Consider the following 66570-nt stretch of genomic DNA (forward strand, 5'->3'; position numbering starts at 1 on the left):
TTAATATCTGAATCAAAACAAGAATCATGAAGTCAGCTCTTTTTTACAATAAAACATTTATTCAAACATTAATCCTGAAACTAAAAAACAAATTATATACTAGCCGTTCATCCATTTTGATTTCCGTGCTTGTTTGGATCCCCCGATTCTATTGGCCGCGCTGGTAATCGTCACAGAGCGCAGCGGCAAAAGTTGAACTATTTTGAACTTTGACCGCGGCGTGCGCGTGAGCACGCCAATGATGCGCACCGCTGCGCTTGCGCTTTGGTCGACGCAGCAACAAAACGTCCTTGCGCGGCGCAGGCCATTGAAATGAATGGGTTTTATAGCGCAGCGCCGCGCATACCGCGTCCTGTGTGAAAGGCCCATTACAATGTGAACGTAGCAAAAGTTTGTCTCTCTTATTTAACACCTGATTCAGATCATCAGCTCATTAGGCAAAAGCTCCAATAACTGAACTAAGGGTATATTTACATGACAACAATAGCTGCATTTCCACTGTTGGGCCAGTGCGGGCCAGGACTTTCAACGGGCCCAAAACAACACTGTGTTTCCACTGTCGGGCCAGAAGCTCCACAGCGCTTCACTAAAACCCACCCATAACACACCTCTCTGGAACAACGTCACACAAACTTTTAATGGAAAATGGTGCCATGAAAATGAACATGCATTTAATTTCATTTCATTTGTTTATTTATATAGCACATTTAATGCAACAGCTGTTGCCCAAGGTGCTTCTCACAATCACTAATAAAACACAAAAATAAGAGTAGCCTACAGAGAAATAAATAAAAACAAATAAATCTAATCAAATCAAAAATAAAAGTTGAACGCACAAAACAGACAATGTAATGATCAAACATTTATGATCAAACAAATGATCAAATGCATAAAAAGTTGAAAATGGTGTCATGTAAATACTAGGAGTGTAACAATACATCGATTTTGATCGATGCATCGATCTAACGATACGATGCATCAATGCCACACGTAAAATATCGCTATACGGTACCAGAGCCCGTCTACGGAGAGCCTGCCCACTCCCTATTAAGTCCTATTGTACCGAATTTTGGTTGTAGTTCCACCAGAGCTCCACTGGGGCGATCACCCATGAGTGCAAAATGAATGGGAGTCTATGGGGCTAGACGGCTAAATTTGTCTCTTTCACCCGATTGCCGTTGAGAAATCTCAGATTTGATTGTAGGTTTTGCAAGTTCAACATGGGTTATAGGTCAAAAGTTGAATGAACGAGTACTTATGTCCTTTCGATTTCTTACAGGTTGAGTTGTTGTTGCCCAAAACACGCTAGCATTCTGCTAATGAATGCTGATTGGTCAGTGAAGGACTGATTACAACCAGAGATACCGCTTGATGGCATCTTGGCATCCGAAGCGGGACCAGAAACAAACAAAACAAAAACTCGTCTAGCACGTGTATTTACCTGTGTCAGCTGTGTTGTCGATGCCTCGAGAGAAAAGAAAGTGCAGAGCGCGAAAGCACCAAAGTGACTGAAGGATTGCCGTAAAGCAGTATCTCTGGTCGTACGATGTGTATGACGTCATTGACACTTTAAAAGACTTTTTAAAGCAAATAAGTGACTCTAAAAAATCTAAAACCCAGCAATGTGTAATTTCTTTGCATCTCCTTTCGAATACAACATTCAAAATACTAGACAAAAAATTATATCCTGAGAAAAGTGGATTTTGAGGGGTATAGCGCCATAGACCTCCATTCATTCTGCACTCGTCCTGTGAGCGCCCTCATGTGGAACCAGAGTGGAACTGCAACCAGTTCAGAAGCTGGAAGTTTACTGAGAGTGAAACTTCTCGCCTTATTAGACATTCTCTGACGGTACCTTTATTTTGACATTCCACATCCTCACGTAACGTCTATCTACGCTTTTCCACCAAAGCGTGCATTTTTGTTTCCTCACCATACTGTCTGCCAGTTAATCTCCTCAGCTGAAATAGACGCCTGACAAGATTGACCGAATCCTAAACACATTTTGTCACAAAAGCCGGTATTGTCCACTGTCAAGGTATCGTAAGTTCAGGTTTTACAGCAGAAACGGACAAGCACCCTTTGTTGTTGGTGAACACAACCCGTCCGTTTTAGCGAATCAGTGCGCGGTATTCAGGTCAGGTGACAAGGCTGATATGATCATTTTGAAAAGAAGCGCTAGCTGAGAGGAGTTTCGGCAAAGCTGACTAAAGGGAAATAAATACAACATTTTTCAAATACACAGACTTAAATAGTTATGTAATGTTATCTGTGTTATATTTCATCAACAACAATGTGAACTTTTATACAGATCTGTTAGGCCATTAACTATTAAATGCATCATTGTGCATTAATATGAGGAGAGTCTCTGCATGAAAGACCCGCGACTGGCAGATCAACGTGTTTCTGCATTTCTCTCCGATACAGTAGGAAACTAAATTAAATGTGGAGGATTTTATCTTTGACAAGATGAATTACAGGTCAGTTTACGTGACAGGATAAGTGTAACTAAGCGATTGAGAGCGATTGTTAAAACCGCTATTTTATGATGTGATAGTATGTTCCAAAGCTTGTCTACTTTTCTGTTATACACTCAAAAGTATGTACTTTTTCTTCACAAAAAGAGCACATACTTTTAGGGCATAGTATAAGTAGGCGAATTGAGAAGCAGCAAGACAAAATGTGAAGAGCGGTGTGTCACCAAGATGCATAAACTCTACAGGTCCAGAGGAGAATCAAGAATAATCAATTAAGGTAAAAGGGGAGGAGCCACCTTAACTCAAAGCTGTACATAATGTCAAAGCCAAGTACTGGTGTGTGTTGTGGTGTTTGAGCCAAAGTTTGTTAGGATGGGGTTCCTGAAAGGTGTGTTAGTGGTGGTTTTGGTAGTTGCATTTGATCTGCCTGATGTCTGGGGAAGTTTAAGGTACAGTCATAGTCCAAGAAGCATGGGGCCAAAATCAGATCCAGCTTCCAGAAGTTCTGGCCTTTCTCCTCGAGGACTCTGGAACCCTTTGCAAGTGGCTTCTCAGTTTCAGAGTCCTTTGGGTCCCGACTTCAAAAGCCTTGCACAGGATCCTTTTGGCACTCAGGAGAAGCAGCTGTTGCAGGGTCCAGTGAAGCCGTTGGATTGGAGGTATCCCATTGTTCCCGAGGTGCAGAGTGAGTTGGCGGTGGACTTCCAGTTGAGGCAACCCGTGACTCCCAGCAGCGTAGCAGTTCAATGCGGCGAGAACCGGGTTCTTGTAGAAGTCCAGCAGGACTTTTTCAGCAATGGTCAGTTGATCCAGCCAACTGGTCTGTCTTTAGGTGGATGTCCTGTTGTTGGTCAGGATCCTGAGTCAAGAGTGCTCATCTTTGAGTATGAATTACAGGACTGTAACAGCGTGCTGATGGTAAGAACTCATAAATCGTAATGGGTAATTTGTGGCAGAGGATAACCAAATTCTCAAGGAAAGTCATTTAGTTGCTGTAATTGCAATGCCAGGGCAGCTAAGACCAGGTACCTTCTATTTGAAGGGAGAAATCCAGAGTTTTCCAACTACTTTCCTTTAAATAATAACCCTTCAAGCCAACATCTGATGTGAACTATCCATTAAATGGTATGAATGGTGCTTAAGAAACAAGAACATTAAATCTTGTGCTCTAATAGTTAAAGCTAGTTTTTACCCTAAAACAGCCATTGCGCGTGTTTAATCTTAAGTGCATGTCTCCAAAACAATATATGGCGACACCGGAGTTTCTTATGGCAGCTGTGGTATGAAAAAAAAAAAATAATTTAAGGAATTATTCCACCATATTGCACAGAGCACGTTCTCCCATTCATAGCAATATGAGGGCACTGCCTTGGTATATGTAAAGTCTTTGGGATGACCCTCTTGGTAACCACAATCTCTTTACAGATGAATGAGGATGAGCTTGTCTACACCTTCTCTCTTACCTACACCCCTGAGGCGCTTGCAGCTGCTCCAATTACCCGTTCCGAAGGTGCAATTGTTGGTGTTCAATGCCATTATCAAAGGTAAGTTCTCTGGCTCTTCACTGCTTGTGCAACTGGGAGACCATTTAATGTGTACGTTCATGAACCGCAGGCTTCAGAGTGTAAGCAGTGATGCCTTGAGGCCAGCATGGGTCCCTTATGCTTCAACAGAGGCTGGTCAAGAAGTCTTGCTGTTCTCCCTGAAGATCATGATGGGTTGGTACAGGTTTTTTTTAGTAAAATAAACCTTCAACCTTGTGATTTGTGGCTGACTTTTTTTTTTTTTTTTAAGATGATTGGTCCTATCAGAGGCCTTCATACTCCTATTTCCTGGGTGGCGTTATTAACATCGAGGCATCTGTGAAGCAGTACAATCATGTGCCTCTGCGTGTGTTTGTGGACCGCTGTGTGGCCACTCAAGTGCCTGATGTGAACTCCCTTCCAAGATTTTCCTTCATTGAGAATTATGGGTAAGGTCATGGCCCTTGATGCAGTAGGACTGTTTTAAGTTGCTTTTTGTAACCACTGTCACATAGTCACGGGTAAGGTCTAGTAGCTTGATGCTCTACAGTTGACATTCATGAGTTGCTCTTTGTGATTTTTGTCGTCAGGTGCTTTGTGGATGCCAAAACTACAGCTTCCAGCTCCCGCTTCATGCCTCGGTCTCAGGTTGACAAGATCCAGTTCCAGCTGGAGGCGTTTATGTTCCAGGAGGGCAACAGTCCTTCTGTATGTACTGTGACTATCATGAGTTAATTTGACTCCTCCTCTCATCTGCTTTGGTTTTGTGACTTGTCTGTCATCCCTTGCAGATCTACATAACCTGTATTCTGAAGGCAACCATTGCTTCTGCACCCAGTGACGCTCAGCGCAAATCTTGTTCCTTTGCCAATGGGTACTTATTAAATTTTTTTTTTTTTTTTTAGCTGACTTTGCTCATGTTGAAGCTTCCATGTATTTGTCTTGTTGCAGGTGGTTTGCTGCTGATGGAAACGATCAAGTCTGTGGTTGCTGTGACTCAACATGTGGTCCTGATAGTGATTTTGCTGCTTCTCCCTATGGAGGTTTGTAGCTTTTGCTCTAAGGTTTCTTTTGATTGTTTCAAGTGCTCTATCTTGGCTTTTTCTTCTCTCTAGGCATTCAGTGGGAAGGCAAGGCCTCACTTGGTCCTGTAATGGTTCAAGGGCAAAAGGGAGTTTTTCAATAAAACTGAAACCAATCCTTGCTTGTGTAAAGTGTGGGGTTTACCTGCCTGTGGATTAATTTTAATAAAGACGATGGACTTGAAATAGACGGCTAATAGCGTTTATTGAGCAGAGTGTTAGAACTGGGGAGGAGAGCAACACCACACTCCATGCCCGCACACTCCCTCTTTCCACACTCCACTTATGTCATCCTCTCTCTGAGGACTCAACAAAAAGTCATTGAGTCAATATGTAGAAATTGAATGCAATGCTTATTAAACAAGAGACTTCACACTTGTATCTGACTTGTCGTTTTGCATCATGTCTAGTTTAACAGATTTTAAATTGGAAGTGCCTCATTCTGCCAATGTGGTGAAACTGATAGTCCAACTGTACCTTTGCAAGTCCCATATAACAATGCAACCAAAGATTTCCAGTATGGGACTTGCAAAGGTACAGTTGGACTCAGTCCTCGGTCTTACATTAGCAGCCTTAAGTTTTATTAATTCCGTAGAGAAAACTTCTGTACATTTGCAAGTCCCATACTGGAACTCTTTGGTTGCATTGTTATATGGGACTTGCAAAGGTACAGAAGTTTTCTATGGAATTAATAAAACTTAAAGCTGCTAAGCTAATGTAAGACAGAGGTTAATTGTTATACTTGTAAGGCTATCAGTTTGTTACTTTAACTGTAATGCCTGGTGAAAATCATTACCCATGATGATCTTAAGAATTTGGCAAGCAATTACAAAAGCGCTCTGCAAGGAACACCTTGTCCCATGAAGCACTGCAGATGTAATGGAGTTGGTCTCCCTATCATTCCTGTACTCTGTGTTTCTGCATATTGTGACAATTGTTTGTAATCGGCTTCCACTGAAGTTTGATCACATTAAGCTGTAGTGGTTATACAAAACTAAACCTTTTTTTTTTTTTTTTTTTTTTTTTGGGTGTGTGTCTTGTATTTTCAGTCTTCATGAATCTCCAGTCTCATTTGTTTGCACTCATGTGCTTTTTAGATGACATTAAATTATCCTGGAGAAGCTGTCAGTTTCCTGATTGTAAAATTATGACAATGTAGATATCTTAAAGCCTTCTAGTGATTTTATAGAACTTTCTTATTTGTTAATGCAGTGGCTTTTCAGTCCTTGCCCAAAGGATCCACTCATCTGCACATTTACAGACTGTCAGTCCTTATCTGAATGAAAGAATTAGCAAGTGTGGCCAAAAAGCACTTTTTTTTTTTTCTTTTTTTTTTTTTTAAATGGGTTTCGAGCTACATTTCATATATTATTTAAAATCCAATTAAAGTTGTGTTTCTGGAAATCAGTTTCAATCTGACTGCTCTGATTAGACTTCATGTGATTTATGTAACTTTCTCATGCCAAAATTGTAAATATCAGACGTTGTTTTATGAAACATGCTGAAAGTCGCTGCAGAAACAAGATTGTTGTAAAGTGCTCAATGAGCAGAAAATGACAACATAATGAAGACATGGTTTGAGACCAGTGGAGACGACAGCATGGAATAAAGCTGCTCATATCAGCCTCCTATGATTCTGCTGTGGCCTAAGAAGTTGCAGTAGTCCAGCGCGGTGGCTAGTACACGTTGTAAATAAGATGTTTTTTTTACCAATGCAATATAATTTCCATAGATATGCAGATATTTCGGAAAGCGAAAGATGGAAACGCATGGATACACAAATCAGACCTGAATTAGTTGCAATACACAATGTGGACATCAATAATTTTAGATCAGATTCCAACCGGATACACAAATAATCAGATTTGGACTTACAATGTGAACGTAGCCAAAGTTTGTCTCTCTTATTTAACACCTGATTCAGATCATCAGCTCATTAGGCAAAAGCTCCAATAACTGAACTAAGGGTATATTTACATGACAACAATAGCTGCATTTCCACTGTTGGGCCAGTGCGGGCCAGGACTTTCAACGGGCCCAAAACAACACTGTTTCCACTGTCAGGCCAGAAGCTCCACAGCGCTTCACTAAAACCCACCCATAACACACCTCTCTGGAACAACGTCACACAAACTTTTAATGGAAAATGGTGTCATGAAAATGAACATGCATTTAATTTCATTTCATTTGTTTATTTATATAGCACATTTAATGCAACAGCTGTTGCCCAAGGTGCTTCTCACAATCACTAATAAAACACAAAAATAAGAGGAGTAGCCTACAGAGAAATAAATAAAAACAAATAAATCTAATCAAATCAAAAATAAAAGTTGAACGCACAAAACAGACAATGTAATGATCAAACATTTATGATCAAACAAATGATCAAATGCATAAAAAGTTTTAGTTGAAAATGGTGTCATGTAAATACTAGGAGTGTAACAATACATCGATTTTGATCGATGCATCGATCTAACGATACGATGCATCGATGCCACACGTAAAATATCGCTATACGCTACCAGAGCCCGTCTACGGAGAGCCTGCCCACTCCCTATTAAGTCCTATTGTACCGAATTTTGGTTGTAGTTCCACCAGAGCTCCACTGGGGCGATCACCCATGAGTGCAAAATGAATGGGAGTCTATGGCGCTAGACGGCTAAATTTGTCTCTTTCACCCGATTGCCGTTGAGAAATCTCAGATTTGATTGTAGGTTTTGCAAGTTCAACATGGGTTATAGGTCGAAAGTTGAATGAACAAGTACTTATGTCCTTTCGATTTCTTACAGGTTGAGTTGTTGTTGCTCATAACACGCTAGCATTCTGCTAATGAATGCTGATTGGTCAGTGAAGGACTGATTACGACCAGAGATACCGCTTGATGGCATCTTGGCATCCGAAGCGGGACCAGAAACAAACAAAACAAAAACTCGTCTAGCACGTGTATTTACCTGTGTCAGCTGTGTTGTCGATGCCTCAAGAGAAAAGAAAGTGCAGAGAGCCCGAAAACACCAAAGTGACTGAAGGATTGCCGTAAAGCAGTATCTCTGGTCGTACGATGTGACGTCATTGACATTTTAAAAAAGACTTTTTAAAGCAAATAAGTGACTCTAAAAAATCTAAAACCCAGCAATGTGTTATTTCTTTGCATCTCCTTTCGAATACAACATTCAAAATACTAGACAAAAAATTATATCCTGAGAAAAGTGGATTTTGAGGGGTGTAGCGCCATAGACCTCCATTCATTCTGCACTCGTCCTGTGAGCGCCCTCATGTGGAACCAGAGTGGAACTGCAACCAGTTCAGAAGCTGGAAGTTTACTGAGAGTGAAACTTCTCGCCTTATTAGACATTCTCTGACGGTACCTTTATTTTGACATTCCACATCCTCACGTAACGTCTATCTACGCTTTTCCACCAAAGCGCGCATTTTTGTTTCCTCACCATACTGTCTGCCAGTTAATCTCCTCAGCTGAAATAGACGCCTGACAAGATTGACCGAATCCTAAACACATTTTGTCACAAAAGCCGGTATTGTCCACTGTCAAGGTATCGTGAGTTCAGGTTTTACAGCAGAAACGGACAAGCACCCTTTGTTGTTTGTGAGCACAACCCGTCCGTTTTAGCGAATCAGTGCGCGGTATTCAGGTCAGGTGACAAGGCTGATATGATCACTTCGAAAAGAAGCGCTAGCTGAGAGGAGTTTCGGCAAAGCTGACTAAAGGGAAATAAATACAACATTTTTCAAATACACAGACTTAAATAGTTATGTAATGTTATCTGTGTTATATTTCATCAACAACAATGTGAACTTTTATAAAGATCTGTTAGGCCATTAACTATTAAATGCATCATTGTGCATTAATATGAGGAGAGTCTGCATGAAAGACCCGCGACTGGCAGATCAACGTGTTTCTGCATTTCTCTCCGATACAGTAGGAAACTAAATTAAATGTGGAGGATTTTATCTTTGACAAGATGTATTACAGGTCAGTTTACGTGACAGGATACGTGTAACTAAGCGATTGAGAACGATCGTTAAAACCGCTATTTTATGATGTGATAGTATGTTCCAAAGCTTGTCTACTTTTCTGTTATACACTCAAAAGTATGTACTTTTTCTTCACAAAAAGAGCACATACTTTTAGGGCATAGTATAAGTAGGCGAATTGAGAAGCAGCAAGACAAAATGTGAAGAGCGGTGGGTACCCAAGATGCATAAACTCTACAGGTCCAGAGGAGAATCAAGAATAATCAATTAAGGTAAAAGGGGAGGAGCCACCTTAACTCAAAGCTGTACATAATGTCAAAGCCAAGTACTGGTGTGTGTTGTGGTGTTTGAGCCAAAGTTTGTTAGGATGGGGTTCCTGAAAGGTGTGTTAGTGGTGGTTTTGGTTGTTGCATTTGATCTGCCTGATGTCTGGGGAAGATTGAGGTACAGTCAAAGTCCAAGAAGCATGGGGCCAAAATCAGATCCAGCTTCCAGAAGTCCTGGCCTTTCTCCTCGAGGACTCTGGAACCCTTTGCAAGTGGCTTCTCAGTTTCAGAGTCCTTTGGGTCCCGACTTCAAAAGCCTTGCACAGGATCCTTTTGGCACTCAGGAGAAGCAGCTGTTGCAGGGTCCAGTGAAGCCTTTGGATTGGAGGTATCCCATTGTTCCCGAGGTGCAGAGTGAGTTGGCGGTGGACTTCCAGTTGAGGCAACCCGTGACTCCCAGCAGCATAGCGGTTCAATGCGGCGAGAACCGGGTTCTTGTAGAGGTCCAGCAGGACTTTTTCAGCAATGGTCAGTTGATCCAGCCAACTGGTCTGTCTTTAGGTGGATGTCCTGTTGTTGGTCAGGATCCTGAGTCAAGAGTGCTCATCTTTGAGTATGAATTACAGGACTGTAACAGCGTGCTGATGGTAAGAACTCGTCAATCATAATGGGTTATTTGTGGCAGAGGATAACCCAATTCTCAAGGAAAGTCACTTAGTTGCTGTAATTGCAATGCCAGGGCAGCTAAGACCAGGTACCTTCTATTAGAAGGGAGAAATCCAGAGTTTTCCAACTACTTGCCTTTAAATAATAACTCTTCTAGCCAACATCTGATGTGAACTATCCATTAAATGGTATGAATGGTGCTTAAGAAACAAGAACATTAAATCTTGTGCTCTAATAGTTAAAGCTAGTTTTTACCCTGAAACAGCCATTGCGCGTGTTTTATCTTAAGTGCATGTCTCCAAAACAATATATGGCGACACCGGAGTTTCTTATGGCAGCTGTGGTATGAAAAAAAAATAATAATTTAAGGAATTATTCCACCATATTGCACAGAGCACGTTCTCCCATTCATAGCAATATGAGGGCACTGCCTTGGTATATGTAAAGTCTTTGGGATGACCCTCTTGGTAACCACAATCTCTTTACAGATGAATGAGGATGAGCTTGTCTACACCTTCTCTCTTACCTACACCCCTGAGGCGCTTGCAGCTGCTCCAATTACCCGTTCCGAAGGTGCAATTGTTGGTGTTCAATGCCATTATCAAAGGTAAGTTCTCTGGCTCTTCACTGCTTCTTGTGCAACTGGGAGACCATTTAATGTGTACGTTCATGAACTGCAGGCTTCAGAGTGTAAGCAGTGATGCCTTGAGGCCAGCATGGGTCCCTTATGCTTCAACAGAGGCTGGTGAAGAAGTCTTGCTGTTCTCCCTGAAGATCATGATGGGTTGGTACAGGTTTTTTTTTTAGTAAAATAAACCTTCAACCTTGTAATTTGTGGCTGACTTTTTTTTTTTTTTTTTTTTGTAGATGATTGGTCCTATCAGAGGCCTTCATACTCCTATTTCCTGGGTGATGTTATGAACATCGAGGCATCTGTGTATCAGTATAGTCATGTGCCTCTGCGTGTGTTTGTGGACCGCTGTGTGGCCACTCAAGTACCTGATGTGAACTCCCTTCCAAGATATTCCTTCATTGAGAATTATGGGTAAGGTCATGGCCCTTGTAACCAGTGTCACATAGTCATGGGTAAGGTCTAGTTGCTTGATGCTCTACAGTTGATATCCATGAGTTGCTCTTTGTGGTTGCTTTGTTGTCAGGTGCTTTGTGGATGCCAAAACTACAGCTTCCAGCTCCCGCTTCATGCCTCGGTCTCAGGTTGACAAGATCCAGTTCCATCTGGAGGCGTTTATGTTCCATGAGGGCAACAGTCCTTCTGTGTGTATTACAAATAGCATGAGTTAATTTGACTTCTCTCATCTGCTTTGGTTTTGTGACTTGTCTGTCATCCCTTGCAGATCTATATAACCTGTATTCTGAAGGCAACGATTGCTTCTGCACCCAGTGACGCTCAGCGCAAATCCTGTTCCTTTGCCAATGGGTATGTGAGGTTTTTTGTTTTTTTTTAAGTTGACCTTTCTCATGTTGAAGGTTCCATGTCTTTTTTTGCAGGTGGTTTGCTGCTGATGGAAATGACCAAGTTTGTGGTTGCTGTGATTCAACATGTGGTCCTGATGGTGAATTTGCTGCTTCTCCCTACGGAGGTTGGTAGCTTTTGCTCTTTCTAAGGTTGCTTATGATTCAAGTGCTCTAACTTGGATTTTCTTTTCTACTCTCTAGGCATTCAGTGGGAAGGCAAGGCCTTACTTGGTCCTGTAATGGTTCAAGGGCAAAAGGGAGGTTCTCAATAAAACTGACAAATCAATCCTTGATTGTATCTTCATTTATATACTGTGTTCCTTGATCATCTAATGCAGACTTGTCTTTTCCAAACTTCAAGTTGAGTTCTTTTGGTGGTAGGGCTTTTAGTTGTGCACCGCCTATATGGAATTCACTGCGTCATATTTGCAAGCTGGACGCAATTTTCCATTTCAAAGTTCAGATAATGTATCCGTTTAGACTAGCTTTTTAATGATTCGATTGAGTTTTTGTATGCTTCGTACAATATAAAGCAAGGTGGTAAAATACAGCGTCCTGGAGTGCCTTGAAAGGTCCCTATACACTCTAAAAAACTTGGTTAAAAACGGCCCTATTTGGGTTGTTTTCAACCCAAGGGCTGGGTAAATATAGGACAAAACACATTTTGGGTTGATTTAACCCAGCATAGTTGATTCAATTGAAAAAAAGTTCTATTAATGTCTAGGGAACAACTTAAATCCTCTAAACCTTTTAAAAATACTTGGCCTCCATGATAATTCCTTTATTTTCAATCATATTTTAGTGTATTTTATATAATTTAATACATATTGCCAACATTTAAGCTTGTTTAACAAATAGAAGTAAAAATTAAACAAGTAATTCAAGTGTAATCGACCAGTCTCTGTCCCGTTTCCATCCTGCCGGCATTTGTCTCATGTTCAGTGGGGGAACTTCTAACTTCAGACCGCCGCCTTGCGTTTCACTCGTAGCTGATATATGTGGCGACTGGCTCCATAACCTGGCCATAAACAGTGTAGAGTTCTGAGAACATAATTTATATTCTGTATATTTTTTTAATAAAATTGTATGTAAGGCACCAGGCTTTTCCATCACGTGAAAAGACCAACGCGATTCACGTGACACTAGTGTAGGTGACTAACATCGCATCCCTGAATGTTGCTTTGCATAAAATTAAATTATATACAGCAAAATGATTTAAAGATGAAAATAAAATGTACACAAACCTGTATTTGTGAGTTGTGAGCTGCACTGCTCTCTCCTGAAGAGGTCGCAAAAAGCCTGCGATAAATAACTCAATCCCTGGGTAATGTCTGACCCAAGATCTGGGTAACACAAGAAAACTACCCAAATACTGAAAAAAAAAAAAAATGACCCAAAAGGCTCAACCCAGGATTTGGTTAGAAAAAATAACCCAAGATTTTATAGAGTGTAAATAAAAGGTATTAAGTTTAACTAGACTGTACATTCCTGAAGAAAATGTGACTGGTGCTTGCAGTGACAAAACTCCCCAATCGGTTGCTAGGGTGTTTATAGTGGGTTGCTAAGGTGTTCTGGTGGGTTGCTAGGGTATTCAGTGTGGTTAGTATGGTGTTGCTAGGTGGTTGCTAGGGTATCATGGGTGGTTGCTAGGTAGTTGCTAAGATGTTTTGGGTGGTTGCTAAGGTATTCTGGGTGGTTGCTATGGTGTTGCTAGGGTGTTCTGGGTGGTTGGTATGGTGTTGCTAGGTGGTTGCTAAGGTATACTGGGTGGTTTCTAGGGTGTTTCTAGTGGGTTGCTTAATGTGTTCTGATGGGTTGCTAGGGTATTCCGGGTGGTTAGTATGGTGTTGCTAGGTGGTTGCTAGGTAGTTGCTAAGATGTTTTGGGTGGTTGCTGAGGTATTCTGGGTGGTTGCTATGGTGTTGCTAAGGTGTTCTGGGTGGTTGCTAAGGTATCCTGGGTGGTTTCTAGGGTGTTGCTATGTGGTTGCTAAGGTGTGTTAGGGAGTATGATTTTTACTATTATGATTGTCATAATTTATAAATAAAAGGCATTTTCCTAGCCTGATTTTAGCCCTCTGATTTGAACACTCTGTTTGAAGGGGCGTGTCTGCTGAGAGACTTCAGTGTAAACGCCCACTGCTGGGATTGGCTAACAGCTTTACATATGAAATAGCTAGTATTACATGTGGAACTCTCTCAAACTTTTAGCACGTTTTTACTATTACTGCTCCCAATGTTAACTCCTGTTGAAAACTGATAATTATAGCAATGCAATTAGATCTATGGCATTATATTAAGATCATGGCATGAAAGGTTGCAGTGATGAGCATAGCCGACCATCACAGACATGTATGTAGCGATCCCATAATTACAACTCGATTTCTGCACACTAACGAATGCTTTCAACAAAACTAACAGTGCAAACACAATGTTAATAAGAGATTTGTTGATTATTACGGGAGTTTTGGCCAGAACTCAGTCAGTGATAAACGCTGTTTGATTGACAGCTCCAGCGTGCACTGTTTGATTGACAGCTACAGCTACTGTGAACAGTGCGTTCTTTGTTCGCTTTCTATGTATAATTCAATCAGTTTAATCAACAGATTATTTACACTCTGCTAAGAGAAACAATGTGAAGTTGACTGTTTGCGTTTAGTCACTGGTTTGATTTACTGACAAGAAGAACATTTGACTGTATCTACATGAATCATTAGCCTACATCAGAAATCACTGGTCACAGATCAGTCCATATCGTATAAGCCTGCAAAGCCTGCGCCGAGTGTGCGGGTGGATTTACCAAAGAATCCAGTGAAATGTACCGAATACGAATAAATAATGTTCAACTGAGACATTCACATTGTTGAAAATAAACAACCACATTCCAAGCATTTGGATCTTGTTGTTGTTTTTAGTCCAGTGAGTGACCCTGAGCTCTTCTCTCTTGCTTATCTCACTAACGGCAGAGGCGGTCTTTCACTACCTTATTACATTATATGTACAAACAAAATCCAAAATTGGATTTCTCATTTCATGACCCCTTTAAACTGATTTAAATTAAGTTGAATCTCATAACTTAAGTTGAAATTGTTTAACTTGTTTGAGTTAAAGTAATAGAAGAACTTAAGTTGCCACAGTTTAATAACTGGTGGAAAAACTGCATTACCCATGATTGCACTGAGAGGTGTGCAGGGAATGCCATGTCCCCATGATGCACATGACTGATCCTCCTCTCTCAAAGTGCATGCATATTTTGTGACTACTCAACTTTTTTTCATTTGCATTGCTTTGTGGGATTGTAGTTATTTCCATCAAAGCTATTAAGTCCAGCCTTTTGTGTTTTGACCAATTTTAATATACTTTTTTTTTTTTTTTTTTTTTTTTTTTTTTTGCTTCAAAGAAAAGTTTGGGATTCTTTGAATAGCTGGTTGGCTTAATACTTCTGGAAACAACGCTGCTGGTCTTGCACTGTTTTGTAATTGGAGTTGTAGGTTCTCTTCCTACTAAAAGGAGGGTAGTGAGTGACCTTTTGTGCCATTACCAGCCCCAAATAGAATTGAGTGTTGATTTTAACCTTCTTCCCAATACGCCCTTTTTGAGTTTCTGGACCAGTGGTGGGGACCTGCTGGCACATGCATACTGAACACAGGGATGCAAACAGCGCGCTTTTCGGCGCCTCTCGCTTTTTTCACGTCAGTTTGGGTGACAAATTCATCTGAAGCCTATTTCATAGCTTAATGTGAGGGACAGAAGTCTACTTACATCATTAAAGTTTACGAAAACTCGTTTTCCCTCCTCTGCGGCTGTCAATCATTCTCCATTCAGTATTCAAACAGCGCGCGCGCCTCGTCCGGTTACAGCAGCATACAAGCACGGTAAAACACTATCCAATATGATATTCACATTATAATGCTTGATCTGTAGAGAAAATGCTGTGGATTTGCATAAAATTACTTTATTTTGTTGGAGTTTGTTGCTGTTTTTAAACGACTCGCTACCGTGTGCCTGTTAGATCACACATCAAGGACTAAATCGGCATCAAACGCACAATAACTGGAATTTAAAACTGAAGAAACAAATGATCAATAAACTGTTGGACAGATAGACACTAGGATTTGTGCGCTCGACATTTCTTCGCTTTGTGCCGTGAACTTTTAAATGCGCACTTGTGCAGCGCAGCGCTGAACACTGTGACTCCACGTTGCTTTGAGCACATCATTCTGCGCCCGCGATGCGCATACGCGCTCTGTTTTGAAGCGTTTTGCGCACTGAAAGATTATTAAAAGCCTATATTTTTGTATACCTTGCCTGCACAATACATTTAAACTAAATTACTAATAGTAATTTGTTTTTATTAACATGTTTAGATTTGATAAAATTACTGTGCAGATTTTTTCAAGAATTACTTTTTGCTGCTTATTTATACACTCACTAAGTTTAATAAAAATACATAATAATACATTTATGTAATATTTAAAGGTGTTAACTGTAATCTTACACTGCAAAACGATCACTTACAAAGGATCAAATTCATCACAATTATGTAAGTATCTGGATATTTGCCGCGGGGCGAGGGCTTCGATAACCTCTTGCTTTTTTGACCATACTTGTGTTTGCATCCCTGTGAACAGGAATGCTAAATGAAGCGCTCTCCAAGTATTAAACCTCTAAGCGTCAACATCGCCACAGCATTTCCAACTTTTGGAGAACTTATTTGTTGGTTTCTCCATTTTTATTTTGAAAATGGCATGAATCACATTTAGAGTTTGGTTTAATGTTTAGGGATCCAAACTTGGCTCCCTCCAGTTGTTGTGCCGTAGCAGCAGGTTAGTTAAACAGTCATCCTCAAATCGAGTACGTAACACACAAGATCTTGCATTGAACCTTTATATTTTCTGGAATTTAAGCTGATGTTTGGAATCCCAGCCGACGACCATAAAAAATATGTTTGTGCGTCACTTATGCAACATCTCATCATTTTGTTTCTTGCACAGCAACAGTTTCACAATGAATGTCAATCTTTGAGTTTAGATTCTGATGTGTTTATTGCTTACAAACATATATGATTTCCACAGTCCATTAAAAACACTCATGCTCAATGATTAAAAACAAAGACAGTTTGTTCAAGGGTGTTTTAATTTAATTCTTTGAATGCAAGGTTGAACTGAAACCCAGTTTGTTGCATGGACCATCGTGTAGTTTCAGGCTTGAAGATTTGAAGATTTAGTCTCACTTTTTTCCTTTTTGTTCACCTTTTTTCCCATGGTCACCATGACTGTGATCATGACCCTTTCCATGACCTGGTGCCTGACCTTTATCTTTCCCTTTGTCTTGGCCCTTTCCATGCTTCCCCTACAAGACATAGCAGTAAAACAAAAGTAACAGATGTCTGTCATTGGATATGTTAAAAGTGCATCATTTGTTTTCACCATTAAATTGTGTTGTGTTTTTTTACCTTTCCATCTGAGCCCTATGAGACGGGAAATATGACAATATGATTAGCATAAAATGGAAAAGTTTTTTAACTGTTTGTGTAGAAGTGTTTGAAGTTATTGTCTTCATACCTCACAGTGAGTATCCGCATCTGCGCAGTCCTGTTAATATACAGTATGATCAGTGCATCATTCTTTAAAATTAACCTTTTATTTAATCAATGACTTGCTATGCACATTTAAAAATAGAAATATCTCACCTTCTTTGGTGCTGTAGAAGACATTAGGAAAACAAAAATAAGCATAAACAATTATTTTATGATGGCATTTAATGAAAACGTTTGGAAAAGTGTAAATGTAAAACATCTTAAACATTTAATAAAATGTCTGTCGATGCCACGAACAGAAAGATGTCCATATCTTTATGAAAAATATCACTTACGTGTATCACCCATGTTGAGATTTTCTGATTATGCAATACGGCTGTAAAACTGAACTATAAAAAAAGAGCCATAAGTGAATTTGCCTTTGACTGCATGCTTGAATTATATGTATTATTTCACAAGGTTATAATAGGCAAATGAATTTTCTAAATGCAATAAATTATTCAATCTGTTTTGGTTTCTGTTATCAAACAGTCACATTAATCATGCATTTGACAAATATCTCTCAGTCCTGTTGCAGCGAATAAATGAAGAATGTCTTACCTCTCGTCTTGTCTTGCTCTTTCAATGTGGAAATACTGTTTCCCTGCTGTATTTATACGTTTAGGTCCGCCCTCAGGTGACACACATACCTGCTCATCCGCACCCAAGAGTGGATAAACAAGTCTGCGTTTGGAGACTGTGTGCGCTCACATAAAAGAGTGGAATGATAATTATATTTTTAAGATCAACTGTATTTTCTGGATATGCTAAAATGTGTCTTAAATCTCATCTATTAGTTTGTTTCATTTATTTGAGTGCATGGCTGATGCACTGAACATAACACTTTATCACCCGCGCCCTAATCGAACAGTTGGCATGTAGTTGCAAAGTTAAGACATCTTATCCCTACATGTATAAACATGTGAGTTTAAATGTAAAAGTTATCTTGCTGTAAAATGGTGATGTTTTTTTGCTTTTCATGGGGAGAGGAATGTTATTGTCCCACTGATGCAATCTGAATGGAGCAACGCCCTAAATATCTTGGCAAGTACACAGAAATAGGCAGTTGAAGGAATAATTACAGCCTCCTTTTCCACTTCACAAACCAGAAAGTCTACGAAAGTCAGAAAGCTCTTCTGAGATGTCAGCCAAACTGTCTGTGACTACAGTAGAGTTTACATGAGAAGATGCATAGAAACATAATTATACTCTCAGAAAATGTGTAAAAAAAAAAAAAAATCTCAGAAAATTGTAAAAAGTGTACCTGTAAAGTGTCACTGTAGCATTACCCTTAAAAGGACAACTTTGTACCTTTTTTACCCCTAAAGGTGCATATTAGAGTAAAACCTTAAGGTACTACTGTGAATTTAGGGGTTAATAAAGTACAAAGTTGTCCATTATACATTCTCAGAAAAAAAAGGTACAAAAGATGTCACTGGGGCGGTACCTTTTCATAAACAATTTAAAAAAAAAAAATATTCTGAGAGCGAATGAAAAAGTTTATGTTATCATCTTTCATAATTCCATAAACAAACTTTTTCACTGAACTGACTTTGATTTAATTCAGCAGAATTTGAATTAGCCTCATATTTGATGAGGTTTGCATCATTGATTCTGTTATTTTTCCGTTACCGTGAAGCCATCTTTATTGTTTAACGCGCTATAGAAATAGATCTGACTTGACTTAAATTCAAAAGAAAACAACTGAAAGTGTTATCTGATCTTCATTTGCATTTGAGGTAAAGTAAGGAAACTTATTTTGATTTGTCATAACTTATTGATCATATATTTTTTTACAGTGTAGGTTGATTCAGCAATATCAAATAATATATTTGACTTGAATAAAACCAGTTAATTTAGATTTTAGATTACCATTTTGTTTCAGTGCATGCAAAAGATAAATCACAAATTAGATCTTTTAAATGATCTTTCTCAATATTTCTCCTGGACAGAACTAAGAATTGACTAGGTTCCCTAAGGATATTGATTAATGTTAAAGTTTGCATAAGTTTCTACTGGACAGAACTAAGAATTGACTAGATTCCCTAAGGATATTGATTCATGTTAAAGTTTGCATATGGTTTCTCCTGGACAGAACTAAGAATTGACTAGATTCCCTAAGGATATTGATTCATGTTAAAGTTTGCATAAGTTCACATGTAAACTGACACTAGATGTTGCGCTTGAGAATAGAATTGAAGGTATGTTTGTTTTATATTCTTTTAACACATAAAGCTGTAGGGTGTTTGCTCTGTGAATCTGGATTAACCCGCTCTGTGTTTGTAAAGGTGTATGAATGAGTTGCATATATTGAGGCATGTGCACCCGTCATCTATAATTGATTTAATAAAGCATGTTAACAAGCAGATCCATGGGAGAAAATGTGTTAAATTCTCATGAAATTCCCCTTTTTATTTATGCAAAATGTAGGCCTGGTTTCACAGACAGGGCTTAGATTAAACCATGGGATTAGGCCTCAGTTCAATTATTTAACTAGCTTTTACAAACGTGCCTTATAAAACATCGTGTGAGACAATGGCACTGACATATTTTACGATCTGTCAGTGCAAGTTGCTTTCAGTTCAAACATGCATGTCTGTGAAACCGGGGGATGATTTTATTATTTTTTCATTTGATTCTTGGAGTAAATAACCTGTTCCTGACAAGTTTCATGAGATTCGCTTCATCAAAGCTACTTATGCAAAGGTTCTTGATATCACACGGCTTTTGTTTTAACTAGGTTAACCAACTCCATGCCAAGAAGGTGAGAGTTCTTGGCTGTAATCCTTAGAGAATAAACAGGTTTGGTCATGTTTACCATTACAGAACATTGACACGCACATGCACACTGATAGTTGCTTGCCAAGAGCCCAATCCTAGGTTTTTAGATGTTAGCCTTTTGTAAAAAAATGCATTTAAATAACAAAAGTCAGTTCCTTACTACCATTACCATTATTACTACCAATTTTGGAAGGAAAACAGCAGCACAAACCTCAGTAGCCTAAGTTTCATCATTAGATCTGATGAGTTCAGTAATGCAGTGCTATTTTATTATTATTATTTATTTATAGCACTATTTTAGTGCTATAAAATATAAATATGAAATTGCAGTTATAATCAAGTTAATAAAGTTGTGGTGCAGATTTAAATCCTTTTATAAAAACATCCCTTAAAAACAACGCAAGCATATTTAAAACATATTCTTGTAGTGACTAGTGAAAGTTGATAGTCTGGGACAAGGACCAGTATTATTCACATTAAAGACATGAGTCACTGCTTCAACACCTCACTCTCCTCTGATTGGTCGACACGGAGGTGTGTCTGATCAACATCAAACCTGCCACTACAATGAGCTTCAGGTTTATTTTTAAAAGATTGTGGCGTTTCCAAAAGACGTAGCATATTTGCGGTCTCATTTTTTGTTTTGTTTTTTTCAAAATTAGAGGTTTCATAAAAAGAGGTTCAAATGTGATTGAAAAAAATAAAAAAATAAATACTGGTTATTGTGCTGTGTTTATAATATTTAAAATCACCAAACAATGTTAAACATGACATTAAAATTCCATGCATAAGACAATAGAAACATATAGCCTATTAAAAAAGCCTTAATGTCACATATGCAAACGCAGTACATGATAAATGCACAGCCATTTTCTCCACATTGCTCATTGTTTTATAAAGCAGAGCGGGGTGGAAATGGGAGATTTGAAAAGCTTAAGGTAACACAAACAGTGTAGTGTTTAATGCTGAATGTATCACTTTATTTATCTTATATATGTAGTTTGGGGATGAGATGTGTGCTTTGCATTTTGGCTTTATGAGAAGTCACACATAAATATGCACAAAGAGCAGGTAGCTATTTGAGTGTGTAACATGAAGCCACAGTGACATCTGAATCTCTTTTTTATGGTCTGCATACACAGCCGTAGTGTTGTGAAGGTGAGCGGTCATAGTAAAACATGTAGTTTGTTTGCCCTCGAGCTACAGGTGTGGTTATGCTCAGTGTTTCAGGTGTGCCCTCTGAAACAGACTGATTTGGGATATTTATTTGATATTTATGAATATAACAGGTTTCACTGATATTATATACCTATATCTTGATCTAAACCATCTATACAGTAGATAAAACACTCGTTTAATAGTTTCATGCAATGTCCCTTTTATCATAGATGTGCACTTTGACCCAATTCCTGGTTTTGGACACTGTCGTTGCACTGTTTAATAGCCTATGTGTAGCCTATATATATTGCCAAGAATGTCTATTGCCCAGATACTTAATGATCAAATGCTAAAATCCCTTGAGAGAAATAAAAATAGACTCAAATGAGTCAACAGTTGTCATAAATAAGCTGAAGAGCACAGCTTTGAAAGTGCGTAGTAGCTCAGATCACGTGGTTTCGCACTTTCCTCATTGAGCAGCAGATGGCGCCAAATCTGAAGCGCGCAGTGACGTCACTCAGCCAGGCCTCAGTTCAGTCTGCTAATCATGTGTTTTATACCTAGTTGGCAGGTAAGCGGTTCCACATCCACCCTGAATGCTGGTTTATTTGATTATTTGACCTCATTTGGTCTTATTTTTTTCTCTTTTAATGTCTGAAATGTTATAAAAATGCAACGTAAAAAATGCTGAACGCGTTTTTGACGTTACAATACAAACATACAGTTGTCAAATCTGTGATTTAAGTTACAACTCCATCTCAGATGTAACGTTAGTTAATGTAATGTTTCAGAGGTATACATAACATTATTTTTGTTTTAAACAAATTATTGTTGATGGTTTAGTGCTGTTTTATACTAGTTTGATTGAGTGCTAGTCCAGCTAGCCTAACAATAATAGGCTATGTTCTAAAAACGTTTTATTACCGTTATGAAAACGTTAGTTCGGAATGTTACGTTAATTGAACATTCAAAACGTCTAGTTGTTTTTTTTAAAATTATTATTATTATTATTATTGTAACGTTTTAAAAACTATTTTGTCTTGGTTATGCGAATGTTTGATCGTTTTGCAAGTAATGTGGGGACAATTTGAACCATCTGAAAGAAAGTAGGAACGTTTAAAAACATTATAACGTCCAAATGAAATGTTTCAGAAAAACGTTTCATGAAAGATGTATAAATTATGTTTTGGTGCTAATGTTTAGAGAACAATATTAAAGACCTGATAACTTTGAACGAACGTTTTACTAACTAGAAGAACGTTTGTTCTTAACTTTGAAGACCTTTCCACAACTTTCTGAGTAACGTTACGTTCCCGCTTAACGTTAACGTTAGTTGATGGATTTTCTCGTTAATATGCTCAGATATGTTTAGATATGTTTAGATATTGAGCAGGACAAACCAGCTCACCACCACCGTTACCTGCTAACGTTACTTAAAGTACTGTTGCTTTACCATGATAATATGGTGGTGTTACATGGTATTTGGATATATTCATATTTGGGCCATTCCTTGGATTCGGTATAATATTTCAGTCCCCCAGACTTTTTAAAGTGGTGGTTCACCAAAATGAAATATTAAAAGCTTTTTCACAATACGTGGTATGTAATCATGTACTTAACTTATGTTTTATACCTAGTTGGCAGGTAAGCGGTTTCACATCCACCCTGAATACTGGTTTATTTGATTATTTTACCTCATTTGATCATATTTTTCTCTTTTAATGTCTGAAGTATAAATTCATAAAATTAATTTAAAAAAGAGATCACATTTAAATAATTTTTTATCATAATGTCTTATTTCTATTGTACACTAAGCATTTTGTCATGTCCTTGAGGCACTTAATTGAATTTGTACGTAGAAAATATTTAACAAATTGTGCACAGTATATGCATTTTTTTGCAAGTATTAATTTGTGTTGATTTATTGTGAAAAATAATAAATAAAAGGATAGACGTTCTGTAATGCCTGGAGAAAATATGGTTTGATATGTTCATAATGATGTGGGGTATTTAGAAAATGAACTATTTATAATATTATAATTAAAAAATACAAGTTGAAATATTACCTAATCCCAGGAATGACCCATTTATAATAATATTTACTGGTACTGTATTTCAAAAACTGTGGAATTTCCACGTTCAACTGAATATACTGTGTCCGTTCATCTGAGGTTCTTTATGTTTTCTGCCAGTAATAAAGTTCGTTTTTGGATCATTTGAATATATGCAACAAATTGTCTCTCTATATACACATGAATTGTCATTGTTTCTTACAGCGGAGAAACACAGAGCCTGAGGAATCATCTTGCAACACCAGGAGCATCTCATCATGTTCATGGACGAACACTATCTGCTGGAGGACAAGACTCATGTGAGTGTTTCAAACACTTTTTGTTGTGTTCAGATCGAGATTGTGAAGTCATCTTGATTCATGTAACCAGACTTGATTAGTATGGCTTGCTTCATTTAAAAGTTAAAGTTGCACTAGTTTTATGGAAACACTTTATAATAAGGTTCATTAGTTAAAGGGATATTTCACCGCATTATTAGTTCTTGCTAACTAATGTAGTTAACTAATGAACCTTATTGTAAAGTGTTACCAATTTTTTCTTCTCTATTGTCCCGTATATTCGAGTAAAACGCTTCTGGGACAAGAACAAATGTGGGCGGGGCTTGATTTTGTCGGTGGGAATTGATTGGATGGTTGTGGTTTGCTATTGGCTGATCCCATGTGAGTGACAGGTTGCCCCGCCCTCGTCATCAGAGAAGAGAAGAGACGCTGCAAGAGGGAAGGGAAGTTATTCTGATTCAAGATTACTAGGCATATGATGTGCACTGATAAATAATATATAAAATACACTGTAATATTCCATAAAAAACAAGAATTGTCCATTTGATTTCATGGTGACTTTAAAGTGTAAGTTGCAGGTTAAATTTTTCACGAAGATAATGCAATGTGTTTATTAAACATAAAGATAAGAACCGCCCACCATTGTTTTTTATACCAAAATGCTGATATAATATGAAAAGTTGGCACTTTTAACAGTGGTTTTAACCGCTCCCGCTCCCTTCCACTAGATGGGGCGTGACGTCATAAGAGGAACTCACTAGTAGAGTTACCGTACGCTAGCAGCTATAGATGCCTTACATAACTTCAGAAAAGTTGGTTGTATGTTTTATTTGATAAAAAAAAATTATGGATAAAATAACTCCATTGTAAACATACTCGTGTGTGCTGACTTCAAGGGGACCGTGATCCTGCCTGAAATGAGAATAAGCTATTCGCAAAACAAACGGGTTCAGGCACGTCAGGTCAGCCGGTCGCAGGTCGAGCTGTTCCACTAAACTCCAAAGCGCGTTCACCTCACGGCAGCACTTACTCTCCCCTGCTGATAGCCCACACAAACACAGTGATGGGGACATAGATCTCTCTTTTTCTTTTCTGACAATAAACATCGCTAATTAAATCGTGACAAATTGATAACGCGTGGATTAAGGAAGGGTATTTACATGACGTTTGAGCCGGCGATGAGACTAGCGATTGATGCCTGTGCAGTGTGTGCATCTCTAACGTTACAGCTCTGATTTGGACTGACTTACTGTAAGTAAATAATGTATTCAGTTCAGTCGTTGTCCCTCCTTGCTATTCTACATGACGGCAATATTTTGAAAAGACTTGCTTGTTCCGTTATATTATCCGGGTTAAGTTTGCACCAGGCTAGACTATAACGTAGCTAACGTTACTCACCTGGCCAACCCTCCACTAATTCTCCTCACACCAAGCATTAATAACTCTTTGAGTGCCATGGCTCCCCTCTCTCACGCCTGACCGGTTAAAAATTGTAGGGCTGTGGTCCATAAAGAATTTGATGGTTTCCCACATCCTCAGTCGTTCTCCAAATAGCCATAATACAGTAAGAATCTAGCAGAGTATGGGTTGCGAGTTCCTCTTGTGACGTCATCACCCAGTAACTGAAAAAACACGCTACCGTTGAAGAAACCCCAATAAATGTTATTTTAATGCATTTTAAGACAGAAATAATTAAATATATACATATAGAGCACTTTAATTTACACATTAATTGGCTGTGGTGGTTAACCTGCAACTTACACTTTAAAGCCCACTTAAACAGGAGACCGTATGATTTATTTGATGCACTTACTTTTATTTATTTAGCAAAAGATTTTGACTTATAGGTGAGGAAGATCACAAGCAAATGTTTATAAGAGATAATAATTTTTGCAGTACATAATACCAAGTTTAAAACACAAGTTAGATTAGTGCATGAGCTAGAGCAGAAGAGAATAAGAGTTGTTTATGGTGGTGGATTAGTTCAGCACTTGAGTAAGAGGCGTGTCTTCAGTTCAGATTTGCATATCTAATTGACATGCAAAGTAACCAACCACAGATCTTTTGTTTTATGTTAATCTCAGAAGCAGATATGCACATTTACCTTTCGGAAGCGTGTGCTGTTGGCAAATTTTAAGGTGAAGTGTGTAATTTCAATGCCACATGGTTCACCAAATAAGACACCAAATCAGCCACCCTAGCAACTGCTTAGCAACGACCTGTCAACAACCCACAACATAAATGATGAATTTAAGTAGTTCATCTCTATGTCAGTGATCGTTATGCATAGGGATTTATGTTTAATTTTAAATGAGATGAATCCACTCAAACAAATGACTCTCATGAGACGGATCGTTTTAATGAATCAGTGAATCATCACTCACTGAACCGGGTTGCATTTTTATGATTTCATTCATTATTAACTTCATCAACCCTGTCCAATGGTTTTGAAACAACATGAGTGAGTAAATGATAAAAAAAAAAAAAAATTATAATAATTTTCGCTGAACCGTTTCTTTAAATCGACTAGTGTGAAAAGAGTGTATTTCTAGTTCAACACTCTTAAATGTATTGATTTCTAAATGTCACTGTTGTTATAAAGATCCTGTATTGAGAGTCATAAAATGAATGGTTTTCAGGGGTATGACAGCAGGCGTGGGTGGGGTAGTGAGGGGTAATTTTAACTATGAGCAAGAGCTTTAGAGAGAGAGAGGCTGATCCGTACGGGTGAGCGGCGGGGTCCGTTAGCAGGGCTTTTCTTTGCGTTCGGAGATCTTGGCTCGCAGCCCAACTGGCGTTTTTGTAATCAAGGCATGATCCGGGACTCCATGCGCTTCTTCCCCGAGCCGCGTCGGCTGCCTGCCGTTTGCAAGGATCCCAGATTTCCCTGCTGACATGAACAGAGCTGTGAGTGCCACTGTTTCTCATTCTTCCACTAGCTTTTTTTTTCCCCCCCACTCTTCATCTCTCTTTCGTGCACATCTTTGCTCTTCTCTGGATCCTGCTCGTTCCCTTTTTTTTCCCAGCAGTCTGGATATGAGGATGGTAGGCTGACACTTAACGTGAGCTTGCTGTCAGATGCACGTTTGTCTGAAGAACGAGGCCTAGGTTTTGGGAACGGGAGCGTCCGTCAGCTTATAGTTAGAGCCGCTGTGTTGGGCTGTTTGACATGTGATCTGTACAGATGAGTGGGAAGCGGCCGCTGGAATGTTCCCTGTCCTTTTTGCAGCATTGATGATTCATGTTGGCTCGTATTGCACTGGATTTCTGGATGTGTTTGTACCTCCGTGAGGTTTGTTTTGGTCCCCTGACAACCGAAGTCACTGTGAGTTCCTTGTGCACTTGCCTTTGCAATCTGTTCACCCTTAAAGGTTCTTTATTTGGAATCAGTGGTTCCACGAGGAACAGTTTACATCCATGGAACCTTTCCAGGTTCTTTATAATGGAAAAAGGTTCTTTAGATTAAATTAAATGTTCTGAACGTTAAGAAAAAATGTTTGGTTTAAGAACTGATCACTGAAAGGGTCTTTGGGATTTCATTGCTGCAAAAAAAAACATATGGAAACTTTAATTTTTAAAAGTGTGCATCATTATCACTTAAAATATTCTTTAAAGGGATCGTTCACCCCGTAAATGAGTTCATTTAATGTTAATTTCTTATGCCGAACACAAAAAAACATATTTTGAAGAATGCTTAAGCCACTGTTTTCCAGGTGATGCATAATTAAAATGTATTGCAATTTGCATTTTTGTGTCAATTATTGCATTGCAAAATTGCTTGTAAATTTCACAAATAATTACAAAGAAATGGCACGTAACACATTGAATTTTGAAGTTGAAACCCTGAAATACAGTAGTATTTTCTTGTAAAAATGTAATCAACTTTTTTTTTTAAGTGTCTTGCACTATTTATTTCAAGTCTTCTGAAAACAAATGATGCTTTGTGAGAGGAACAGACTAAAATTTAAGTCATTATTCTCTGAAAATCCCCTCTGCCGTAGCTCTCAAATCTTATTCGCAGTTGCATGGAGATGTTTGGCAAATAATGGCTTGTATTTCAGAGACCAATCATATGCTTCAAAAATCACCATCCACTTCCAGAGCATTTTTGCTTTCATGTTCCACAGAAAAAAGAAAGAGTAAATGATGACTGGATGTTTATTTAATGGTCTGCACTTTTAATATGAAGTGGTTTCAGACACATCTGAATTATTAGTCTGCATGTTTTCCCCCACATAGGGCCTGTATAATAAGCTTACTAATGTGTGCTTCGAGAAACAGGAATGCTGGGAATCTTAACAAAGTTAAGATGTTTGGTGTCATCAGTAGCAGAACTTATTCTGCTGATATTAACCAATCAGAATCCTCCATGCAGAATTTAATTTAGTTCCTCCATTGCAATGAATGCAATGAGTCTATTTACAGGGGTCATATGTTAAACTTGTGTTGCGTTTAATCAAATTTTAGGTAAGATTTTTTTCCCTGCACCTAAAGATTTATTGTTTATCCTCTCCGATTTTTATCAGGGCGTGTCCAGCTGATGAGCAATGTGTGTGTGTGTTGATATGTAAATTTATGCGATCATATGTTAATGAGCTTGTGAGCGTTTTTGCAGTTTAGTTTTAATAAATGATCTGTGTCTGGGCAGTTCATGATTGTTGTAGTCTGTGGATATAGTGCTGTTTGCAGATATCCAGAGAGCTGGATGGCAGATAAAATGCTGATGTGCAGTTTAATGACAGCACAAAACACACAATTGCTGAGTTTGCTTGCAGCATGTCATCTGTTGCGCGCTGTCACTTTAAATGTGTGCAAACGCTCAAGCGCAGCGGCTGCATGTGTTTCAGTGGGTTTGCATGAGTGTTGAGTCATAGGTAACTTAATCTTCCTCTGCTTTGCTCTGCATTGGACAGATGTAGGGCTGTCGTGATAACTGTAATATTGTAATACCGAGTTACAACCCCCTGTGGTGAAAATCAAGCTTTTAATGTTGTTTATATGTCTATGTGGTGTTTTTAATACGCTTTAAGACAAACCATGTGTAAATTCATAAGTCAACACCATTGCTGAGTATTTTCTCCTTAAAACTGCAGTGAACCAAAGACGCAAAGAAGTAGTAATGAACATCGAATATTCAAAGCTTCGGAGAGAGGGTGCTGAACCTATTCTTCTCTCTAATAAAGGCAGGAATATCTATGTGTCTGTATGTCCGTTTGCATTCAGATTATTTCGAGAACCGTTCATCCAATCGACTTCACAAGGGAGTGCAGTGTCGCATTTGGTGCAATATAGATAGACACGCGAGACGCAACACATTCAGAATTAATAAACTTTTAGTAAACTACAGAACAGCGCGAGCGGGAAGCGGCGCACCTCACGCGTGCAGGGCTTATGCTCCGAGAACGTACACTGTGATATAAAACGCACACAGTCTGTTAACTTAAGCAATGCTTTTAAGGTAGTCTAATATTTTTCTGACTAACAAATTACTGACACCGTAAAGGGTAGATTTAAATAAAGAAAAACTAAATTTAAATAAAGAAAAAACGAAATTTAAATAAACAAAAACGAAATTTAAATTTAAAAAAACGAAATTTAAATAAAGAAAAACGAAATTTAAATAAACAAAAACGAAATTAAGTTCCAGAAATTAACTTAAGAAATTAAGTTTGGCCTTTTTCAAGCGCGAATGAGAACCGTTTCATGGGGGATCCCAGGTGTGCAAAAAAACACACGAATATTCGAATGTCAAATTTTCAAATCGAATACCAACCCCCCGAACGAATATTCGAATATTCGGGTCCAGCCCTAGAAATCGCTGGTGTTTCTGACGTCACAAACTACCTTGTAACCAATCAGATCAACGTGTGATCGCCAACGAGTGGATCTCTGAGAGCTGAGTGAGTGAGTGAGTGGAGGCAGGGCTCATTTGCATATTCATAGAACTGTGTATACTAAATGAGGCAAGGGTGTCGAGTTACATTCAAGGCACGTTTTCCAGGTAAAAACATTTAAATTAGGGCTGTCAAACGATTAATCGCGATTAATCGCATCCAAAATAAAAGTTTGTGTTTACATAATATATGTGTGTGTATGGAGTATAATTATTTTCTATATATAAATACACACACATGCATATATATTTAAGAAAAATGTGTTATTTATATATAAAATATTTATATATAATATAAATTATATATAATATAAATATATATACACAGTATATACATGCAAATATTTCTTAAATATATACATGCATGTGTGTGTATTTATATATAGAAAATAATTATACACCGTACACACACATATATTATGTAAAAACAAACTTTTATTTTGGATGCGATTAATCGCGGTTAATCGTTTGACAGCCCTAATTTAAATATATAATTTTGGTTATCAAAGGGATGAATGGATCCAATTATTGACTACAGGGGGACTTTACGACTCTATGGCCATCGTGATTTGTACTAAACAAGCCTAAACAGGCAGCGTGTGAGAAAGAGATCGAGTATATGCATCTTTCCTTCTTCAAATCAACACCTTTATTGCTAACCTTGCAGGCTTTCCTTCAAGTGGCTTTGATTTCGGTTTTGTTGGTTTCTGATCATGTCTTCGTTTGTTTCTATTACATATTAGTTTCACATATGTCTAGTTTATATAGCCCTGTTTTTCAGTTATTTGTAAATGTATAAATTAACATTAAAGATTAATATATGCTGTAGAAGTATTGTTCATTATTAGTTCCTGTTGACTAATAAAAATTAGGTAAGTGTTGCCAAATATACTTTCTAAAGGTGAAACAATGAATAGATATGTGTTATAACAATTGTTCATGAGATCACACAGTGCATTATTCGGTGCATTACAAGGCATATTATTTAATGCATTAAAAATACTCTTATAATGCATTATATATATATATATATATATATATATATATATATATATATATATATATATATATATATATATATATAATATATAAAGGCTTCAAGTGAAGTGCTACCAATATTTTGCTCCAATGCTCGGTTTTGAAATAGAGTTTTCTGGGTTATTTAGTTGAACTCCTTGGGCAATTTCAACTCGAGCCTCAGTTATTAGTGCTGTGAAGTGACTTAATTGTCCTTTTGGTGATTCTCATGTAAATCCTGTGGATGCAGTAACTATGAGCACTAGGAAAGTCATGCTTGTTTTAACAAACACCCCTGACAAATCATGATATTACTTAAGCCTTTTATTAGAGGATCAGTCCTGCCCGTTGGTTTGCAGAGGTTTTCCTGTGTTTGGAGGGATAAAAGCGTCTTTCGACCTCGAGGAATCTCTGTTTTGAGCTGAGATCTGACTCTATTCTCTCTCAAATCTCTGCAAGCCTCTTTAGATCCAAATGTACTCCGTGTAGGAGTCTCGCTGGCCTGGAGTCAATCGGGTTATCTCTGCCGCAGGCGCTCTGGCTTTCAGGCTTTCATGTCTCTAAAAATCCACAGATACTGAGAGATCTTGACGTTTGATGCCTGATTTAAAGGGTTAGTTCACCCAAAAATGATAATTCTGTCAGTAATTACTCTCCCTCGTGTTGTTCCAACCCCGTAAGACTTTCATTCATCTTCAACACAAATTAAGATATTTTTGATGAAATCTGAGAGCTGTCTCACTCCTCCATAGGCTTCTATGTAATCGATATCTGTCATCCCAGAAAGTTAGTAAAGACATTGTTAAAATAGTCTAAGTGACTACAGTGACTCAACCTTAAGTTTCTCAAGCGACGAGAATACTTTTTGTGCGCAAAAAAACAAACAAAAATAACGACTTTATTCAACTCTTCTTCTGTGTTTCTCTGAGTGAGTTCATGTAGTGTAACAGCGCAGCGCTTCTGGGTTGTGCGTCAGAACGGAGGCTCACTATTGGCCGACGCTGGTCATGCGTGTGATGCGTGTGATGCTGGCCAATAGAGAGCCTACGTTCTGACGTAGCATTGATGCTACATCTAAACTAAAGTTATGTACAAAACATTTCATGTTTGAATTAAGTCTGTATTCTAATTGCATATGTTTAGAGGTTTACAACAAACCGAAAAAGTAGGGCTGCATGATTAATAAGAATAAAACTAATATCAGGAGATGGCTTGTGTGATTATCAAATCAAAAAGGCTGCAATTTAAATAAATGTTTTTGAAAATAGCTATGTTTCCATCCACCTATTTTAATGCGCATTTTGGGATATTGCATGCACTCCATTGAGGCGGATAAAAAACATTTATCCGATATGCATAAACTACAATGGAAACACATTTACTGAATAAATCCCTCGATGCGCAACAACAAACTCTGGTGACTTTGCCTCAGCGGAGGCTGTGATTGGATAACTGGACTAACCAGTGGACCAATGGCATCGCAGCATCTCAAATGTTGGTTTGGTGTTTCTGAAACGCCGGAGTCGAAGTGTGTGATCAGAATGGTTTGGTTTAATTCCCTCCAGAAGCGTCTCACACGAGTGTGTTCCCGAACACCAGCATCCGAACGCAAGAGAACACGACAGCGTTTACTGTGTTTCGACTGACGCTCTGAGACACACTCATTTACGATGGAGGAAAAAACTGCCTGATTGCAGAAATGTACATTTTTAATACAGATATTTTGCGCCAATTTCCCAGGAAGTGATGATTTTGTTATTTTGAACACACGGGATGAGAACGCAAAAATGTTTTATGCAATTATATTCCAATGTTAAATTCGCAACTTTGAATGGAAACATAGCTAATGACAGCCATGAATATTAGTATTGCAAGTTTACATTTTATAATGTAATTATTTTATTAATTTTTAATAAAATATTTTTAATTAACTAGTGATATTGCTTATTTTGTTTTTATTTCGTATGTAAATGGTTTTTCATTTAATAATAATTAATAATTATACAGTTATTATTATTTTATAGCCATATTTATATAATCATAACATTTTGCCAAAATTATCCCTTAAGCAAGCAAAACAAACCTGGATTTTTTTTGTAAATCGCATTTTAAATCACATTTGTATGGAAGCTTGTTTCCGCCACAGAATAAAACATTTTAAAAGATAATTGCGACTTTTTATTTCACAATTGCGAGTTTACATCTCGCAATTCTGACTTTATTTCTCAGAATTGCGAGATGTAAAGTCAGAATTGCGTGAAATAAAGTCGCAATTGCGTCTTATAAAGTCAGAATTCTGACTTTTTTTCTCGCAATTGCGACTTTATATCACGCAATTCTGACTTTATAACATAATTGCGAGTTTATATCTCGCAATTCTGACATCTTTTCTCAGAATTGTAAGATATAAACTCACAATTGTGAGATATAAAGTCCAATTCTAAGGAACTTTTTTTTTTTTTTTTTTTTACCTCAGAATAGTTTGTCTCACAATTCTGACTTTATAACACTCAATTGCGACTTTATATCATGCAATTCTGACTTTATATCTCCCAATTGCGTATTATAAAGTCAGAATTGCGAGATATAAACATGCAATTCTGAGAAAAAAAGTCAGAATTTCAAGTATATTTCTCGCAATTCTGACTTTATATCTCATAATTCTGACTTTATAACACGCAATTGCGACTTTATATCTCGCAATTCTGACTTTTTAACCTGCAATTGCGACTTTATATCACGTAATTCTGAGATAAAAAGTCAGAATTGTGAGATTAAAAAGTCGCAAGTACCTTTTTTATTTTTCACTCTGTGGCGGAAACAAGCTTCCATACATTTGCAATTTTTATCTGAAGAATCGCTATTAAATTTTCACCCCAAATCATGCAACCCTACCAAAATGTTTGAGGAACATTAACCGAGAGATTCTGGCAAATGCTGTAAAACGAAATATCCTTGCCAACAGTGTTCTGCTCAATATCTGAAGGTCATGGCTGAGTTTTGAGCTACAGCATCTAAAATCGTGGTCACATGTGACTGTCAGACGTCTTGAAACAGCTGATGGCATGAGGAGTTTTACTGCGCTGAGCTCATGTTGCCGGTCGTAGCAGCTGATGCTAATAATGGCGTGTCCATGTGCAGTTAGACCCACAAATGTACACGTGTTAAAGAAACATGTAGACAGTAATTGACTGATTATAACTAATCATATGCCATTGTGTTTATGTTTCAGTCCTGGACTCTCTGGCATTAGACATTTATGTAATATAAACGCAGCCGTATTCCAGTAGATTTGCTTTATGTAATTCTGTTATTTTTCCTCCAGGCTGTTTAAATGTCTGGACAAGAAAAATGTGCAAAACTATTATTTTGCTGTTTGTGTATAAAGCAGTAAACAGCAGAAATCCTGCTGGCAGACATTAATCTTTATGTATCACAGATTGTTTGGATTATTGTGTTTGTGTATGTAATGTTCATAAACCGTTCTGTGCTCAGAGCTCGACAGAGATGATGATGATGATGAAGAAGGAACTCAAGGATGCAGAGCTGGATAAAAAGATCGAGGCCTTGCGGAAGAAAAATGAAGCACTTATGAAACGGTACCAGGTGAGAACCTGATTAAAACACGCCAAAAAACACATTTAGATCTAATTGAAAATTCAAATCATTTGAAGTCTTGTTTTGTGTGAAATTTCCTATGGAAAATAGGGGAAAAAAAATGCCTGATGAAGGTCACGTGACCCAAAATGTTGTTCGAAAGCTATAGCAGTGTGTGGGATTCATCTATTATGCTTTTAATTTATTATTCTATTTGATATTATTACAAAAACCTAAAATGCTAAGAGATGCAGAACATGATCCCTTTATGATATGATTTCCTTATGATGTTTTGCAGGAAGTGGAGGAGGATAAAAAGCGGGCGGAACAGGAAGTGATGTCACCCCACGGCAGGAAGGGAAAGCTTGATGATCTGTCCATCACCATCAACAAATCCTGCAATGTGAGCTGCTTTATTCCTTCACAGGTTAAACTGATAATCGTGAATATTTTGCTTAAAAATGATGGACAACTTAAAATGGCATGTGAAGTTCTTTAACCAGCTATGATCGCTTCATCACAAGAAAAAAAGAATGTATTGATTACAATTGACCCTTCGCAGGGAGTTTGATTGACAGGCGATCTGACCAATCATGATCCGCCATCCGCTGAATCCGCCATTTTTGTCCGACAGCAGTCAGGAGAGTTAGTAGATTAACGTTGGAGGATTTGAACTTGTGAAACGGAGTGTACTGACGTCTTTCCACGGTTAAACATTCCTTCTGATGTTCATTCATGTTTATTTGATGCTATAAATGAACTAGAAGGAAGAGATGATCGGTTCACGAGCGGCTTTAACTGAGCGATCTGTCACGTCACATTAAAGAGCCACAGAACGCTATTTATTGTTTACATTTCTTTAAAAAATGACCAAATTTGAAAGTTGAGACTTTGTTTCATATCAAAAGTACCCTGGTGTGTCCAGGATCAGCGTGTGGTGACCAAGAGGCCGGGAGGGCTGAGAGAAGGAGAGCCGGAGAAGGACTGTGATCCTGGATCCAGTGTCTTCAGCATCGGCAGAGGAAAGAGACGGCAGCTGCTCGTCACAATGCCAGGAAACATCAAGGTGAGACCCAATCAACTTATTAGAGAGTGATTATTTTCCATTTTTATTTTATTTTATTTCAATTTTAAGGTATTTTATCATGTTGTCATTGTTATTTTTTTATTTTTTTCTATTTAGCTTTAATTTATTTTTATTAGTTTTAGCTTTAGTACATCAAATATTGCCAAGGCTGCATTTATAATTTAATTTTAATTTTTTTATTCTAATATTAATATTTATTTCCCACTTCACACTTGTGGTTTCTAGGTGCTTTAAAACCCATTTAAGTTTAATAATGTGACGTTTTTAATAGAGAAACAATATGCAATGAGAACTTGTAATAAGAAGTCAAAATAAAAGCTTGATGGTTTAATGGCCACTTCTTTTTATAATTGTAATTGTTTTTTTAAAAACAGCAGTTTTATTTCTTATTTTGTTTAATAATGTAATTTAGTAAAATAATAAGTTTAATGCTTCTTTTTATAAGATTTGTGCAAATTGTGCAACCCTATAAACAAGCACAGCAAAGCCTGGAGCTTTAAAAAAAAAAATGCATTTTTATCAGAAAAATAAAAAATTCCAAATTTATAGACAATAAAAGCCAAATTCGATTGGTTTTTCCCCAAATCGTGCAGCTCTACTCGTCAGTAACTCTCGTCAGACACTTGTGATAACCGGCATTAGACAGAGAGAATTAGAGAGTGTTTATGTCATGTTGTTTCAGGGTAAGAGGGTGTTCGGGGAAAGAAAGGACCGGAACCGGCCCGTGAGTCCAGTGAGGTTGAAGTGTTGTGTTGAAGATGTGCTGGAGTCCGACGCACGTGAGAAACGTCCTCCGTCCGCAAGGAGAGTCCCGGAGGTGAGCAGATGTTCTCTTGAGTTGTGTGTCTGGGACGCCCTCTTCATTTGGTTCTCAAGCCTTGATGCCGTAAATAGATTCAGACATGACAGGAGCCGGGCGTGTGAATGTTCATTGGGCCGAAGTTTGTGCGTCTGTTCAGCTGTTCTGGTGGATTCCAGACGCCTGACGTCACGCCAAACACTGATTCACACTGTTTCTCTTTCTTTCTCATTTGTTTTGTTTGGGTATTTTCTCTCTGCCCGTTTCACCGTCTGCTGTTCAAAAGCTTGGGGTTTTTGAAAGAAGTCTCTTCTGCTCACCAAGGCTGCATTTATTTGATCAAAATACAGTAAAAGCTGTGTTGAAATGTGATTTATTCCTGTGATCAAAGCTGAATTTTCAGCATCATTACTCCAGTCTTCAGTGTCACATGATTCAGAAATCATTCTAATATGATGATTTGCTGCTCAAGAAACATTTCTGATTATTATCAATGGTAAAAATGTTTTTTTGCTGCTTTATATTTTTGTGTAATCGGTGATGCATTTATTTTAATTTATTTGAAGTTATTCAAATTCATACGGCATTATAAGAAACTCAAACCCAGAAGTGATGTTTTAGTAGGGGTGTGACGGTTAGTATATAACCGTGAGAACGACGGTTATAGTTGAACACCGTCATTAGATCTCTATAACCGCCAAAACCGTGTTATTAAAATATTTTTTACAAACATTTTTTTATCATAGAGAATGTTTAAATACTAATTAAAAACAATTGTTAACAGTCTGTTTCATTAATGGTCTACGTCATTTCCAACTGTATTTGATTTTTTGCCAAGTAGCCTACCAACGCAAGTTTTGTTTTGTAAATCGTCAGACATGATTTTTACCACTTCATTAAGTTTTGCTTTTTAGAAAGCCTTTCTTTAAAGCGTATTTCGTTTTGTACAAATTGTAATTTTAATTAAATGTTTCATCAACCAATTGCATGTATTTAATAAATAAAAAACAAATATAGCAGACAATATAATAACCGGCGCCGGTGCGCCGCGTTCACTTGCATTGCATTGTGAACTAGAGCGCATCTCATCATAAATTAATGAAACTCAGTGTAGGCCTAAGCCTCATAGGCTACATTAGCATTAAATATCTTTTATGCATCCTTTCTAGAACAGACAAGGGCTTTCTTGCGGCTCGCATCAGCAGAGCATCGTCCATAGACCGCAAAACAATCACACGGGCGGGTGCGTCTTTGAAATTTGGTCAAAAAACGTTGGTGCGGATGATGAGTGCGGTTGTGGATGAAATAATACCCCGTCCGCGTATCTCTATCGATAACATTGAACACTACACAAATATTATTATTATTTTTTAATTTAGGCGATCAAGTAGCTAATCAGTGTCTGCTCGTTTATTCAAACTAAGTTGTCCTATAACAGACGAACGTCGCAACCCGCGGCGGCGGTTATGTTACGAACCGTCACATTTGACTCACTTCATAACCGTCATCACCAATTCTGAAACCGGCACACCCCTATGGTTTAGTGTTACCAGGGTTCCCACGGGTCCTTGAAATCCTTGGAAAAAAAACACAATTCAAGGCCCTTTGAAAATAGTCCTTGAAAGTGCTTGAATTTATTTTGTGCAAGAAAATTTTCATATTATTCCCTCCAGTCCACTAATGTGTTATTTCGCCCAAACTTTTGTGGCCTATGCATACTAGCTTGCGTGATTTACGTTAGTTACGTGCATTTAGGCGCTACGTTAAAGGGGGGGGTTCAGGATTTTGGACATCGGACCTCATTTCCAAGTTAGCCTGGGTGTTATTCATCAGTGGAGACAGTTTTCAAAAATTTTCACCCAGTCCTTCCAGTTGCGTAGTTCGCCGGTGCTAGGCTAGCGCAAGTCAACGGTAACTGCTAGCCTGCCATTAAAACAGTTTTACCCACTCCACAGTACACCAAAAGCAAATAAATTATAACGCCAGACTATCGATGTAAATGTCTGTTGAGAGAATAATGTTAGAAATCAAAATACCCTTTCATCGCATTGCAATAGTTATACTTTGTTCCCTGTATTTCCTGCACAGTCTACAGCAGCGGCGGAGTGATATTAAGTTACCTAGGCAACCGAGACTACTACTAGCTAGCTAGACGTCCCGACTGTAGTGCGCTTCTGTTCTGTGTTTACTTTCCGGCGCAGTACTACTAACCGGAGCAAAGTAAAATCCTGCCGCTGCTGAGAAACTAGTTCCTGTAAATGTAATGCGATCATTGAGATGCAAGGGTATTTTGATTTCTAACATTATTCTCTCCACAGACATTTACATCGGTAGTCTGGCGTTATAATTTATTTGCTTTTGGTGTACTGTGGAGTGGGTAAAACTGTTTTAATGGCAGGCTAGCAGTTACCGTTGACTCGCGCTAGCCTAGCACCGGCGAACTACGCAACTGGAAGGACTGGGTGAAAAATTTTGAAAACTGTCTCCACTGATAAATGACACCCAGGCTAACTTGGAAATGAGGTCCGATGTCCAAAATCCTGAACCACCCCTTTAAGTGTTTCCCGCGTGAGGTACTTTGACGTGTTGTACGTTGACATGACGTTTACGCGCGATGGAACCTCAACACTTAGGACACAACAAATGTGAATTTGAGGGTATTGGACCTGGAAAGTCCTTGTAAGGTCCTTGCATTTGAAGTTAACCAAGGTGTGGGAACCCTGCTGTGTTACGTTTGTGTGATTTGTCTGTCAGATTGTCACTGACGTGTGGGAATGTGCGGGTGTGGACCGATGTGGCGTTCAGGCCTGTTTTCCACCCAGCGGGGCTGGACTGTCTGGACGGCAGCTGCTTCTGTCCTCCGGCGTCTGAAAGGCCCGTATAATGCAGCCCATTGTGCGACAGACACGGCAGGCCGAGCCGAAGCGCTTTATCATCAGAGCTTTTGTCTGATCGGCGCTCACAGACTCTTACACTGACAGAATGAGAGTGAGATTCTGAGCGTCGGCGGCGTCTTAAGATATATGACTTCACTTAGCGTTAGTGTTTTACATTTAAAAACAGAGAGACGTGTTATTTTGGTATTTTTCACATTCTGTTATATTTATATACTATTATATAGATTAAATATATTATTTTTAATTAGCTTTTTAATTTTAGTTTGTTTTAGTAGTTTTGTTACGTGCTTTTGTCATTTTTATTAGTGTTTTTATGTTTCTATGTAGCTTTACTTTTTTATTCTAATTTTAGTTTTTTTTTTATAATTCTATAATAATATATTATTATATAATAATTATAAATAATATTATAAACTATATATTATTATACTTTTTTTTTTTAAATATAAATAATTTTAGTCCTTCAACTATTTAACTATTTAGTTGCCATGGCAGCATTTCGAATTTTTGTTAATTTTTTTTTATCTAAAATTATTTTTTTTATTCTCCTACAGGAATATTAATAGTTTTATTTAACAATAATAACACTGGCCATAACACACTTATTGCTAGGGCAGTATTTTTTTTAATATTTCTATTTACCTTTAGTAATTTTACTACTTCTTTTATTTCAGTTAGTTGCCAAGGCAGCATTTCTAATTTTCATTTAAGTTTTTTTAATCTGATATTTAGGATATGTTATTTACCCACAGCTTTATCTCAATTAACGGAAATGATTTTTAATATTTTTAGTTAATTATAGCAATTTTTTTTATTATTATAAATCTTTTAATTATTTAGCCATTTCGTGAGCTTAGAATTATAAGGTTCTATCTCCGTTTAGGGTAGTTCTGAGATATTGAGCATCAAAGTTTTTACATCCCAGCTGGCAATGGAGAGATGGAACCTTTTTATTTTATTAATAACTACTAACAAAATATTTTTTTACAAAAATAACACCACACAGGCATCAATAAACACCTAATGGATCAGATTATGTCAAAAACTCAATTTCGACCAAAAGTGGAGATAGAACCTTATAATTCTAAGCTCACGATTTTTTTATTATTTAGCAATAATAACACTGGGCATTATACACTTTTTTTTGTGGTGTGGTTGCTAGGGCCATCTGGATGGTTGCTAGGTTCTTTTACACACATTTAAATTCTATAATGTAACATTTTCAGAGTGAAGAATTGATTGGATGGTGGAAAGTGTCTCAAAAAGCCATATTTTGATCCAAAACTCATATTTCATGTGATATTCATCACTGCTGTGTGCAGAAGATGCGCTAGTGGCCGACAGACAGATTTTAGTAATGTGAGTGGGAGTATTTTGTATGTGATACAATATGATTCTCCCATAATGCATCAGTGCAGTTGAGTGCTCTGCCCTCACCGATCACAGCATTCATCAAATATGTTTCCAGAAGAATGACATCATGCCACATCCATAAATGTTATCGTGTGATGTCATGCTGTGATGGAGGAGAGAGGGCAGTGTAGCTCTTATAATATCTCTCTTTCTCAGCTCATTGTTTGCAATCATAATTAGCCATACAGTTTAATCTAAATAACATTTGGCTGCTCTTTCTTCTGAATAGGTTTATTGTGAGTGCAGAGGCAACGTGCCAGTTTGAGAGACACTTTTGGTGTGTGTTTTAGTCTCGTTCTGTCACAGTAGTGTGTGTTTCTCTTTAGGACAGCATTTCTCTGCTGGTTTTGCTTCAGGAAAAACACTTTACAATAAAGGTCACATTTGTAAACATTGCATGAACTGACAATGAGCAATATATTTATGCGGCATTTATTAACCTTATTGTTAAGTTAATAAAAATGTTCATGTTCACAGTAGCGTTAACTAATGTTAGCAAATACATGTTAATGATATTAACATGAAATGATTTGTTATTTGTCAAGTTCATGTTAACAAATTAAACCTTATTGTAAAGTGTACAACATTATTAACATGACACGCTGAATATGAAAAATGAGTAGTTTGGTTTATAAATGTTGAATTTTACACATAAAATCATGATGTGTTCATCAAAAACCTTTATTTATTCTCACTGCAGGTGATTTTGTGTTGAATTTTGTCTGTCGCACAGCCTGTCCATGTTGACACGTACTTCATTTGACTAATGTGACAGATGAATTTGTGCTGTAAATACAGTAGAGTTTATTTTGCACGCTTTGATGTCAACATCAAATGAAATGGGAAGTGTTTCTCATACCGTATAAAATATGAGTTATTAAAACAAGTCGATTTATTTTACTATCCCAACTACACACAACTAAATGGCTTGTTGCATTTTATCCTTGTTTCTTCTCTGCTGTCTGTGAATTTATCAGTCATTTCCGGGTCACAGCCCAGTAATCGAGAACCACTTTATTTTATGCCACACTTTCAAAACTCTACCGTTGTGAAGTTTCTAGAGATTGTATGATGAGACCCTACTGATTTACAGATGAAGTCCAGTGTGTGTGTGTCTCATGGCTTTGTCATTACCAGCCCTGAACTTTAATGCATAGATCTACACATCTAGAAGCTGTGATGATGATGATGATGATGACGTCACTAAAGCAAGTGTACTGCTTGTGTTTATCCACATGAGGGCAGCGCATCCCTGCTAGTGTGTGTCATGTGCTTGTTCTAAATATGGTGACATATCGTTCCAGGCTGCTAACTCCCCCCCCCACCCTCCCCCCCACCCCCCCACCCACCCCAAAAAAAATGGTTTTAAGTCAGATATTTATATCTTTTGCTGTCGTGTGTCAGTAGGAAATATCAGTTTACATTTCCAAACATTCTTTTTGCCATTAATTGTAATAATCCAGTGAGATTTGTGTATGCACAAGGAGTCTGACAACAGCCGGTCTGATCTGATCTCACCATCATCGAGTCCGTCTGTGATTACATGAAGAAACAGAAGAAACTGAGACAGACTAAATCCAGAAGAACTGCGGAAACGTCTCCGAGACGCTTGAAGAAACCTTCCTGCAAAGCTTCCTGAGAAACTATGCACAAGTGTACCTGGACAAAAGCCGCTTTAAACGTAAAGGGTCGTTACACCATATATTGATTTGAATGAGTTAAGTAAGGGATAATGTATAGTGAGCCGGTTGTTATAGTGAATAACAACCCCGACAGGCTGAACGGGATCCCGACGCGAAGCGGAGGGATCTTGAATCAGCCTGAAGGGGTTGTTATTCACTATAACAACCGGCTCACTATACATTATCCCGCTTATTACATGGCTACCTACAAAATAAATACATAATTTGACACAAATTATTTATTTAAAAAGGAATTTATTGATTTAAAAACGATTGTATTGCTTCCGCTAAAGAAAATAGTCCGTTCCGCGTCCATAGCAACGCGCTGTTTTTCATGGCAACGGTCTGTTATACTTCGCAGCGGTCTGTTATCAAGAAATAACAGACCGCATTCTACATTGGAATTCAGCCAAGCCATGTAATAATAGAAGTTAAATCATAAATAAATGCAATTTGTGATTTTATTTTTGAAAGCATTCTCACTTTACAGCATTTTAACACGAGTGCCAGTGCTTTTCACAGTACTGTGGCTTTGCAGGAAGGTTTCTTCAAGCGTCTCGGAGACGTTCTCGCAGTTCTTCTGGATTTAGTCTGTCTCAGTTTCTTCTGTTTCTTCATGTAATCACAGACGGACTCGATGATGGTGAGATCAGATCATCCTGGCTGTCAGACTCCTTGTGCATACACAAATCTCACTGGATTATTACAATTAATGGCAAAAAGAATGTTTGGAAATGTAAACTGATATTTCCTACTGACACACTACAGCAAAAGATATAAATAAAGGGCGGGGGTATTAACATGCCTAAAACTTTTGCACAGTACTGTACGTCATTGCTTGCGTTGCATGAGTGCCCACTACTGGCGGAACCCTTGCAATAGGCTGAACTGGAACGAGCTAAGCCCTTGATCACTTAGAATCCACAATGGGGTTGATTATATTATTTATTTATTTTCCCTTACGAAATTGTTTAATGGAGCATTCTATATGTTTATAGATGTGTTTGAGTTGTTTAAAAAATTGTATTTTTTTAAATAATTAATATATCATAGAGTTGTTTGTGGTGGGGTAAATTAAAACGCAATATGCGTTGACGTCACAGTCGTGTTGCATTGTGGTATATGGAGCTGCCTGAAGTGTACATGGTGAACGTGATTTCACCAAGTACCTTATGTTCCTGGATCTTTGTTGATCCTGGAACAACTTTCCAATCAACCAATCAGATTTGAGGGACAAGTTTACAGTTTATGTCAAGTTTAGGCTTAGAACCAGGGTGAGGTGCTTCAACATCAGTGTTATTCACCAATCATTTCCCTCTGATTTTAGGGAAATGTTATGGGTAAGGTTAGGTTTAGGGGTAGGGATAGGGTAAGGACTAAATTTTGGGGCAGGAATGTTATTCTAGGATCAACAAAATATGTTGATCCAGGAGCATGTCTTACTTGGCAAAATCACGGTGACCTTTTGCTCCCTAGGTCAAAATCGAGGGTCTGTCCATATAAACGAAGTGGAAGGCACTTAAAAAATGGCGGCAGGGATTCCCCCGAGGGAAATTGCTTAGGGATGTTCTCAAGTGCGTGTCTAAAAGTGGACTGGAACACAGCCATGGTCAGATTCAGGCGTCACATCTTACCCCACTCCCCTTCTAAATGTTCCTGTGGAGTGTGTGTATATGCACCAGTAACAGTAAACTTCAGCTGTGGAATCAGCGTTTTTGAAATCTTGATCTGTAACAAACCTTTACACTGAGGTTTCAGTAACGTTGTCTCTCTCTCTCATCTGTGTGTTTATTTAGGAGGACGCAGGACAAGGAGATCAATGGAGTCGATGTGAAGGATCTCACGGTGTCCCGGTGAGAGTGTTTCCATCGCACACACACGCATATTAAATTAAACGTACAGAGCTCAAAACAAAATGTTCAAATGCCACTAATCATGTCGTTAGGACAGCTAAATAAATTATTCATCAGCTTTTAAAAGGGAGGGAATAGACCTTATTCACAGCAGCGCCATCTTTGGCGTCATTTTTAATGGGAATGAAAGCGAGGCTGTGAGGGACAGACATGCATCTCTTCAATGGGCTTTACTGTTATTTAATGTGTTTTTGGATTGTTCTGCTCATGAAACACTGGAAAAATACCTTTCCAAGAAATTTCAGTTGACAAAAAAACTCCCGACAATATAAGCTGTGGAAAATTGTAAGTAATCTAGGAGCTTTATACAGCTTTTTACAGCGGATGCCATTGGAAACACGGCAAGTCTGTCCCTCACAGCCTCACTTTCATACCCGTCATGGCGCTGCTCTGAATAAGGTCTATGAAGATATCGTTCCATCTTCCTTCCCATTTCTTTGTGTTGGTCAATCAAACTTAATAGTAATTAGTCACAAATTCATTTGTCAAATTAGACCGTTTACACGTGCATTTGACAGACAAACTGCAGATTTCTGCATTCAGGAAAAAAATCACGTAATAGCTTATTATTAAGTATTTTCATCTATTTGAGTTTCTCAAATAATCATATTATAATGAATAATCATTGTGAAAACAATTACATTTAATAAAAAGTATGACCATGGTTAAAATATGTCTGGCTGTGGAGTAAGCAATATTAAAGAGGACCTATTATGCCCTTTTTCAGAGTTTTGATGTTGATTTTGGGCTCTACTAGAACAGGTTTTCAGGATTGAATGTTAAAAAAACACATTATTTTCCTCATATTCTCCATTGTTGCGGCTCCTCTCTTCCCAGTCTGTCAGTAACGCTCTGTTTAGTTCCTGTCTCTATGAAGCCCCTCCTTCTGAAAAGCACACTGTGCTCTGATTGGTCGGCTGGAGCAGTGACTTGTGATTGGTCGAGCGCTTCGAGTGTGTTTGGGAAATGTCCCGCCCCTTTCCATAACCGCCAGTTTCAACACACTACTAACTAACTCAACCAGGCCCCGCCCCTTTATTCTGTGTATGAGTTATTTAAATGAGGAATATTGTGACGTGTTCGTTCCCGGAAGAAACTCGAGACTACAATGGAGGCGTTTCAGGGAGTTCAGACACTGATATAGAGAAGAACATTACACACTAAAGAAAGAGGAACAAGAAAAAAATCCCCTTTAAATTTAAAATGTAAGAGATAGAAACAAATTGGATATTTTTCGTTCTGTATTTGACACTCAAATGATCTCCTAGATCTCTGAGGCCATCGCTGACCTGAGCATCACATCTAAGGAAGAACATCTTGAGTACCTGCGATGGAAGAAGGAGCGCGAGGAGATCGACCGAGAGCGTGTGGCCCGGCACAAAAACGCCAAAGGCCAGTGGAGGAGAGCCTGGGACATGGATAAAGCCGATCTGATGTAAGCCAGACAGACGCAAGCGCCTCAATTCTGTTCTGACGTGAGAGAAACTAACCTGTGTTGCTTTAGTTTGCACCTTGATTCAGTTTGAATTCTTCTTTGTTCGTTTTTTTTTGGCTTGTTTTGCATGTTTAACTGCCTCTTACATAAATCCAGCTGTTGAATCGTCTCTGTGTCTGCTGTCTTACTGACACCTTCAGATCCATGAGTTCAGATGCTTCACTCATATCTTTGATTTGTCCTAACTTTAATGCTTCATAGAATCATCAGAAAACCTTTTGAAATGCCTTTCCTTTTTAGCTGATGTCACCTAGGCCATGTGTCAGTCCATCCAGTTTTTCGCGATTCCGCGATCGCCGAATGCAATGCAAAATCAACAAAATGTCGCATTTTTTTGCGATCCTGCATAATTCCTAATTTAACCGCAAAAATAATCACAAAAATGAAAAAGACCTCACAAAACATTAAATTATAATCACCCAATTGAAATATCTCTATAAAGATTTTTTTGTTTTTTTTTTATATCCGGCTATGTAGCTGAATCAGCCGATATCCGAACAGTTTTCATTGGGCATAGGCTGCTACGGCAAACTTATTAACGTGTTAAACATGATTGAATGACATCACAAAAAGTATGATATGCTGATGGTACTAAAAAGAATTATTAAAAGCGCAGTATACCGCGAAAGAGAACTAATTTCAGCCAGTCGAGTGACAGTCTGTCTCTGACTGAGTGACTGACTGCGCACTGTGTGTGTGTGTGTGTCTGACTGACTGCGTGTCACCGCCTGTCAGCGTTAGAGTATTGAATTCTGTTTATAGCGCTTGAACAAATACACATAGCTACAATTACTTCAAAATATTAATCTTGGCTAGTATTTACGTAAAACAATCAATAATAACTGATTGGGATGTTTGTCATTACTGTAGTAGGTCTTAAAGTGACAGTAACCTAATTGACCTGCTGTTGTCAGTGTTGTTAGTGTTAATCAAGCAACAACAATACAGCACAATTTAATATAAAAAAAAGTAAATTATCCACTGATTATGAATTTGATTTACACACAGTTCTACAGTATAAATTACTACACCTGCTGTTAATATTTACATAGGTCAGGTAGAAAAATTGCCCATAGGTTGTTTTAAAAGTTAATTTGATGAGAATTTGATTAGACCAAAATAAACAAGCTTTATGCATTTTGTTTGTGATTTGTGTCATGTATGACTATTGTGCATCTGACATAATACTATTATGGTAAATGTGATGTCTTAATTATAAAATTTAAAAATCGCAAATTTTTTCACCAATTTTTTGGTCATTTTGATCGCAAAAATCACACAAAAAAATTGTGAAATCCTGGAGGGACTGATGTGTGCTGTTGGATAATGTTAGGGCGTTTTCCGCACCAAGGTCCGAACCAAAGTTCATGTTTTGATGCATTTTATACATTCGGTAAGTTTTGGTTTGGTTTCACATTGCAATTATGCGAGCGCACTAAAGAACTTTACATGACACACTTGCGTCCTGTCATCATCATCTTTGTGGGCTGCATCTTGACATTGATTGGTTTGTAAACGGACGTGTGTCTGACGTCAGCGTGTTGTCAATTCGGCGGGTAACTTTGACAAGAATGAATGAACAGACGCATATCATTGCCACTATACTGTAATTATTATGGCATTACTCCCTGCAGCACCGACTATACTCGAGGCTAGTTCAAATCCGCCAAATGAACGTCCTCGTTGTGCGAACATTTTATAGTCGCCGGCAGGAAAGGAGGAGAAGAGCAAGCAATCCTGCGGGAACCACTGGAACTTCCTGTAAATGGTCTGAAAGTCCGAACCATGCAGAAAATGCGTTCACACTAGAAACGAACCAAACCTTTGTTCAGTTTGATCCGGACTGAGACTACCTCTTTTCGTCTGACCAAATTCCGTCTGTTTGGTCCGGATCGTGGTCCGGGGGAGGATTCACACCTGTAATTTTGATTCGGATCAAAGTGAAAAGTCCGAAAATCTGGACCAAACAAGGTAGGTGTGAAAGGGCCCTTAATGTTAACCAATAGTAGGGATTCACCGATATGAAACTTTTGGCCGATACTGATAACCGATTATTTTTTTTATTTGAAAGGCGATAACTGACATATTAATGTTGTCATTATAATTTAATGTAGCTTAAATGACAGACTTGTGTTGCACATTGCACATGTTGAATTGTATTTTCCTGTTTGAAGTGATCATATTTCAAACAATTCAAAACCATCATGTTGAACAGTGTGCATCTGAAGTGTCTCAGCTGAAGGAAATAATACATTATTTATCGGCTTTAATATATCGGCCAAATTTTCTAATCGGGCCGATAACGATAACATTAAAAATGAACATATATCGGCCGATAAGGTAGCTGATATATTATGCATTCCTAACCAATATTCAAATATCTATTTAGTCATCCACGTGTTTTTTTGCAAATTTTTAGATCTTGCACAACAACAAAAATTGCGCACAAAATCTTAAAGCAACACTAAGGAACATTTTTTTTACCTTAAAATAATGTATCCAAAATCGTATCAGTGGTTCATCAAGTCGTAACAGGGTGAAAGGCACTTCTGGATTTGCTTTGCAGCCCTATATCTGCTATAACCACACTATGCAAGTTTGCCAAATCGGGTCGCGTTTCTGTAGTTCGAATGAGACATAAAAAAACCTACAAATTTTACTTGCTTTACGTCAAGCGTTACAATAGTCATTATTTAGTTTTTCTTCGTTTCTGATGTCGCAATACATCATACTTCAAATCATGAAATCATGCATCATACTCTACCTTTGGACATCGTTCATTCCAAAGCCGGTGCTGGATAACAGCGAGCGTGCGTGCGACAGTAGGCTGCGGGTGGCGAAATTATTTACGACAGCGGTAATGGACAATTCCGCTTCCAACCTGTAGGGTGACCGAAGAGGAAAAGTTCCTTAGTGTTGCTTTAAAATGCACACAATTTTTTTTGAGGCAGATACTTTTTTATTCCATTAGAAGACCATATAAACTATGATGCAAACACATTTGCCGAATAAATTTTGCAACAAAAACTCAATGTAATTGAATAACTGTTAATGTTTTAGGTCACTGTTGTACCTACAAGAATTAGCCAATAGATTCTGCAGCCTTTCTAAAATCTTGCCTATAGTTATATAGTAATTTGCATGTTACTGTCTACATTTAAAGCAATAATATCAAATAATGATAGTTGTGAAAAAGACGCGTCACCATTGGGAAATGTGCACAATCCACTTCAAACTCACATTCAGATCTAACTTAAAAATCTTGTCTCGCTCTGAGAAATGTCACATTATGGAAGGAAAATGGGTTTAATGAATGATCTTTGACCTTTTCGCTGCCCACATCAGTGAGCTGGACTCTTGTTTAATGTCATAGAGGTTATAAAAGGTCCTTGTTTTCGCTCAGATGACTATAAAGTTTCTTAGATGCCAAACTGCTCAAGACGTCTTGCCAGATCTTCTGTGTAAGTCTGATCTGCTTCATTTGTTTGATTAAACATGAGCTGATGTAGAAGAACTAGAACTTGAGTGGGAACAAATAACGTTAACTCAATTTCATATATCTTTGTCTGTTAAAACTGAAAAAGTTGTTTTCAGGGAAAGTTTATGAATCACGTCTCTTGGGCTTTTTAAGGTCAATTGTCTTGATTCAGTGAGGTCATGAGACATGGATGACTTTAATTCAAGTAATTGAATCAAACAGCACTAGACGATGAACTAAATGTGATGTGGATTATTAGAAGTAAAAAGGGCATGTAGTCTTTGTCTTCTGTTTGTAGCAGAAATTCAGTATATTTATTCCACAGCATGCAGATTTACACCAGATTGAGCTTTTTTGTAAATGTTTTTATAGCGCATAAGCATTCATAAAAATTATCACCATAACATTACTACATGGTTATGGTCAACATGAAAGCAAATTGGACTCTTTACATAAATAAATGTTCATCTTCATAATTTTTCATCACTAACCTTCATAACTAAGGGTTTTCTTAGCACAAAGGCTTTGTGAAGTGTGTGTGTGTGTGTGTGTGTGTGTGTGTGTGTGTGTGTGTGTGTGTGTGTGTGTGTGTGTGTGAGAAGGTTTGGCTATACTTGTTATACTTATACTGAAGGTTATACTTGTGAGGGCCAAATGTCCTCACTTATGTAGTTAAATATTATTATGACAACTGACTAGTGAGGATAATTTATTGGTCCTCACTAGTTAAAGTCTTTTAAATCGGCCAAAACATGCTTTTTATTTAAAGTGGACCTATTATGCCAATTTTTTTCAAGATGTAATATAAGTCTCAGTTGTCCCCAGAATGTGTCTGTGAAGTTTCAGCTCAAAATACCCCACAGTTAGTATAGCTTGTTGTAAATGCATTTTTGAGTGGAAGGAAAAACATGCTGTTTTCGTGCATGTATCTTTAAATGCAAATGAGCTGCTGCTCCCCGCCCCTCTTTCCAGAAGAGGGCGGAGCCTTTACAGCTCATGCCTCTGATACTCTGACAAAAACTAAATCATCTGTTTGGTTTTGATCATCATTTCTACCGTGTTCACACTCACATGACATTTCACTTCTTCATCATCATGAAAGTTTATTAACAGCATACCATAAAGCCATATCAATCTAAACTTCTGATATATGGTTTTCTGAGCGCACAAAGCTGGCTGTCAGATGGAGCGTCCCGTGAGTATTAACATAAGTTCTCTTTCACGTCTTATTGAGCTTAAACTGTGTGTTTTTGACATAACCTTGTGTTTATTTGCAAAGTTCACAAATGTCTGTGAACATAAACAGCAGGGAAAGAAATCGCATACGTCTATTAGATCTGTGTATTTAAGTGAAAGCAGCGTAATATACAGTATTTACTGATATATATGCTGTTAATCACTCAGAAAATCACTCACTGCTCTTGACTGAATAACTTTAATAGCTTTAATAAGAATACATTTCTTACTTGAATTCTCTGGCGAGGAGATAAACATGGTGGACTGTGAACAGCTCGCTGAGAGGCGGAGTCTATGCTAATAGGGCGGAGTCTGTCAGCTGTTGTGGGCGGGGCCTAAGCATATGTGCCTGCATAGAAACTACAATCAGCTTGTTCTGAGACGCTGCTTATTTATGGGGATTAAATAAAGGAGTGGGTAGATTTTTGCCATTATTGGGTGGTTGTGTACACACACTGCCAACACATTTATGTTCAAACACTATGTTTTATGTTGTTATGTTCTGTGATGTGTAGGGGTATGGGTTATATCATTAACCTGATATAAAATCAATGGAAGTCTATGCAATGTCTTCACTAGTGAAACGAATGTGTGCGTGTGGCCAGTAATGTCACCAACAGTGAGTCCTCACAAACCTGAACATGCCGTACCACAAACAAGACTTCAGGCCAAATGTTAACAAGTGTCTGGAAGTCTTCAGTGTTTCATATGGGTTCCTCTGAAATAAATAATCTTCCCTATTGAGTGGACGGGGACAAGAGATTATTTTTAGGGTGCTTTGAATGCCTTGCCTTATTTGGGAGGGTTTACGAACACTAGAGACTGTTCAGGGCAGCGAAGCTGTTTTGTGGGAGGTAAAACACTTGATCAGTGAACGTCCAGTACAAGTGTTCATGTCAGAACAATTTTTCCAGGCAACTATCATCCCTGGATTCAAGTTCTGTTTGGGTAAATCTCATGAAGAAATATCCAGATCATATTTAACTCCAAAATCAAGAAAGAAATTGTCATTTTAAAAAGTTATGGAAAGAAAAAGAGGTCTCTAAAGTCTAAAGAAGAGCCTCCTGTCCAGACACTACTACGGTTTAAAAATAATTGGTCAACCAGCTCCATCTGGTAGCCAGAAATCTAAATAATCTGCACCAATAACCATCATAAACCAGTCAGTGCCAGCACTAAAATTCATGCTTCTGTAAGCTAACTAACACATGCACTTGTAGTGGCACATTGAGCTTGATTTGCATGGTATGTTGTTGGAATTGTCAGTGATTATTTTGTGTTGATGTTCAGTTGCCGCGTGTGTTTTTTCCAATATGTTTTATTTGTAGGTTCTCTGAAAAGGAACATGGAGGAACGTCAAACAGAGGTGAATGTTTTAATTTTCAGATGAAACCCATTTACAGCTGAGATCGAGATACTAATCAAGGAGCAAATGGTACATTTATTATTCTCTCTGTTGAAGATTGGGTCTTACCGTATGTAGTGTGTAATTACTGTATTTTCTGGGTTAATTATATTTGATTTATAGGAGGTCAAAACGGCAGAAGAGGAAATCTGAGATCGGAAGAATCCAGAGGTGCGTAAAGCCAAAAACTCTTGGCCTAGAAATTAATTGAATGATATATTAAACATTTGGAATACTTTGATGGATTGGAATCTGTAGATCGATGTTTGAAATGAAACGTGGAAAACAAATTATGGATAAATAACGTTCATGATTTCTAAAAGCAAAGTCATGTCTGTACAATAGGAAATACAATCATTATATTTCAAACTGTCTTTAATTTCTTTCCTTATACATTTTCTAGCATGGTTTATGTGTATAATATACCACTAATAATATTTTTATAATTCTCTTAATAGGCAGTTATGACAGATCACATTAAACACTGCAATAAAATTCAAGCTCAGTTTTCATTAGACGCTTTAAAAACACCGAAACAAATTTCTGAAAAAATTAAACATTTCGTAGGGCGTTATTATTGTTAAAATGTTAATAAATTATTAAATCGTTTAACTTTTGTGAATTCAGTTGATTACATGTCCTTTTTGATTATTAAAATTCAATGCAATCATTAAAATGGAATCCAGGAAAATTAAAATGGAAAGAAACAAGCTTTGTGAATTGATATTAGAAATGAAACATGGAAAAACAAAATATGAATGAGTAAAGTTTATAAATTCTAAAAGTCTTTTCTGTGATATAATCATAACTATAATTCATCCATTTGTTTATTCATAATTTGTTTTTCCATGTTTAATTTCTTTCTAAGTACATTTTCTAGCATGTGTCGTGTATATTACTAATGGGTTTTTTATGTTATATTAATTATATTATATTATTTTCTCTTTAATAGACAGTTCAATACACTGCAATAAAATTAAAGCTCGGTTTTCATTGGAAAAATAATATAAAAATGTATAGTGTTGTGGCACTGTGTGATTAACAAAATATTCAAAACTTTATTATACATTTTAAACTTTAAATGTTATAAACTGGTAGTCAAGTTGACGACGTCACATTCTGCATTATGTCGATTTGTTTTGGATTTTCTAGGTCGACACAAAGCGTCTGACAAGAAGGGGAAAAGTGTCCCAGTGGTGGGGAGTAAAGCGAAGGGTAAAGACCGTCTGACGGGTCGAGCGAGGAGGTAAACTGACCTCATTCTGAATTGTTAAAGTGCTGAACCGTTTACAGTAACATCCTGCCACATTTCACCTCAAATCCATTAACACAGACTCAAGGGATGATGGGAAATGCTTTTCAGAGGGATTTATGGTTATGAGCATTTCCACTCCCACTCAGCATTAACGTTCGACCACAAACTCATCCGATCACATGACCGGAAGATTTATAATGATACAATTCATCTTTTAAAATCTCATTAAGTTCAAAGCAGTTCCTTGTTATCATACAGTAAACGCACATTCACTTGCTCATTAAACACAGTAATTGAACAAAAAGCCCAAATAAATGTTTTGGTAATCAGAAGATATTGTGATGCTGTTATAGAAGATGGATAAATTGTGGTTAAACGTCAAAATAATGTCCTGTGAGACTTGAGAAATTAGAAAATGCTGGGTAGTCCGGTTGAGGAACGACCACTCCCTGAGAAGACAAAAGGACCTTTCTGGAAATTAACATTCAAACTCTCTCTTGTGAAACTAGCATCACCATTCGAGATGCAAGTCTCACCTAAGCATCATCCTAATCTACATCTCTTTCCCTTGACCCCCCATTCCCCCGTTCCTTCTCTCTCTTGCTGAAATTCACCCAAACATCTATATGGTTTAATGTGAACAATTATCATACAACACTATACATGTTTGGTATCATTTGAAATGTCTCAGTGCGATTGGTACAAAGGTCTCATTCCCACATAAAAGTAAGCCAAAAAAAGGTAATACGGTGTGGAGAGTTTAGAGATATCTTGTTAACAGCTGTGGATGTGCCCGCATGTAAATAGACCTCTGTCCCCAGTAAGTCTGGGACGGTGATTAATGCAAATTCCCACTGTGAACTCATGTTTACATTTGAAAAGAGGTTTCTGCCTTGGTCTGAGTATTTAGGGAGATGCTGAAGAGGGTTCAGCGCACAATACTCTAACTCAGATCAGCCCATAATGTTGAAGGACCTCAAAGACTTCAGCATTATGTATTTTTCTAAATGTCGGGTTTAGCCTACATCTTTTACTCTTTACCTCTGAGCATTTTGATGTTATTGTATTGATTATCTTTGAACTGATTATGAAATTGGCTTGATACATTTACCTGACATAATAAAATTGTAAACATTTGATCTTATTCTGACTTGCTCTGAAATTGTTTTCGCAAGTAGATAAAACGGATTCGTTTGTTATTGCAAAATCTGCGTCAGATTAGTGACGACTAATATTTGGCACTAATTCAAGTGTACTTGGTTTTGTAAAGACAAGAAGTGAATTTCCATTTAGGGCAGCAAATGCTCTTTGACCAACCTAAATCTGGGTGTGTCTTACCTCTGTTTTAATGTAATGTTACTTTAGATAAGTGTATGTGGGAAACCACGGCATGGCCAATCCAAAGCTATTATAAGAGAAGTAATATTGGTCTGCTTATATCTGTAGCAGTGGCCATACCTCTACTGAAGTAGTAAACGTTACTTTAAATTTGATATCACAATATCTTTGATTCCAAAACATTTGACTTTTTAAACAATTACCATGTTGAATGAGTAAATTTACTGTATGATAACAAGGAGTTGTTTTAAAATAATAAATAAGATTGTAAATCATTTCTTCATTTTGCCCTCAGGTGGGATGCTAAAGAGCAGGAGGAGCATTTGCAGGTGATTTTTATTATAGTTATTATTACTGCCACAGTAACAAACATTATGGGATGAAAATGTGCTAAATTTTTATGAAAATAATTTCACAATAAAATATATTTTAATACTCCTAAATATAAGATTCAAATTGTTTTTTATTTCAAATTTTTGGGGTAACTTCTGGATATTATTTGCATGTCTATGTGCCCGATAATCAATATCCAGAACCGATATTTATGATAATGGTCTGTCTTGTGTGCAAATCACAAAACACACATTTATCGGTGGATCCCATATTACAAAACCGATATTCAAGCATTTTTCCATAATTGAATATCGATTTTGTAATATGGGATCCACCGATAAATGGCGTCATCTTGTGTGTGTTTTGAGATTTGCTCATAAGACAGACCATTATCATAAATATCGGTTAAACCGATTATCGGTCTCTTTGTTTTCTTTAAATTTTGAGGTTAAAGAGATTTTAATATTTCATAGTCTTTTTTAATACATGTATTCATTGGATGATTTCTGCCAGGTTTATCCAGACAGCAGTTTGCAGGAGTTTTTAGAGGAGCTCGACGCTCTTTGTGCTCCTGAGAGCGTCAATCCAGAGACTGACATTGAAAACACAAAGTCATGTGAGTCTGAAGAGTCAATGAAAGCAATCAGTGCCATGACCTCCAATGGGACGGCGGACCAGAATGGACGCGTTTATACAGAAATTGCTCATTCGGAGCCACTCTCTCTGAGGGCCACTGAGAAAAAGGTCCGCTTTTCTGAGAACCATGAGAAGAACAAGTCAGAAACCGAGACCGAAACCACTCTGCAAGCGGCCTCACTGATCACGAACGTCCCTGTAGAAGACGACGAGCAAACATCGGCACAAGATGACAGCGAATGTATCCAGAAAGAGATAAAACCTCCATCTCCGGAGCAGGAAAAACTCACAGAACTGAATCCAACCACTGAAGGAAGTGCGACGGAACCATCGTGTCCTAAATCTGCAGATGTTTGTATATCAGCAGAACCGGACGAGAACAAACCCGTTGAACACGGCAAGAGCTGCTCTTCTAGAGGAAACGGTACGAAACACTGGCTGCGTTTCCATTACCCTTCAAATTGCGCAAATTGAAATTGCGAATTGAGAATACGTCCAATGGAAACATGTCAATTTCGCAAAAACTCCCATTTATCGCGAAAAAGTTTTTACGCTCACATGAGGAGGTTTTTCAGGCAATTCGAAAATTAAATATTTTGCAAAAGTGCACTGGAAACAGTTTTTGCTCATTTACAGTCACCTGATGTAGATGACGCGGTGTGTTTGGACAGAATATGAGACAGAGTTCTTTATTAAATTCATATAAGACAGAAGAATGACAGGAATACTGGATTCTAAACCTCAAATAAATGCCACAATCAAGACCTCGACGCAGATATGAGGGAGAAACACCCAGAAACTCCTCATATGTGCCGCTCTCAAGTATAATAAGGGTCATTCCTTACCATTAATGATTGGAAAACACACATACATCTCCTTCGATTAATAATAATGGCCAGTACAGTGGCTGGGATATAGTACATAAACCTACCAACGTCCGTTGCCATGGTTTTTGGAATGATTTTACTTATCGCGAGAGGAAAAAATGAAGTTTTAGTCGCATAACATCGGTCAATGGAAACGCCATCATTTCGCAAAAGGTTTTTGTCGACATTTAGAAAAAATCGCAAAAGTTTTGCGCAAATATGTAATGGAAACACGCCTACTGGCTGTGTGAAACTTGCTCCAACACTGGAATACACAACACCACTTTTGCTCAGATTTGCAGTCTAGATGAGTCAACAGTAGTTGCTGAGAGTCTGTGCCAGTTTTCAGATTTTGGGTTGACGATTATCACAGAAAATCTTGTAGTGTATGATGGGCACAGGCAGATTTAGCTTCAGACTATGATTCCATTCTTTCGGAGGATATCAAAACATGTTTTATATTTTGAGCCGATTTGAGCCTCCCCAGTAAACAATTACCGTCTTTCAACGTTGAAATATGGTTGAAAATAAGTCGGTCCGCCTTGGACTGGTTTACGACGTGATTTCAACTAAGTAGTTTCGGCCGGACTGTTTGACTACGTGTCTTCAACTGATCATCTAAGACAGGATAAGTCTGTTATACATGCTAAAATAACAGAGAAAAACAAACTACCAAACCATGTTCATTATTATTTCAAATAAATGTAAAGAGTTTTACATATTCCATCAGATCAAAAATACAGTAAAAACAGGGAAAATGTATTAAAATTTTAAATAACTGTTTTCAATGTGAATATATAGTAAAGTGTAATTTATTCCTGTGATCAAAGCTGAATTTTCAGCATCATTACTCCAGTCTTCAGTGTCACATGATCCTTCAGAAATCATTCTAATATGATGATTTGCTGCTCAAGAAACATTTCTCATTATTATTCATGTTAAACACCATTGTGCTGCTCAATATTTTTATGGAAACTGATTTTTTTAATCAGGATTCTTTGATTAATAGAAAGTTCAAAAGTACAGCATTTATTATAAATATAACTTTTTTGTAATATTTATTAATTTCATAAATGTCTTTATCAATTTAATGTGCCTTTGCTAAATTAAAGTATTTATTTCTTTTTCGCAGTATTACTGTTTTTACTGTATTTTTGATCCAAGAAATGCAGCCTCGTTGAGCAGAAGAGACTTTCAAAAACATTAATGTTTCCCTATACATATTAAACTTAAAATATATAGTTTCTATATAGATTATCAACTTTAATTGTTAATTTTTTTTTACGTTTTTAATTCGATTGTCACTTATAACGCTCTAACAAAGACTTTTTTTAATCCCTATGGAAAAAATGAACAGGAAACAATACTTCCGGAACCAACTCGGACACAAATGCACTGTTATAAACTCAAATGATTGTGATGCACAACAGGTTTGGGGAGGTTGTGCATCCTTGTGTTTTCACTGAGATCATGTGTGTGTGTTTTCCCTCTCTCTCTCGCAGAAGAACTGATGGACTCGAGTCTGTCTGTCCTGAATCTGGATCCGGGCGACGCTCTTCCCGACCACACCACCAGCGCTGATATGGTGAGTATGCTGCTGCATTAAAGCATCAATCCTCATTTGACTTGCAGATTTGAAGTGTCCCACCTCACAGGATTTAGCGGCCCACTGAAACTCCATTATCGAGCTGAAGTGCTTCAGAAATACCCTAGGAAGCAGCACTATATATGTAACCAGGCCACATATTCAACCTGCGAAGTAAAGAGCACACTTACATCAGTTTTAAAGTGTTTAAATGCAACACTACACTCTATTTCTGCCTCTTTTATAATAAACTAGGGCTGCGTGATTTGGGGGAGAAAATAAAATGTCTCTGTTTTTATTCCAGGCAAGAGAGAATGGGAAAGTTGTTTAGGTGGAAATGATGTGACTCACATCTGGAGCGAAACTTCATGCACTAAAACCAAAACAGAAGAACGAAAACATGACTGATTCAGTGAGTTACTCACATGACTCTTTAACCTTCTGTGTTTGGAATATTTAATTGGGAACGTCTGTCATTTATTGGATGCTGAGCGTTGAAAACACTGGTTGGCAGTGACGTTCTGATTAGTTTATCTTCTCGTAGATTGTTAATGCTTCAACGCACAGTTAACCTTTATCTGATCCACCAAACCCAATTTTTTTTGGTGGTTTGGTGGGACTTTAGTCTGAAAGCACTACAAACAACTTGAATGTGTAACTTCATGAAGTTTAGAAGAACAAACCCATTTATACAGCACACTAACAGACTAACCTAGTAGCAATCTTCATCAGAACTCGTATACGTCAATGAAATCAAACCTGACAGATGCTGATCTACTTCACAAGCACACGTGTCATGGGATTTTGTGTGGATAGTTCACAAGGATCGTTCAAGTATGTTTATTAGCACTTTATTTTGTATGAATGATCTGAAAGGTTATCAGAAATAAAACCTTTTGTTTGGTTTTATTGTCTAATTCAACATTAAGGACGTTTACTGTCCTTGCAGATTCAATTATTTTGTTTTACAAAAGACTGCAAGAATGTTTACTAGCTGAACATATTTGCTAGTTTAGCAGGTATTATTGTACTTTATGTGGCAATGAATTATCATCAAACTGATGTTCATCTTCACAACATTTCAGTGTTTAAACGTTACTGTTTGAAGAACACATGAAGGGTTTAATGTTTAAAGTGACTAAGATTTGATTTTTATATTTTGCTGACACTTTCATTAAGTATTTTGTGTTCATTTGGTTTTGAAATGAATGTTAAATAAAAAATAATAAGCATTAAAAACTTTATGATGCTTTCATTGACTTGAATTGTTTGTTTTTTCAACCATAACAATCATCAGTTATGAATGAATTTAGTTGTTAAATGCTAAAATTATACATGCAACACACCTTTTTATTTATGCATTCATACCAACAATAGCTTCCTTTAAAAGGTATATTAGATATTAAATTGAAAGACATTTATTACATTCAAATGACACAATATTAGGGTTTCACATTAAGAATGTGTTTGTGGTGTGTGTTTGTTAGAGAAGTTCTTAAGTGATATAAGGTTTATATTCATAGAAACATATTTTGCACTGCAGTCCATTAAAAATACACTGAATTCTCTTCAATTCCCTGTTGATAAAGCCTCTATTTTGGTCCATGTCCTGTTTTACCATAGAAGGATATAATGGAACTTTTACTTGCGCGCATGAACTAACACACGTGTGTGTGTGTGTGTGTGTGTGTGTGTGTGTGAGACCCTGGACCACAAAACCAGTCATTTTGGTCAATTTTTTTTAAATTGAGATTTATACATCATCTGAAAGCTGAATAAATAAGCTTTCCATTGATGCATGGTTTGTTAGGATATGACAATATTTGTCCGAGATACAACTATTGAACATCTGGAATCTGAGGGTGCAAAAAAATCTGAAAAATTTGCTTTTAAAGTTGTCCATTTATGCTCACGATTGTGCTGCATTCACTCACAAAAATAAAATGTTTTATATATTTATGGTAGGATATTTAATACATATCTTCATGGAACATGATTTTTACTTAATATCCTAATGATTTTGGCATAAAAGAAAGATCGATAATTTTGACCCATACAATGTAGTGTTGGCTATTGCCACAAATAAACCCGTGCGACTCGAGACTGGTGACGTGATCCAGGGTCATATATATATATATCAGTTATGAATTAATATATATAGTATATAGTATAATATATAATATCTATCTATCTATCTATCTATCTATCTATCTATCTATCTATCTATCTATCTATCTATCTATCTATCTATCTATCTATCTATCTATCTATCTATCTATCTATCTATCTATCTATCTATCTATCTATCTATCTATCTATCTATCTATCTATCTATCTAGGGGGCGGCAGTGGCTCAGTGGTTCATGTAGGTTGTCTACAAACCGAAAGGTTGGTGGTTCAATCCCCGGTTCCACCTGACCAAGTGTCGAGGTGTCCATGAGCAAGACACCTAACCCCAGCTGCTCCCGACGAGCTGGATGGCGCCTTGCATGGCTGACACCGCTGTCGGTGTATGAATGAGTGAGTGAATGGGTGAATGTGAGGCTATATGTAAAGTGCTTTGGTGGCCATAGGTCTGTGAAAGCACTATATAAATGCAGTCCATTTACCATAGATATAGATATAAAGATAGACTCACTGGCCACTTTATTAGGTACACCTGTTCAACTTCATTAATGCAAATGTCTAATCATCCAATCACATGACAGCAACTCAATGCCTTTAGGCTTGTATGGTGAAGACGATCTGCTGAAGTTCAAACTGAGCAACAGAATGGGGAAGATAGATGATTTAAGAGACTTTGAACGTGGCGTGGTTGTTTGTGCCAGACGGGCTGGTCTGAGTATTTCAGGAACTGCTGATCTACTGGGATTTTCACAGTTCTGTGGCTGAAAATGCCTTGTTGATGCCAGAGGTCAGAGGAGAACGATCAGACTGGTTCAGCTAATAGAAAGGCCATAATAACTCAAATAACCACTTGTTACGACCAAGGTCTGCAGAAGAGCATCTCTGAACACGTCAAACCTTGAAGCAGACGAGCTACATCAGCAGAAAACACACCGGTGATGCTCCTGTCAGCTCACAACAGAAAACTGAGGCTACAATTCACACAGACTCCCCAAACTGGACCATATAAGATTGCCTGGTCTGATGAGTCCGGATTTCTGCTGCGACATTCATGGTCGGGTCAGAATTTGGCGTAAACAACATGAAAGCATGGATCTTTTATCCATATAATGGATATTTTCTTGGCACACTTTGGCCCTCTTAGTACCAATTGAGCCTCGTTTAAACACCACAGCCGTCCTGAGTATTCATTCTGACCATGTCCATCCCTTTATGACCATCTTCTGATGGATACTTCCAGCAGAATAACACACGTCACAAAGCTCAAATTATCTCAAACTGGCAAACATGATGAGTTCACTGAACTCAAACGACCTCCACAGTCACTAGTTATTTCAGGTAAGCTGTCTTGTTTCCAGCTATCCACTTATTATTTTTATTATTTTCCAGCCTTTCGTTGTTTTGACCTGCTTCTCTCACCCGATCCATTAAAGGGAGCATAGCTTATCACACATTTGATAATTAATTATTTTGATGCAAGTCGATTTACTCTGGCATATTTTCACGTGCTAAAGCAATCATTGCTGTGGAGAGTTACTTACAGTGGAATTAAAATAACTCACTCCGGCGGAAATTACATTTGTGTAAGATACCAAATAATAATAATAATATGTTGTGTTGTTTTGAACATGCAGCGCTGCCTCAGACCTCTGCGCTCTGTTTAATAGAGGATCTTTTGGGATTAGTGTCTTATTATTTTTTAAAAGCCTCCCATCGGCCGGTTGCTCTGGAAATCACTCCCTGTTCTCTTCAAACACGGCTTTGTCTTCTGTTACTCTTTTAATTACCCTTTTCCAGCAGGCATGCTCGGGGATAGCATCATCCTCGGGGACCGGCAGCGGGGCCGCTCACATGACTCATGATGATGATTTGGATGTTAGATGAAGGTCGCTGAATCTTCTTGTGTTTGGTCAAATGTTATACTTGTGTCTAGCAAAAGATGCAAGTGCCTTAAACAAGAGTGAAACATCACCCAGTGAGCATTGATGTAGGCAGTATAAAGGCAACGGAAGTTAAATTACATCACTAGCAATGATTCTTGGTGTAAACATCACTAATGCATTTCACATGTATTCAAGTTAAACTGGTCTGAAACCGTCCACAGTAAGCCGGTGAATTGGTAAAAGGTGAGGGTATCATGATTGGGTATAAAAGATGGGAAACATTTAATGAGAGAATAGTCTTAACAGCTTAAAAATCACACTTCTCAATAATAGATTGCAAATAATTTAGGTCTTTCACACATACTATTGTGAAAAAATTCAGGGAATCCAGTGAAATCTCAGTACATGAAGGGAAAGGCATTAAGCCTCTGTTGGATGTGAAAGACGTCATTGCATGAGAAACCATCATGCTACTGTGTTAATTACAGCCACATGCGCTCAGGAGTACTTTGGAAAACCGTTGACACTTAAAGTCCCCCTGTGGTGAAAATCAAGTTTTTTATGTTGTTTGTATGTCATGTTTTTAATATGCTTTAAGACAAACCATGTGTAAATTCATAAGTCGACAGCATTGCTGAGTATTTCCTCCTTAAAACTGCAGTGAACCAAAGACAGTCTCAAAAACACGCTTTGAAATCGCTGGTGTTTCTGACGTCACAAACTACCTTGTAACCAATCAGATCAACGTGTGATCGTCAACCAGTGGATCTCTGAGCTGAGTGAGTGAGTGGAGGTGGGGCTCATTTGCATATTCATAGAACCGCGTATACTAAATGAGGCAAGGGTGTCGAGTTACATTCAAGATATTTTAAGATATGAAGACATTTTTTCAAGTACAAAATGCTTAAATATGTCATTTTGGTGATCAAAGATGAGTTTTAATGGATACAATTATTGACTACAGGGAGACTTTAACAGTCTGACACTGCATCAAGAAATGCAAATTGAATCTGTTACGCAAGGAGAAAGCTATACTTCCAAAACACAGTGGAAATGTGTGCTGTGTTCAGAGGAATCCATGAAAACATATTTGGATTGTACAGAGACATACAGTGCCATTTGATGACATCTTTCCACTCCAGTCCAGATCTGTCTCCTATTGAAAATGTACAGCCCATCATGAAAAGGACAATCAGACAATGATGCCCACGCACTGTTGTGCAGATGTCTTAAATCAGGCGAGATTGGGCAAAAATTCCACTTGCAAACTTACAACAATTAATATCCTCAATTCCCAAAACGAATAACAAGTGTGTTGCAGCCGTCAAAATTGGTTCATATTTACAGTGCAATTATGGTGATCAGTGAAACCATTGGAAATCTTTCTTTGTACTTTTGTCAGTTAAATAAAGGTTTGAGAAAATAAGAAAATCACAGATTTTATTGCATTTTACAAAATCTCTCAACTTTTCTGTGAAATTGCCGGTGTTTGAATAAGATTTCTTACCCTGGAAATCCAGAGTTCTCGCGAGAGCACAAGTTGAATTTGCTCAGTGAGTTTACTCTGGTGTCGAGTAATGATGCTCATTAACTATCCCCTTGTATCCGAGCTGCACCAATCACATCGGGTTATCTGATATAGGCGGGAGATGACGACAGCGCTGTACTAATGTCGACCTCGAAGTCATTAGTAAACATTGTAAGATGGCTATGGATGAACACCAGTTGTTTAAAACGGCTTTGGCCGCTACAATGAACGAGTTAGACTTGGCTTTTTATCTAAAAGAGGAACAGAAGACGCCGCTCGAATCGCTCCTTTGCAAGAAGGACGTTTTTGCTGTTTTGCCGACCGGATACGGCAAGAGTCTAATCCACCAGTTAGCTCCGCTGGTAGCTAAGCGATAACTTGTTGTGATTGGTCGTAGTGTTATCCAATTGCGTGCAGTGAGATTTTCAAATGCATGCTTGATGCCGCCCCTCGAGCTGGCCGAGTTTCATTAGTCGATGCCAGACCATTAATCTTTGAGATTTGGGTCTGGATTTCCAGGCTAAAGATTTCTCTCAAAATTCAAACTTCATTTATGCTGTTTTATCTTACTAAGGGTTTCAGCACAGACACTAACATAATGGACAATTGCAGAGCTTTTTATAGTAAAACCAAGACTTTTCAGCCCTATAAAGAGGCCCTTATCCCACCCGTTATTCTAGAAATGGGACAGAAAGCCTCGCAAAATCCACTTAGTTCCAGTGCCAGAAATAAGTGTTGATTTGGCCCGGTCCTGCCGGAGTCTTTCCTCGTCTCCTGGCAGTGCTCGTGCTGCAGTGCGGTGGAAAATGGCTCCCAGGTCTCTCGGCACACATTAGATTATATCATGTGCACCTGCAGCTGTGAACTCAGACGCCGTGATGAAGCCGGTCCCGAGCGCTGATGGGAAATGAGGATCGGTAATGGATGGGCTGGGTTACAGCACTCTTCAGCAACACTTGTCTCTCGGCTTGATTAATAATGCATTTCTGTCCGGTCTGACTGATGATCATTGAAAAGCCCATTATGAACCTTTAACATAATCCTCCACTTTCTCTCAAACACAAGCTTTGACTGGTTCTCGAAGGATTTTGCTTCGGGATGCAGACCAAACACAACATTATCATACAAAAGTACCTGCAAGTAATGTACTTGAAATCAAACTGGAGGTTTATTAATAATAGTGGCATGAACTGATTGAGCTAAATGTGCAATATTAATAACATTATGAATGCACAAAGAAAATGAGAAGATTTAGCAGACTACAGACATTGGGTTAATTTTGTATTAGGAAATATCATAGAATTTGACTGGATACATGACTTTTGGCATCAATAAAAGATATGGTTTATTAAGCAGCTATACATGATTTTAAGGTTAGTTGTGTTTAGTTATTTGCATTGAACATAGATTTGAGAACCACTGATTTAACTTGCATGCATGCCGTTAAATCTTTGGTTTGTATTTCGTACTTGTATGAAACATTTCAATTGATAATATGCATATGTGCTTCTTTTTGAGTAACATGCACATTTGAAATCTAATAAGAAACTTGTCATTTTGATTAAGACTTTCAAGAAATATTTCAGTTTTACATTTTTGAAGAAAATGCATGGTGATTTGTCCATGCAAAACACACTGTCAATGATGCTATATGGTTGATAGGGTGTTCTCAAGTAAAAATGACATTTGGAAAATCATCTGATCTCTAGATGTGGCTCATCGTCTGTCTGAGGGATTTTTTCACCTGTTTTACGCACACACTCGACTTCAATAGTGCTGGAGGTTTCATCACATGACTATCAGCAGTTCTAGAGAGGACTGATTTGGTAAACAAGTCTAATAATTGGATCTCAAGGGGGTTTTGCACACTAAAAACTGACATTTTAACTAGTCAAGTCAACATTGATTTGTTCCCACAGCTGCTGAATCAATTGTCTTCAGTCACAGGACGAATCAAAGAAAGTTCAAAACATCTTGTTTACAGGAAACAGCTGCTAATTTACTGTTATTACTATAGTAACTACAGTACATGTAGTAATGTAAATATGTCACCTCAAAATAAAGTGTTACCAAAAACTCTACTTGCAGTTTCATTAATAATATCAATAATGAAATAAAAGTGTACTTACTGTTCACTTTTAAAAGTTTTACTTTAATGTCCATTTAAAATCATAGTTTTATCATGCTTTAAAGAAGTAGGCTACGCTTATTTTGATGTGCTAACTTTAATACTAAAGCACACGGTAGTGTTTTTCAAAATTACATTTAAAGGTTTTAAATTGCACCTTCATTACAAGCATGTAATTGTAACTATATTTAAATACATGACATACAAGTTTTAATAGAAATTACGTAAAAGTATATATTAGTTTACCATAAACGCTTGGAGTAAACTTTAAGACAATGGAAGTAATTCTGAAATTGCATAAAAAGCACTTTTCAAGTTCAAATAATTGCATTTAATATAAATTTAAACTATAATACATTTTCATTTAATTGCAAATAACGTGCAATTAAGTGTCCGAGAACATTACTTGAGCATATATTATTCCTGTAATATGATTTCTAAAAGTATGCTTTTCCTCAAGGGAACTGCTTTAAACACACTCCTAGCAGCGCAGAGCAACATCTTATTGTGGTGCTTAGTTTTCTCATTTGTGCAGGTGTTTTTCCAGAAGATGCGCAGTATTAATGTGGTTTGGTGTTCCAGTTGCACAGATATTTTCCAGCATGTGCTGTAACAGGTCATGGAGCCGCCGCTGAAAATAGAGCAGGATTGTGTAATCCTCCAGAACTGTAAGACAATCGATAAGCCTTGACAGTAGAGAGAGGAAGAAGCTCTACTAAACATGCATAGATCAATGGAGGAGACACAAGTGTTAGAGACCGATGATAAATAGACGGATGGGACATTGTGTGTGGGTCACTACGAGGCCAGAAGACACTAGACACCGAAAATGAGTTGTTGTTTTTGACCTGAATACAACCAGTAAATTCTCTATTATGAATATGAATCTAGTCCTGGTCTAATCTGCTCAAAGGTCAATAAAACACATTGATTTTAATATCTGATTACAGGTTAATCCCGGATTAAACAGTGTGCTCACCTTGACTAAACTGTCATTTGATTATGAGTGTCATAATCTAGTGAAAATGATTGATGTGCTGGCCAGTTTTGCCCAACAGAAGTGCACGTGAACCCCTCATCCAATCTATAACGAAGGAAATGAGTGTTTGTACTTTTACAAGGGAGTTTATTTACCATTACGGTGATGTATTCTACACCTATGGTATACATTATTTGCTGTAAAAATGATCGAGTGATGCGAAATGTTTCCAGAGCATGTATGTACATTACTAAACAGTACATTTACATGGATATTATTTGCACATACCTGAGCATCGACACAGGTTCCTCTAAACATACGAATCCTTATTAATTGGTTAAAAGGTAATTCATGCAAGCTTTTAGTGTTGTTATTTTAAAAGCTTGAACCCTTCCCGACCCCATAAACATGGCTGTTCAAATCAAGGCATTGCGCGCGATGGACAGTCTCCGGTTCGGATGAATGATTCCTATACAATTGAATGACAGGCCAGCCGGTGATTTTTGGACTATACGCTCCCGAGGATATAAAGTTAAAGCCCATTACACTGCAAACGTCCACCAAGGAGATGCCGAGTATTAAGGCGAAACGAAAAGGACAGATTATATTTGATCGTAGTAGCCTCTGCTATATGCGTGTGTGTCCGACAGTCCT

The 66570-nt window shown here is 37.7% G+C and overlaps 4 protein-coding genes and 1 long non-coding RNA gene across 8 annotated transcripts in view; 3 read left to right on the top strand and 2 right to left on the bottom strand.

Annotated features, from left to right (window-relative positions):
* Positions 1-2948: 2948 nt before the first annotated feature.
* LOC307148542 (zona pellucida sperm-binding protein 3-like) lies at positions 2949-5268 on the top strand (the record flags this gene model as incomplete). Its single annotated transcript, XM_079854150.1, has 8 exons — positions 2949-3395; positions 3903-4021; positions 4092-4195; positions 4272-4449; positions 4591-4708; positions 4792-4874; positions 4952-5043; positions 5116-5268. The coding sequence occupies 8 exons, from the start codon at positions 2949-2951 to the stop codon at positions 5184-5186; spliced, it is 1212 nt and encodes a 403-aa protein (XP_079710276.1). The 3' UTR covers positions 5187-5268.
* A 4118-nt stretch (positions 5269-9386) lies between these two features.
* On the top strand, positions 9387-11766 carry LOC307148174 (zona pellucida sperm-binding protein 3-like). The gene is made up of 8 exons (XM_079853530.1): positions 9387-9985; positions 10493-10611; positions 10685-10788; positions 10872-11049; positions 11162-11279; positions 11360-11442; positions 11514-11605; positions 11682-11766. Exons 1-8 carry the CDS (start codon positions 9440-9442, stop codon positions 11750-11752), a joined length of 1311 nt encoding a protein of 436 aa, XP_079709656.1. The 5' UTR covers positions 9387-9439; the 3' UTR covers positions 11753-11766.
* Positions 11767-16505: 4739 nt separating this feature from the next.
* LOC307148104 lies at positions 16506-17697 on the bottom strand. The gene is made up of 4 exons (XR_013819412.1): positions 17619-17697; positions 17044-17407; positions 16935-16949; positions 16506-16831 (listed from the first exon to the last, which is right to left on the bottom strand). It is a non-coding gene; the product is annotated as an uncharacterized lncRNA (long non-coding RNA).
* A 3766-nt stretch (positions 17698-21463) lies between these two features.
* ccdc9b (coiled-coil domain containing 9B) lies at positions 21464-58529 on the top strand. 4 transcript variants are annotated; one of them, XM_079852549.1, is made up of 15 exons: positions 21464-21567; positions 23273-23367; positions 33752-33862; positions 34152-34256; positions 34779-34919; positions 35623-35757; positions 43528-43584; positions 44913-45079; positions 51182-51219; positions 51382-51429; positions 52411-52504; positions 54147-54180; positions 54698-55244; positions 57189-57271; positions 57576-58529. In XM_079852549.1, exons 2-15 carry the CDS (start codon positions 23326-23328, stop codon positions 57600-57602), a joined length of 1629 nt encoding a protein of 542 aa, XP_079708675.1. In that variant the 5' UTR covers positions 21464-21567; positions 23273-23325; the 3' UTR covers positions 57603-58529. The 4 variants fall into 4 exon arrangements, with proteins under 4 accessions (XP_079708675.1, XP_079708677.1, XP_079708676.1 ...); XM_079852551.1 differs by lacking the exon at positions 21464-21567 and adding an exon at positions 22601-22640 and having other exon boundaries at positions 23294-23367; XM_079852550.1 differs by lacking the exon at positions 21464-21567 and adding an exon at positions 22621-22640.
* Positions 58530-63801: 5272 nt separating this feature from the next.
* Positions 63802-66570, bottom strand: part of LOC307147677 (uncharacterized protein) — a 3733-nt gene continuing 964 nt past the window's right edge. Inside the window, exon 1 of the mRNA XM_079852587.1 lies at positions 63802-66570. This exon is cut by the window's right edge and continues 964 nt beyond it. The gene's annotated coding sequence lies outside the window, so the exon portion shown is untranslated.

This window comes from Squalius cephalus, assembly GCF_949319135.1.
Source record: "Squalius cephalus genome assembly, chromosome: 20".
Lineage (NCBI taxonomy): Eukaryota > Metazoa > Chordata > Actinopteri > Cypriniformes > Leuciscidae > Squalius > Squalius cephalus.

Coding starts and splice junctions, on each gene's coding strand:
- LOC307148174 (XM_079853530.1), top strand. CDS start 9,440: ATGGGGTTCCTGAAAGGTGTGTTAGTGGTGGTTTTGGTTGTTGCATTT. Junction 10,612..10,684: donor GTTCAATGCCATTATCAAAG/GTAAGTTCTCTG, acceptor CATGAACTGCAG/GCTTCAGAGTGTAAGCAGTG. Junction 10,789..10,871: donor CTCCCTGAAGATCATGATGG/GTTGGTACAGGT, acceptor TTTTTTTTGTAG/ATGATTGGTCCTATCAGAGG.
- ccdc9b (XM_079852549.1), top strand. CDS start 23,326: ATGTTCATGGACGAACACTATCTGCTGGAGGACAAGACTCAT. Junction 43,585..44,912: donor AAGGATCTCACGGTGTCCCG/GTGAGAGTGTTT, acceptor ATGATCTCCTAG/ATCTCTGAGGCCATCGCTGA. Junction 45,080..51,181: donor ATGGATAAAGCCGATCTGAT/GTAAGCCAGACA, acceptor TTTTATTTGTAG/GTTCTCTGAAAAGGAACATG.